Raw genomic sequence first — 60,948 nt, forward strand, 5'->3', positions numbered from 1 at the left:
TTTGCAAATGACGTATCAGACAAAGGACTAGTATCCAAAATCTACAAAGAACTCAACAAACTCCACACCTGAAAAACAAATAATCCAGTGAAGAAATGGGCAGAAAACATCAATAGACACTTCTCTAAAGAAGACATCCAATTGGCCAACAGGCACATGAAACAATGCTCAATGTCACTCCTCATCAGAGAAATACAAATCAAAACCACACTCAGATACCACCTCATGCCAGTCAGAGTGGCTGAAATGAACAAATCAGGAGACAATAGATGCTGGAGAGGATGTGGAGAAATGGGAACTCTCTTGCATTCTTGGTGGGAATGCAAACTGGTGCAGCTGCTCTGGAAAACAGTGTGGAGGTTCCTCAGAAAATTAAAAATAGACCTACCCTATGACCCAGCAATAGCACTGCTAGGAATTTACCCAAGGGATACAGGAGTACTGATGCATAGGGGCACCTGTACCCCAATGTTTATAGCAGCACTCTCAACAATAGGCAAATTATGGAAAGAGCCTAAATGTCCATCAACTGATGAATGGATAAAGAAATTGTGGTTTATATACACAATGGAGTACTACTTGGCAATGAGAAAGAATGAAATATGGCCCTTTGTAGCAACGTGGATGGAACTGGAGAGTGTGATGCTAAGTGAAATAAGTCATACAGAGAAAGACAGATACCATATGTTTTCACTCTTATGTGAATCCTGAGAAACTTAACAGAAGACCAAGGGGGAGGGGAAGGAAAAAAAAAAAAAAAAAAGGTTAGAGAGGGAGGGAGCCAAAACATGAGACTCTTAAAAACTGAGAACAAACTGAGGGTTGATAGGGGGTGGGAGGGAGGGGAGGGTGGGTGATAGGCATTGAGGAAGGCACCTGTTGGGATGAGCACTCGGTGTTGTATGGAAACCAATTTAACAATAAATTTCATATTAAAAAAATAAGATATTGGACATAAAAAAATAAAAAAATAAATGTCTGGTAGAATTCACCTGGGAAGCCATCTGGCCTAGGACTCTTGTTGGGAGATTTTTGATTGTTGATTCAATGTCTTTGCTGGTTATGGGTCTGTTCAAATTTCTGTGTTCCCTTCTCTTTTTGATAAGGCTGGCTAGGGGTTTATCAATTTTATTTATTCTTTCAAAGAACCAGCTCTTAGTTTCACTGATCTGTTCTACTGGGTTGTTTCCATACCATTTCTTTCTCCCCTAATCTTTATTACGTCCCTTATGCTGGCTTTAGGCTTTATTTGCTATTCCTTTTCTAGCTCCTTTAGGTGTAAGGTTAGACTGTAGATTTTGGACCTTTTTTGTTTCTTTAAGTTTATTTTTAAAGAGAGAGAATACCAGCAGGGGAGGGCAGAGAGAGAAGGAGAGAGAGAATCCCAAGCAGGCTGCGTACTATCAGCGCAGAACCTGATGCAAAGCTCAGACTCACCAACTGTGAGATCATAACCCTGAGCTGAAACCAAGAGCCAAAAGCTTAACTGGCTGAGCCACCCAGGAGCCTGGGACCTTTCTTAAGATAGACATGAATTGTAATATAATTTCCTCTTAGGACTGTTTTTGCTGCATTACGAAGGGTTTGGTTTGTCATGTTTTCATTTTCATTTGCTTCCATGTATTTTTTATTTCTTAATATCCTGGTAACCCATTCATTCTTTAATAGGACACTCTTCAACCTACAATATTTGAGGGCTTTCCAAATTTTTCTTGCAGTTGACTACAAGTTTTATAGTGTTGTGATCTGAAAATATGCATGGTATGATCTTGATATTTTTGTACTTGTTAAGGGCTGATTTGTGACCCAGTATGTGATTCTATTATACAGAATGTTCTATGGGCACTCAAAATGAATGTGTATTCTTCTGCTTTAGGATGAAATGTTCTGAATATATTTGTTAAGACCACCCAGTTCAGTGTCATTCAAAGCCATTGTTTCCTTATTTTCTGCTTAATCTTTCCATTGTTGTAAGTAAGGTGTTAAAATCCCTTACTATTATTGTATTAATGAGCTCATGTTTGTGATGGAATTATATATTTGGGTACTCTCAAGTTGGGGGCACAAGTATTTACAATTGTTATATCTTCTTGATGCATAGACTCCTTCATCATGATATAATCCCTTTCTTCACCCCTTGTTCTGTACCCTAGGACTTTTGATTGGATCATTTAGCCTATTTACACTCAGAGTGATTATTAAAAACTATGAATTTAATGCCACTGTATTTCCTGTGGAGTTGGTCTTTCTGGTGATATTTTGTGGTCCCTTCTTGTCTTTGTTACTTTGGCCTTTTTTTTCTTTTCCTCCAAGAAGTTCCCCTTAAATTTTCTTGCAGGGCTAGTTTAGTGGTCATGAACTCTTTTAGTTTTTGCTGGTCTTGGAAACTCTAGCTCTCTTTCTATTCTGAATTATAGCCTTGCTGTATAGCCATTCTTGGCTGCATATTTTTCCATTTCAGCACATTGAGTATTTCCTACCACTCCCTTCTGACCTGCTAAGTTCCAGTGCACAGGTCTGCTGCTTACTTTATTTGTCTGCCCTTGTAGGTTAAGGATCTTTTGTCCCTAGCTGCTTTCAGAATTCTGTTTTGCCATTTTCACTATGATACGTCATGGTGTTGACCTGTTTTTGTTGATATTGAGGGGAGTTCTCTGTGCCTTTTGGACTTGAATGCTTGTTTCCTTCCCCAGATTAGGGAAGTTCTCAGATAAGATTTCTTCAAATAAACCTTCTTCCCCTTTTTCCCTGCTCTTCTTCTGCCACTCCTAGGATATGGATATTGTTTTTGCTTTATGGAATCACTGGGGTCCCTAAGTCTTTTTATGATCTAATAATTTTCTTTCCCTCTTCTTTTCAGCTTCATTATTTTCCTTTTATCTTCTATATCACTTATTTTTCTCCTCTGCTTCTTCAATCCTCATGGTCACTGTATCCAGTCATTTTTGCATCCCAACCCAACATTTTTGCATTTTATTTCAACCCGACTACTTTTTAGTCTTTGATCTCTGTAACAAGGGTTTCCCTGGTATCTTCTATGCTTTTTTCAAGCCCAGCTAGTGGTCTTATGACTCTTGTTCTAAATTCTTGTTCAGATCTATTGCTTCTATCTGCTTTGAGCAAGTCCCTAGCTGTGATTTCTCCTTGGGCTTTCTTTTGGGGAGAATTCCTCTGTCATTTTGGCCAAGTTTCTGTCTTTTGAGTGGTTTGAAAGCTACGTTTCCTGTACCTGAGAATAATTCTGTATTAAAAAGGGGTCCTACACCATCCAGGACCTGGCACTTCAGGAAGTGTTTCTGGTATATGCTGCATGCACTCTGCTTCTTCATTTTGACTGCTCGTTTCACTAGTCAGCCCTCTAAAGAGCGCCTCCTTGCTTGCAGTGGAGAGTGTTTGGACCTTTAACCAGGTGTGCTTTGATTTGTTACAATAAGCTTCACACCTGCTATGCTGCCTCCTTTCAATAGGAGAGATACTTCTCCAATCCTAAGATCAATTTCCTGGGTGTTCCAAGTGATCTGATGTCAATACAGCTGTGTTTGAGAGACAAGGAAAGCCCAGGGTCCCCCTACTTTCCTGACTCCTCCTCAAGTTTCACAAATTTGTTGAAAAAACATTGACTTAAAGATACAAGAAGCTCAATGAAACCTTATTCAGGTATAACAAGAACCACCCTGTGCACAAAAACTAGTGAAAACCAAAAACAGAGTACTAATATAGGATAGCAATGAAAAGAACTACCATTGAGTACTTAGAAGAAGTTAATGAGATAACATGTGTAAAGTGCTAACTAAGGCAAGAATAATTTTGAAAGGAAAGTTTATAAAACATGAATACAAAGTATGAAAAAATAGCACAAAGGTTGGTATGGGTAAAGCGTATTCTACTGTGTAACATTTTTAAATGTTTGAAGTGGGAAGTGAAAACATGAAATGAGAAGTGGGAATGTGTGAAATATGAACTCTCATGTTAAATGGGAAGTGTGACATAGAAAGTGTGAAGTGTTGGATGTAAAACCAATGAACTTTGATATATTAAAGATAATGTTAGTCGTAGAGAAACCATTAAGGAAATAGTTAAGAAGCTGAAAAATAAAAATATTCAATTGACAAAGAAGAGAGGCAAGAACAAACCAACAAAATATACCAAAGAGAGGGGCACCTGGGTGGCACAGTTGGTTAATCATCTGATTCTTGATCTTGGCTCCGGTCATGATCCCACATTAGTCTCTGTGCTGACAGCATGGAGCCTGCTTGGGATGCTCACTCTCCTCTCTCTCTGCCCCTCCCCTGCTCGTGCATGTACTCGCTCACTCTCTCAAAAAATAAACTTTTAAAAAAATGCCAAAGAGAAAAATGGAAAAAGCACAGAAGATGGTAGACTTAAACTCAATCATATCAATGATGACATCAATGAACTAAACCCTTCAATTGAAGAGATGATGTCTAAAAGAGAGGTTAATTAAATGCCCTTTTCAAGAGATTCACTTTAAATACAAAGACACAAATAGGCTGAAAGTAAAAAATATGATGGAAGTTACACCATGTAAACATTAAGTGTAAGAAACCTGTCATGGCTATATTAGTATTAGGCAAGAGAGACTTCAAGAAAAAGTATTACAGAAAAAAGGACATACTGAGAAAGGACTAATTTATCAGAAGTAAAAATTATAAGTCTGTATGTATACAAAGCATTTTCAAATTTTAAGAAGCTAAACAAGTACAAAAATAAAGAAAACGGAAAAATTCTCAATTAGAACTGGAGATTGTAACATAACACCCCTCTGTTTTCTTGCTCCCTTTCCAATTTCTAGAGGCTGCCTGCATTTTGGGGTTCATGTATCTTTTCCATTTTGAAAGCCAACAATCACATCATTCCAGTTCTCACCCTCACATCTCTTCCTAACCTTTTCTAACCTTTCTTATTCTGTTTAAGGGACTCTTGTGATTACATTGGGCCCATCCAGATAATCCAGAAAAATCAACATATTTTATTGTAATCTGATTAACAACCTTAATACTCCCCTTACTACCCTGGCATAACCTATTCACAGGTTCCAGGAATTAGGAAATTAGGATGTGAGCATCTGGGGGGGGGGTAGGTAGAAAAAGGGGGTATTATAAGCATATCTTGTCTTACTGAGCTTTGCTTTATTGTGTTTCACAGATAACAGTTCTTGTAAACACAAATTTAAGTTTTGTGGCAACCCTACAGCAAGCAATTATGTCAGCACCATTTTTCAAACAGTATTTGCTTACTTTGTGCTTCTGTGTCATGTTTTGGTAATTCTCATAATTACCAATTTCAAACTTTTCATTATTATATTTGTGATAGTGGTCTACAATCAGTGATTATAACCTGCTAAAAGTTCAAATGGTGGTTAGCATTTTTTTAGCAATAAGGTATTTTTAAAATTTTTTTAATGTTTATTTTTGAGAGAGAGAGAGAGAGAGATGGACGGAGTGCAAGCTGAGGAGAGACAGAGAGAGAGAGAGGGAGAGAGAGAGACAGAGACAGAGACAGAGACACAGAATCTGAAGCAGACTCCAGGCCCTGAGCTGTCAGCACAGAGCCCCACACAGGCCTCAAACTCACAAACTGCAAGATCATGGCCTGAGCTGAAGTCAGATGCTTAATCAACTGAGCTACCCAGGCACCCCAGCAACAAAGTATTTTTTACTTAAGGTAAATTCTTAGACATAATGCTATTATACACTTAATAGACTACAGTATAATGTAGACATTGCTTTTATATGCAGAGGGAAAAATCATTTCATTTGTTTTATTGTGAGATTGGCTTTATTGAGGTGGTCTGGAACCAAACCTACAACATCTCAGAGATATCCCTATATACTGCCTATTATACTTTCTCAAAATTTCCTATTTCTTGACATTCTAGCCCCCACTAAAAAGAAATTAATGAAAACCAAGATAATGTATTTTCCCCAAGTATAATCTATTAGGTTATCTAACATTTTTAATTGTTACAATATGATCCTGGAAATGCTAAACCCATGTCATCTAATTTAAATATCACCTTAATTTATTCAAATTGTCAGCCTTTCCTTTTTAGAGTGCTGCTTATTAGAGAATGCCTGGAAGACAACATTAGAAGCTTTTAGTGAAGGTTAACACAGGCTATGAATATTAACACCTATTCTATTTTTGAGAACTCAATTCTGTTCTTAGAAAGCATTTAAAAATGTGGAAAAGAAATATGTACATTTTGGGCACATCAATCTGTACTGTTCACAATGGCCATTTGATTATAAATGGGCTAATTTTCCCATTATTTTCTTTCATCTTATTTGTCTCCTCCTGGTCTCATTTTCTCATTATCAACCCCTGCCTCTTCTACACTACCATTCAAAGTTCTCCAGAAAGTAATTGCACAGTTTTAGTAATTAAGCCTGTTTTCACAAATTACTTGGCTCCACTATTGGAAAATAGTTGAGCAGGAAGTCACTGTAAAGTGGTTTCTTCTTTATTAACTGAACCTAGACATCATTTTTTCTTAGGAATTCTTAGCTGGCACTTCACTAGTTAGGACTATCACTGTAGCAGTGGTGACCACAGAAATCCTCATTCCATTGAGCAACAGAGTCAAACAGTTGTAACTCCTTGTCTAAGGTTGAGGCAATCTGCTATGAAACTTGTTCCTGAGACTTTTAAATTCCTTTTTCTTTACCCTTTCAAGCAGAAGACCTTTTTTTTTTGCTTCTAGTCTGAATAAGCATTTCTCTTAAACATCTGGTGTTCTCTTTAGTGATATTTCATGAACATATTCTTGGGAAAGTTATTATTTGCCAACTTATCATAGAAGACTTCTTAGACTACTTGTAGCCTTAGTAAAACCATGGTAGAATTTATCTCTAATTTCCAAATTTTCCTTTTAAAATAAATGAAGCCATCTTGCTTAATAAACCCATATATATTTGTGAGATTTTCTAACTCCTTGTACTCTGTTGAATATATTTATATAATAGCCTCTTGTTTAAAATACAGAGGAGTCATTTGCAGATTCACATGAAAGTGCAAGTAAAATTTAAAATGAATTGACTCATTCACATTTTACCTGAATTTCAAGGAGTAAAAACAAATTATAGACTTTTATTGTATTCTTTAATTTTAAACACAGGGTTGACAAACTCACCAGATATTTAAATTCCTCCATTAAACTGATTATTATTGAGGATTTATAACATTGAGTTTCTGTACTAGCTGTTGGGAACACTTAGATGAACAAATCTCAGCTAGAGTAAGAACACTGTGGGTAAAGAGAGCACAGTGCAGAAAGACTCAGTGCAGCCTAGAAATTCGGGTCTCTTCTGTACTCCAGAATAGTATATCCATGTGCCTACTCAGCGTTCCTCCTAACACATCTTCCCCAAACGCTCTCCTTTAGTATGTTCTATAACAGAAAATGGCATTAATAATCACCAACTTGCTTAAACCAGAAACCTGGGGGTTCACCCCTGACTTTTTCTCCCTTTCAACATTGGTCAGTCACCACTGATTCTCTCTCCTAAACAGTCTCCTCATCCCATTGCCAGAACCACAGGCCAAGCTACTGTCAACCCTGGTCTGGACTCCTGAAGCAGCATTCAAACCAGCCTCTCTGCATCTACTCTCATCTCCTCTGCATTCTCTACATACTTACCACTCAGCACTTTGCAATTTTGTTTACATTATCTGCCTTCCTAACTAGATTAGAAGGTCCATGAGGACTATGGAGGTCTGCAGGTAATGGTAATACCACCAAGTTTTCATGATACCTTCCAAAAAGTGGTGTGAATTAAATATATGTTAAATAAAAAATTGAAAGTTTCAAGAGCAGACACAAAGGAAAGTAAGGGCTCTTCTAATGAAAACAAAGGGAACAAAGACCTTTGGAGACCCAGCAATGCAATGTGCTCAGTAAACCACAAGCAGTTCAGCTGTACTAAATTTTAATATGCAAGGCAAAGAGTATCTTACAGAGGTGCATAGAATGTAGTCATGAACTTTAAACAGAGGCATTCAACTAAAGGTTATAATTAGGCAATAATATGGTCTCATTTGCTTTTTAGATAAATAATAGCAACAGAGGGAGGATTGATCTAAAGATCGGTTAGAGAGCCTTGAATTGCAGATGACCGGAACTGCAGCTTGAGTCAACTTAAATAAAAAAGGAGATTGGATATTGGAATTTCTCATGGGAGTCAAGAACAGGAAAATTGTTTGGCTATGAAGACTACCCTGTATGAAAAACAGGGCTTTCCCCATAAGGTTAGAAACAAGACCAGGATCACCACTCTTACAACTTTTATTCAACATAGTACTGGAAGTCCTAGCCACAGCAATCAGACAACAAAAAGAAAAGGCATCCAAATTGGCAAGGAGGAAATTAAACTCTATTTGTAGAGGACATCATACTATATATAGAAAACCCAGAATAATCCACATCCACACACACACACACACACACACCCCTACTAGAACTGATAAATTTAGTAAAATCGCAAGATACAAAATCAATGTACAGAAATATGTTGTATTCCTATACACCAATAGTGAAGCAGCAGAGATAGAAATTAAGAAAACAATCCCAGGGGTACTAGGGTGACTCGCTTGGTTAAGTGTCAGACTCTTAAATTCAGCTCAAGTCATGATTACAGGGTTGTGGGATTGAGCCTCGTGTCAGGGTCTGCACTGACTTTGGAGCCTTCTAAAGATTCTCTTTCTCTACTGCTCCCCACCATCCCCACTTACAGCGCTCTCAAAAAAAAAAAAAAAAAAGATCAATCCCACTTACAATTACACTGAAAATATTAAGATACCTAGGAATAAACCTAACCAAAGAAGTGAAAGATCTATACTCTGAAAACTATAAAATACTGATGAAAGAAATTGAAGAGGACACAAGGAAATGGAGACAATCTATACTCATGGATTGGAAGAAAAAAATTGTGAAACTGTATATACTACCCCAGAATACTATACGGTTTTGTAATCCCTATCAAAATACCAGCAGCATTTTTCACAGAGCTAGAAAAATGCTCAAGTTTGTATGGAACCCAAACAGCTAAAGTAACTTTTACAAAGAAAAGCCAAGCTGGTAGTGTCAATTCCAGACTTCAAGTTACATTACAAAGCTGCAGTGATCAACACAGTATGGTGCTGACACATACATAGGCACATAGATCAAAGTAGAAAGAGTAGAAAACCCAGAACTAAGTCCACAATTACTTGGTCAATTAATCTTTGACAAAACAGGAAAGAACGTCCAATGAGGGGGAAAAAAAACCGAAAACAAGCAGTGTCTTCAACAAATGATATTGGGAAAACTGGTCAGCTACATGCAAAAGAATGAAACTGGACCACTTTCTTATACCACACACAAAAGTAAACTCAAAAAGGAAGACAGACCTAAATATAAGACCTAAAATCATAAAAATCCTAGAAGAGAGCACAGAAAGAATGGTCTCTGACATCAGCCAGAGCAAAGGGTTTTAGATAGGTCTCCTGAGACAAGGGAAATCAAAGCAAAAATAAACTATTGGGAGTACATCAAAACAAAAAGCTTTTGCACAAAAGAATCAACAAAACTAAAAGGCAACCTGCTGAATGGGAGAAAATATTTGCAAATGACCTATCTGAAAAAGGGTTAGTATACAAAAAACCTACAAAACTCAATTAAAAAATGAGAAGACATGAACAGACATTTCTCCAAAGACAACATACAGATGGCCAATAGATGTATGGAAAGATGCTCAACATCACTCGTCATCAGGGAAAGGCAAATCAAAAGTACCATGAGATGTCACCTCACACCTGTCGGAATGGCTAAAGTAAAAAATACAAGAAGCCACAAGGTTTTGGCAAGGATGTAGACAAAGGGGAACCCTCTTGCACTGTTGGTAGGAATGCAAACTTGTATAGCCACTCTGGAGAACAGTACGGAGGTTCCTCAAAAAGTTAAAAACAGAACTACCCTATAATCCAGTAATCGTGCTACTAGATATTTGTCCCCCAAAATGCCAAAACACGAATTCAAAGGAATACATGTATTCCTATGTTTATAGCAGCATTATTTACAACAGATAAATTATGGAAGCAGCCCAGATATCCATCAATAGATAAACGGATAAAGAAGATGTAGTACATGTACACAAAAGGATGTTACTCAGACATGGAAAAAAAAATGAAATCATGCCATTTCCTACAATATGGGTGGAGGTAGAGAATATCATGATAAGCAAAATAAGTTAGAGAAATACAAATACCATATGATTTCACTCATACGTGGAAGTTGAAAAACAAATGAACAAAGGGGGGAAAAAGAGACAAGCCAAGAAACAGACTCTTAACTACAGGAAACAAATTGATGGTTACCAGAAGGGAGGTGGGTGGAGGGATGGGTAAAATAGGTGATGAAGATTAAGGAGTACACTTCTGGTGATGGGCACTGGGTGATATATTGAATTGTTGGATCACTATATTGAACACCTGAAACTACTATAATACTGTATTTATACTGAAATTAAAGAGCTTAATAAAAAAAAAAATACCCTGCAATCTAGGTTGTGTTCAATTCCTACTCTGCACATCAACTTTAAGGATAATTACATACTTTATGCTACTAACATCCATCTCATCAGGTCATTCATCAGGGCAAGATACTGATAATGCACTTTATACTATTAAAGAGAATCTAAATGAAAAGAACACTCTGGGAAATGAAATCATTCTGAAGAAGGTCATTTGTACTATCATACTATAATGGGACAATTTCTAAACAGCCTGTAGGATCATAAAAATGTTCAAGATACTGCTCTGGTAAAGAGTATATGGTCTAAGAGTTAGTAAAAGAGCATAATAGGTAAAGAAGCAAAGATGGGCTTTGTTTCACAATTTTGCCTAGAACTATTTTTTTTTGTGTGAAAAACCTACATTCCTTCTAAATCCAGTGACAAGATAAAAAAAAGAAGTAGTGTTTAAGATTTTAAGTAGTTTCTATACCCAATGTAGGGTTCAAACTTATGACCCTGAAATCAAAAGTCACATGGCTCTACCAGCTGAGCCAGTCAAGTGTCCCAACCAATTCTTTATAGGCAAGACAACTACTGTAAAATTCTACTTAAATATTTAATAAATCTGTTTAAAAATATATTTCAATAATAAATTTAAGTGGCCATAACTGCTACTATAATACAGTAGCAGATTTCAGTTGGCTGTTTTCACCTTTTGTCCTCATCTGACTTACTAGTAGTCATTGCGACATGAGACTTCTCATTTAAGCCAATTATGATTATTTCTTCCCAGTTTTAGAATAGTTATAAGCAATGAACACTTGAAAGATTAAAGAGTGATACACAAATAATACTGAGCAAAGGCTCATATATTTAGCTATTAGCAGGTGAGAGCTAATTTTCAGTTAGAAAAAGAAACTCAACCAAGAGAATGTTTTTGGCAGCTTGTGTAGAGATTACTCAAGAGGACTCCTAAATGAGATGTTGCAATTCTTGTTACATGTAGTTTGTCATTAAACAGAAGTGATAGAGGTTATTGCAAAAGCAGAGATAAAGTTATTTTTTAAGTGAAAGAACAGGCTGATCTTAAACTCTGTGGCAAATTTAATAGGAAACAATATAGTCTATCTTTGAATGAATCAAAAGAGGACTGAAATACTGTTAAGTAAACTAAGAACGTATGTTGTGTTATCTTAATGGAACTTATCAGTTATTCTCAAGTCTGGGCTTCTCAGTTATTTTTAAACTCTTTGGCCCTAATTTAGAGTGGATTTCCAAATAATTCACAGTAAGACTAAAACATTTTTTAATTAACTTACAAAATAAACCAGTAGTTTAGCCAAAGGAAAAGTTTAGAAGATTTTGAGGCGGCAGAAAATTCATCTTTCAACACTATAGAGTTGGTTCTTGAAGTGCAAGACTATCTTCCCATATGGTCTCTAGCAAGGTTTGTAGTATCTTTTAATCTCCTTTACCACATAGATGTCCATTGGCCTTACAGCAGTAACTAAACAAGATCAAAGCAGAGATCTTTTTCCAACTAACAGGACTCCATTTTCTGAACCTAAAACCCTACTATTTTCAATATAGATGGTGGATCAGACTAAAAATGTAACTGTTTAGTGCAGTTTACCAAGATTTGGAAGGAATCTGCCCATGTAATTAATCCTTTGCTACTAAATCATTACTGAAATTCTAAATTACTTGTCTGTGATGGTCCTAAAGCCAAGATACAGTGTTGGCTTTAAAATATTCTGCTGAGTTCCAGTGATCTTCTCAGTTTGGAGAGCTCTGCCAGCAAAGAAATTGGACAACAGCTAAAATAAGAGTAATAGCTAATGTAAACAACAGTAATAGAGAACATTAATGTTATTATGGGTTTGATGTCATGGTAAACTCTGTACATGGATTATCTTCATTAAGCTCACAACAATCTTGTGACAAAGGTACTAAGAGTTATCACTACTTTGTATAGGAGAAAAAAAATCAGGCTTAAACAAAACTTCCCAAGGCTATAGGGTCAATAGGAGCTGAGGGAGGATTTGATTTCATAGCTTATGTACCCAACCCTTACCTGACTCAGTTTCCTGAAAAGAGGGCTACTCCAAGACCCAGGGACTGACCTGATTCCAACGATGGGATGAATGATAACTATGCCTTTCTGGAGAATTTACAAAATCTATCTGGGGCTTGGTTCCCTCTTCTGCATTCTACAAGGCCACTATGAACTCTCAAGTTATACTATTCCCAAACATATTAATTGTAGAGTGTTTGTAGAAAGAACTTTAAATGAGCTCCAGGGAGTCCAACATTTGCCACTAACTTTTGGGATTTGGGGCATTTACCACCACCACCTCCATCACCCCTAGTTATTTGCCCTTCAAGAGTTATTTTTAATATGTAGGTCAGTGCTTTAAAAAGTGTAATATAGGACATGAAGTACTATCCCACTGTATTCAATAAAATTTTAAAACATTAAAATTATGGAATGGGTGATAAGTTGGCTTCTCATTCTCTCCCTGCCCCCTTAGGACTTAAAAACAACTAGTCTGTGATATTTTAAAGATAATCCTTACTTGTTGTACATTTAAAGAAAGGCAGACCAATAGAGAGAAACCTCCAAGTTTCCATTTATACATGAGAAGGGTAGAGACAGTCCCAAGATGCTTAACTCACAGGGCAGGTGGGAAATGTGCCCATTAATACATTAAGTACATTTTAGTAAAAAGCAGCAGTGGGGGGAAAAATTCTATATATACCCTGACTCTTGCAGTTTGACAAAGTTAATGATTAAAATCTTCTACATTTTCCCCCAGGGTGTCTATTTGTCTTGATTGATATTATTTTATCTCTTATGGTCCAAGGATGACTGCCCTTGCTTCTGTGTAGAGATTAATAATTGATTGGTTCATAGTCAGGAATCTTAGTAAAAGGGAATTGGTTACTTTGGGCTGTCACTTTTACTGGGTGACATACAGGAGACGGGGTGCTGCAGAACTCACCAGCAGAAAAATGAAGAGAATCCTGGTTCTTCTGCTTGCTGTAGCATTTGTGCATGCTCTAGAAAGAGGTAAGACTTCCATTGGTGTGATCATTTATAAAAACTCTTAGTAGTCTGATTTTCCATTACCCTTTTGAAAAGTTATACAAAAATTAGAGAACAGAGAGTTGGTATATAAGAACAGAGTTGGTAAACATGTTGAGAAAGGATAGAATCAAAAAGGCACTAATGTGAGCTCAAATGTGGCATATAGCATTTAATTGGAATAGACAAGAAATCAAGAATCTCAGAAAAGAAAATTGAGAAGATTATTGTCCTTCTTTGATTTTTTTGAGAGCCAAGATTTGGAGAGAATCGCTTGAAATTAGAAATTCAGTTGTTAGAAGATAATGCAAATGGAAGCTGTGGTCAATCAATGAGCACTTTTCCCCCTAGACTTCAAAGATTGATGGTCTTTGAGAGCATAATACATTCTATCAATGATGCGTGAAGTCAGCAAAGATCCTAGATCCTCTTTAAGGAATTCTGTGTATGTTTAATATTTGAAAGTGCATTATAGTTTCTAAAACATCCACATGAAAGAATATAGCTTAATTATCTTGATAACCATGTTTTAGATTTTTCATTAATATTCTTTAAATGGGAGGGGCACCTAGATGGCTCAGTCAGTTAAACGTCTGACTCTTGGTATAGGCAAGGGTCATGATTCATGATTTGTGAGATCCAGGCCTGCATTGGGCTCTGCACAGAGATTCTCCCTCTCTCCCACTCTCTCTCTCTGACCCTCCCCCAATTGCTGGCTCACTCTCAAAATAAACGTTAAAAATTTTTTTAAATATTCTCCAAATGGCATCTCGTCTTTGAGCAACGTTTAAAAATGTTTTTAAATGATAGAAGCTGAAATAGAAGCATGCGACTTCATGAAAAGTTTCCAAGCTTCAAATTCATAATCCTTTCCAATTTCCTTCTCTGGTTGATTCTTTAGTGCTTCTAAGGAAATCTGCATTCATCTTGGAGAAGTGAAACTTACATTTAGTGCTATCTGTGAGCAGCCTCACTCAAGTCATGTGGTAGTATTCATATTAACAACATATCTAACCAATAGAACAAGATGTATAACCCAGAAATTACCAGTTACTGTGACATGAATAACTTTATTCCTCTTCTCTGTACATTCACTTTTCCTTGATCTTTTATCCAAGTTATTTTACATTTTAAGTTCTATATATATATATATATATATATTTTTTTTTTTTTTTTTTTGATGTTTATTTTTGAGAGTGGGATAGGAGCAAAGAGAGAGAGGGAAACACAGAATCTGAAACAGGCTCCAGGATCTGAGCTGTCAGCATAGAGCCCCACGTGGGACTTGAACCCACAAGCCATGGGATCATGACCTGAGCTGAAGTCGGATGCTTAACCAACTGAGCCACCCAGGCACACCTCATTTATAGATTTTTAAGTAAGCTACAGATCCTATGCTCGACTACAAAGTCTGAGATCTCATGGGGTATAAATTGTGTCCTTTACAAGAGCTCTAAATAGGCCACGTCCCAGGAAACCCTGAAAGCTTACTCCTTTGCCTATGGTTTCCCTGGGGCATATACGAACCTGAGAAATCCTACTGAAATACGTTCACATCAAGATCTTCAAAACACAGAAGATCTAGTAATGGCTAGGTCCTGGGATTGTATGTGGATGCCCAGCATAGGGCAGGGGTCATCATTTTGGACTGCTGACTCTGTAAGTGCATATTGGCTTCCCAAAGGATCACAAACGTCCCCTGGAAAACAGTATTCTGCAACCTCTATTTTGACATTCAGCACTCCCTCAGGCTCTAATGAAATGGATCCTGAGAACTTCAATTAAGTTCAGACCTTAAAGGAAGCTTAACAATGAACTTCAGATTACTTAGATTCCAAAGGTCAGATGATAACCCCCAAGACATAAAATACATTTATAAGTAATAAATGTCCAATATTTGGAAATAGTACTCCTGACCCACCAGTCCTGAGCATGACCCAAATGACGAAGTCAATGATTTATTAGGGAGCTAGGTAGGCTCTCTTCTAGCAGAAAGTTACTATATTTTATATATATATATATATATATATATATATATATATATATATATATATATATATATACATACATACACACACACACACATACGTATATATATGTATGTATATAAAATAAATGGAGTTGAGAGGAGGCTTGGATGGTAGACAATAGGTATGTGTTGCAGTTCGATTATAGTTCTAGAGAGCTGATCAACAATCCACAACATGTATCTAGAAGATCTTTTTCCAAAGTATATTTCATTCAAGACTCATGTTAGGAAAAGTTTTATGGCCAAACACATATAAGAAATAAGCCATACATTAGTCTCTCTTGGTTGGTTTACAATCCATGTCTTTGTTAAGGTTCCAAGAAGTCATACAAGAAAGAAACCTTACTTCACCCAGTTTCCCAAACACACGGGCTCTTTCCTGAAGTGTCCAGACACCATGGAAGTATTCTTTGGGAAACCTCAGGTTTAAGATGGATACTGCTGCAGCTCAACATGAATAGCGGCTCCAGTCAGGCCAATCCTGTCCTATCAAATGGCCCTGGAGACTTAGTGCACAAGCTCTTGGGTACATCTTGGGAGAAAAGGGCTTACCAAGTATGCCAAATCCGGATGGAGTCATAAAAATACCTCCACATTAGCTACCCCATGAGAGGCAAGAGTTCTGTGTATGCCAATCACCTCTCCACTCAAGTTTCTTTCCTCAGGACTGAAATCTAAAATCTATCTCTCCCTCTCCCCAAGAAAGCAGCAGGAAGGCTGACACAGCTACACAATTACTAAGGAAATAATGCTACGGGAAATAAGCCTCTGCATTTTATAGGAGCTGTTGGCAAGAGCAGGATCGATTATTACAAACATTTTCCTTTTTGCTTGAAGTATCTCATTCTCAACATATGTACTGTTACTAGATGGGGTATCAAATAGCAAGAAGAAAGTAAGGAAGAAAGTAAGTTCTTTGAGTTGTGGGGGAGCTGCAGTTATCCTTCTCCCGCTTGCCTGTCAGAACAGCCCTAGACAATGTGGGTTATCCCAATCTCCCAAATCACCACTGAATCACCACTTCTCTTTTCCACAAGCTCCACCTTCATCAGCAGCCATGTTAAAAATAAGTTGCTCTAAGCTTGATTCAAGAGGATCGCTGCGCAGAATGTCAGAGAAGTAATTTAGGATACGTAGAGATCTTCTCTGTTTTCTTAGATAGGTCTTTGTATCCTCTCTCCAAAACCTACATAAATGGTTATTGAGGGGGTGACCCAGGATAGGAGGTCTACATGATGAAAAGGAGACAGCCATGAAAAGATCTAGAAGTGTGTTTCAAGGTGAAGGAACAAAGGTATAAAAGTCTTAGAACAAGTATGGCCTGAATCAAGTTCACAAAGCAGCCAGAGAAAAGGCACAAAAGAGGCTTAGCTCTTTTTGAGGGAAAAGGAGGAGCAGCTGAAGTCAGAGAGGTAGCTAACTTTATCACAAAGGCACTGTTAACTTCCCTGGAAATTAATAGCAAAGTTACACTCCACTGTTAGGTAACAAAGCCAGGTACACACTCACCACCATATGGCTAGTATAGGGAGAAGTATGTATGCTTTAAGCAGACATGAGGTTAACCTAGGAGGAAGAGATGAAGATTTTTTTTTTAATGTTTACTCATTTTTGAGAGAGAAAGCATGAGCAAGGTAGGGACACCAGATGGCAGAGGGGGATGGCGGCAGAGGATCCAAAGTAGTCTCTGAGAGGGCACCAGCGAGCCCAATGAGGGGCTTGAACTCACGAACCTAACCATGAGATCATGACCTTGGCCAAATTTGGACGCTCAGCCGATTGAGCCACTCAGGTGCCCCAAGAGATGAACAATCCTTAATAGGTGTCTATTACCCTTCTCCCTAGGTGTCTATGGCCACTTAACCTGTTTTTTTCTGCCCACCACTACCCTGCTCTGTCCCCTCCCCCCTTCCAGTTCACTCTGCTAAAGTCACACTGACCTCCACACTATCCCACACACTATGTGCTCTGCACCTAAGGAGCTTGTGCTAGCTCCCCCCCTCCTCTTAGAACACTGATCCACCTGATATCCACATGGCTCCCCTCCTCACCTCCTTTCAAGTGTCTGCTCCAAGTTCATATACATAAGAGGCTTCCCTGACCAACCTATCTCAAATAGCACTGACTATTCCATTTTTCCTTATCCCTTTAACCTTGATTTTTCTTTTTAGTACTCCTCACCTTATCTGATCACCAGCTGTGTATTATAATAAATATAAAATGTAGAACACAACCTCCAGGAAATCAAGGAGTTTATTTTTGTTCCTTGCTTAATTCCAAGTTTTAGAAGACTACTTGACATGTAGTATGTGTTCAACAGATTTTTTGCGTAAAATCAGAAAGTTAGGATTGTTAGGTAGTTTTGATTATTTAAGGAAAATTAAACGTCAACTAGGACATATAATAGATATCCTGGAAGTAGTATACTCTGTAAAATTATAAGATTTATAAAGTATCCAATGTGAAACATTAGAGTCTATGCACTAACTATAGCCAATATTCATAATGTGTCAGCATGTTCAAAATCTTTTGAATAAATTTCATCTTTACAACACCCTGATCAACTCAGTACTATTATCCCCACTTTGAAAGTGAGAGAAATTATCCAAGGAAAATAAGCTAATAAGTGGCAGAATCAGAATTTTACCTAGATTAGTTAGGTTTACAAAGATAATGCTTGAAATCATGGTTTTGCCGCCTCTCATGGGACAGATATCTGAACAATCTCTCACTAACCTAAGGACAAAAGAGAAAAACAGTTCATTAGCACCTGTTTAGGGGGAATTAAGTCAAGTTCACTCTGCCTACTATGGTCATCCAGAACTGATTCAAACTCTAGTTCATACTCCATAGGACTGGCTCTGTCTTCTAACTTCCCTGTTTTCCCAGTACCATAACCTTGGAATTGCTTGATGTCCAATCCTGCAGAGACTTCCTGAGTTTTGTTGTTTTCTTTTTTGTTATCTATATTCAATCATGTCCATATTCTACCAATTTCAGCCCTGAAGTAAATCAGCCTTATACAGAGCATTCCACTATAGGAACCTCCTCCGTATTCCCTTTTGCCTCTCTCCTTTACCTCCTATGTGTATTTAAGCTCAAACCCTGTGAACACTACCTCTCATATCTACATTTCCATATACGGTCTTTGTCCAGGCCCTTGTTCCCCCTTTGCATGGTTATTGTAATGGCTTCCGACCAAATCCCTACCTCTTATCTCTTCCCCACTTGGTTCATATTAGAATACAATACACAACCTGACAATCTGGTAACTGGAGTCCAAAAGATGAATTACATAAAAGTCAGGATCACTACTGAGAGATTAATGAAATGATCACTTTGAGCTTGTACAGCCAGCTGGTAGGATTTCAGGGATCAGGCTATCTAATACAAATCCACCCCAATTCTAGTCTGTTTAAAGCCACCTAATGGTAAGTACAACTTCAGGCTGAAATAGGAATGAGCAAATGGTAAGCAGAATGGAGCCCTCTAAAAATGTCTAGAGCCTAAGGTCCAGAACCTGTGAGTAAATAGGTAGGTTACATCACAAAAGGGAATTAAGGTTGCAGATGGAAAAAAGGTTGCTAATCAGCTGACCTTCAAATAGAAAAATAATGCTGGATTACCTGGTGGGGTCAATGCAATCACAAGGTGCTTATGGTGGAAGAAAAGCAGAAGAGTCAGAGGAAAGGGTGACTAAGGAAAAAAGATGCAAAATTCTAGCTTTGAAGATGGAGAGGATGGCCTGGTCCCAAGAAATGTTTACTGCCTCTAGAAGCTGGAGTAGAAAAGGAAACAGATGGTCTCCTTAAACCTCCAGGAAGAACATAGTCCTATTGGCACTTTGATTTTAGCCCAAGGAGACCTTGGCCAGACTACCCAACAGAACTGTAAGGCAGTAAGTTTGTGTTGATTAAACCACTAAATTTGTGGCAATTTGTTACAGTAGCAATAGAAGTCTCATACAGTAGGTTTCTGGGCCCTGTGACAAGTTGAGACTTCCCAGAGAAAAGGAGAAGTGAGGCAAGGCATCTCATGGTTGATGAGCTACCATTTTATTTGTCAGATCCAGTGAAAGCTGGCCAGGAGATGACTGGGGTGCACATTGACTCATTTCGCTGATTTCTTAGAGTTTCTATTTTTATCTTCTCTTTCATATTCCTCTTACCAGAAAGTAACTTAACCTATCTCCTGCAAGGAGGACTGGAACAAATCACAGAATATCTATATCACCAGAGTAGAGAATATCTGATAATATATACCATAATTGGATTTTGCTATGAAAAGTTGAATTTTGCTATAAAAAGTTTTTAACACATTAGGCAGGAGAGGTGTTAAGCATTTTTACATAGATTAATGTAGAAGAACCTTATGAAAAAGATACTATTGATTACCTTAAGCCCAAGATTACTCTTTCTTGAATTCCCCTACAGGAATAGATTTCAATGGATACCCCATACCTTAAAATTAAAACTTTGACTATTAAGTCTGTGTTTAAGTATCATACTTCAGTTCTCTTATTGGACTATTCATTTTCCAAGTAGGATTTATGATTTTCTAACTTAAGACAGCTCTTCAAGTTGTACCCTCCACACAAATACTTCTCCCAATTCATTTACTCCTGTTAAAATCCTGCCTATTATTCATGATTCACTTCAGGTAATAGTTCCTTTCTTGAGGGTTTCTAAAAGCTCTCCCTTCCATTCTCAAGTTTCATAATGCTTTGTTTCAATCTCTTCTTGGGCAATGATCACTACTGGTATGACATGCTTATCTCTACCACCAGACTTCAGTTCCTTAAGTATCGGGGTCTTCTGAGTTTTGGCATAGCACCTTTTTATTCCTGAAGGCTATACAATGCATTCCAAATTTCCACATCAAGATGTAGAACATATCGCCCTCAAGTATCCCAAAAGTGGGAATATGAAACTTGCTCCCTGATCTTCACCCCTGCAAAAGCATTTGTAGATGACAAGGTACCCAACTTATAAAGGGAAGGGGCAGTGCAAGAAGATGTAGAAAGAATGCCCTCCTTTGAGACTTTGGTGAGACCACTACAGTAGACCCACGGACGTTGAATTTGAGTGAAGTCCATGAGGCCACTCTCTACCACAACTGTCATTTCTAGAGAACTGACTCACTGACCCGTATCTCCTACCGTTTAATTTTCAAAATATAAAATGAAGCTTTATTTGTTCTTCTGATGGCATCCTAAGAAGGACATTTCATTTCCTCTAAATTGTTTAATCTATAGAGGTCATGTAGAGTTCTAGGTTTAGTATTAGAAGGATTGAATTTCTTTCTATGGACTCAAACCCAGAAAACTGCACACTGGCCTATAATCATTATCAATGTGAAAGACCAGATCAGTGTTTTACTATTAAAAAAAAAAAAAAAAACAATAGAAATGAGAACCAAAAGAGCCTGAAAAAAATGAAATCAAGTTTTAATTCACCACTGCTTCATTAACAGGGATTCTAGCAATAAATCAGTAGTTTTATCTCCAATAACTAGGGAAGCTTCCTAAACCAGTCCAGCAAGGCTCAATTTCTCAAGTAAAATCACTATTCTGAAATCAATATATAGTCTGCTTAGTTTAAATAAATGCTACAAATCATATTTCTAAGTTCACACTCACACACCTCCCCCCCCAAATATATGGACATTTTCTGACACCAATGAGTCTGTCAGTGCATGATGGAAAGGAAAATGCCAAAGGAATAAAATTAAAACAATATATAATGCTCCACGGAGCTCTGAAAACCTATGATTCTCCAAAACAAAAAAGGAAAATAGCAACATTAATACAGTTTCTAGCATCCTACATAAGCATTTATTCAATTCAATGTTATTTAGGGTACAGCCATTGCTCCTGGTATATAAATGGCTTTTATAGGGGACCGGAATTTGTTTTAGAGAAATACTGTAGCAGTAGTTCAAGCATTCAAAATACATTTTTTAGCAAAGTTTGTACCAGGACAGTAGTACCTTATGGTCTGTCTATTTTCAACTAGATTGAAAATTCCATGAGGGCAGAAGGAGTATTTTGCTCTCCATTGTATATTCACTACTGAATCCAACCACCTAGTACAGAGTAGGTCTTCAAAACCTGTTTCATTTATTAATACTATTAGCTCTGTTGAGAGAGAGGAGGTACATAAAGCAATACCAATTTCCTAAAAATAAATCAAGTTTTCAAAATCTAGATAGAATTAGACACAACTTACCAGAATATTTCACAATATAGAAAGAAATGGGACAGGCTATTGCAAAAGCAAAAATTCCATTAATTTGTAAACATTTAGTGCTTAGGGGTCACTTGATGTCAAAGTGATTTCACCAGAGTCACTGAGATTATGCCAATATTTACTGGGGCTGTATCAAAGTCCAGATTGCCTTCTTTATAACCACATGGAACATTCAAGAACAGACTGTGTCATTTATCATTCATTCTAGCTAGTATTTAATTACATGAATCAAAGTGGGTTCAACTGGTATGAAAACATTTAGCAGCACTCCCTGGAGTAAGGAATCAATTTGTAATAATCATATTGCAAATTAACTTCAGTATTTGTTTTTTCAACCATTAGATAATGATTAACATCTGCTTAGGCTTATAAGATATAGGTATTCTCTGGATAAATAAGTGAACAATTTTTTTTTTTTAAATCAGAAACATATTTTGAGTAGTCTATCTGTAAGATACATGGTACAACAGCTTCCTCTACAGGTTATTTGAGAGCTTTTTACCCTTAATTCTAAACTTTCTCAGTTGACTCTTTTGAGCTGCCTTCCTTGCTTCTATCAAGCCCAAGGTTGAATTTCTAGAAAAAATGGTTCCAAAACCATTTTAAATCTTATGTAGTTGATCTAATTTCCCTCCCTTTTTTTGCATCGTTATTTTGAATTTTTTTTAATTTTTAAGTTTTATTCAAATCCAAGTTACTTAACATATAGTGTAGCATTGGTTTCACGAGAATTTAGTGATCCATCACTTGCATATAACACCCAGTGTTCATCCCAACAAGTGTCCTCCTTAATGCCCATCACCGATTTAGCCCATCCCCCACCCAACACTCCTCCAGCAACCTCAGTTTGTTCTCTGTATTTAAGAGTCTCTTATGGTTTGCCTCCCTTTTATTTTTCCTTCCCTTATGCTCATCTGTTTTGTTTCTTAAATTCCTCCTATGAGTGAAATCATATGATATTTATCTTTATTTCACTTAGTACCTAACACCTGTGGATTCTCATGCATTTCGGTACAAACACCAGTTGATTTAATTAAAGCTACTTAACAGGGGCTAATCTGTAGTGTCTGCTTATATCACACGTACTCACATTCCCATAATGCACTGAGTGAAACTTTTTTGGATGAAGTGAGAAATCTGAATCTGGAAGGCCAGAAAAAATATTTCTTTAAATGTTCATCAGAGGTATGCCCTTTGAATATAGGCTCTCACTTTGCATGTTATTGAGTGTTCAGCAATATCAACAAAAATTGACTTCTGTATTTTTATAGGGAACATTAAACAAAATTAGCTCTTATGCATTAAACAGAAAAGTTCTTATTGGAGTTATTTTTTGTGGTTAAAAACACGGTAAGTTCTGGGGGGCAAGGGGAAGATTCAATTTAATTTCTTAATATTTCTAAAAGGAATTATTTTGTAATCCCTTGTATGTGATCTTATTGATACGAGGATATAATCTTGTACTAAATTTAGGAATTTAATACATATGTTTATTTAAATTCCATTTGATTATTTCCAGGAAAAACTCACCTCCTCAAAAAGGTATTCATCATTTCAGTTATTAGTCATGGCTATAATAAAGTTCTCACACATTGAACTAAAACCTACCACCAGTTTTTCTTAGCTCTACCTTAGGAACAACATAAAAGCCTGGACATCCTACCTTAGGAACAACATAAAACAACTGTGGACATCCTAATGTTATATCCTTCATTATAGGAGGGCAGCTCTCCCCTAGATTCTTTCCCCCATGCCCTAGTGGTCAGTCTCATTGAATATCATTAATGATTAATGGAAGCTTTCAGCCCTTTGAAATGGTGACAATATCTGACCTTGCAAACTTGTCAATACATTTCAGAAAATGTACTAGATGTGAAGGTTCTCAGCTGTAACAAGTTCACTGCAAGTGGCTTTTTATACTCCATTGACTGTTAACTTTATCAATCCTACTGTCTTGTCCTGGTTTCCAAGAGGATGTGAGATTTGAACATGTAGTTTCTTTCCCACTCTGATTTAGATGGTATTTGTAATAAGGGGGCGACTCAAAGTACTGCTTAGGAATGTCTCTGTCCCCCAGTTCTGACTCTTCCCACTGCAGTAATATACTTTGAACAGTCCACCTGAAAGATATAGGGGGCAACAGCTTCTTCTGCAGGAGGTATTTGCCATTAAATCTAAAATCCTAAAGAGAACTTTTCAAAAGAAAAAATTTTTCCTAGTCTACATCCATGCACCACCACCTCCACAGCAAACCATAGAAGACCAATTTCTACCCTGGATTCCTTATGTTCGTGCTTTCAAAGCCCTAACTGAGAGGCAAGGGCATGTGGGAGGGTAAATGCATGACAGAAGTTGCCATTGTATCACCTGAGATGGTTTTCTCAATATTTACAGTCCAGGAGAAGTTGCTAACCCTTAACACACTTAGAAACTCGGCAGTTTATATACTTCCTACATTTCTTTCCAAAAGATGTATCATTAAATGTTGAAGGTTTCCTAGACTTACTTGCATAAATGAGTCAGGGAAGGACACCATGGACCACTTCCACACATCTATCCTATTGTGTTATGTAGTAGGGATGTTGAGCAAGTGTGTCTTAATCTGTAAAGAACTCTTCTCCTGTGGGAACGAGCTCTTCCCAGCCACTTGAATGGACCTGAGAGTGGGTTCATTTGATTTTTCTGTTCCCTTAAAGAGGTCCCTCTGATCCTTTTGAACCTCAAAACAACTACCTCATAAAAGTCATGGGAAAGGCTGGTTTGTTTAATGGTCAAATATTTGTAAGTTCTTTTGAAGTTGAAACTACTCCCCCACAGATCAGGACTGTTTCAGTCCTTTTGCCTGTGGTGGCAACAAGAGACATGTACAGTTTCTTCTCTGCTTATTCTCTTCTCCTTCCTCATGCTCACTTAACTGCTTTTACCTCTTCCAAGGTTAACAGAAAAGGGACAAGCTAGCAGGAGAAGCAAGCAGCAGGAACATTAATTCAATGGACAGTTTTGTGAGCTAGTGTTTCCACTAGTTATGGGAAATATTCAAAGTTGACACTTTATGGTTCGTTGGAAAGCTCTTTGCAACATTTCTGGAATCTCTGACATCCAGCTGGCACCTTAAAACTTCCCCTTGGGCCTCTGACTTTCAAGTTGTCGGACTCCACACAGAGATGTCCCACTGTTGGCAGCACACTGCCCTCTTGACAGGCCACCCCTTCCTCCCCCCAAATTAAGACAACTCCAGGTCAGATTGCTCTCCTGCTTGATCTATATAAGGTCCACAGACCACAACACAGCTTCCCACTCAAAGCCCTCACCTTTGCTGCCCCAGGCCACTTCACTAGCCCCTCCCACCCTCTAATATTCTCTAGTCTGAATCAGACACCTGCCATTGTACCCCAAACCCCAGGGGTCACCTATCAAGGTCTGAGTGTTTTCCTTTAAGCCTCTCTCAGTGCTTGAAGCAAGGGAAGTGCTTTCCACCATTTCTCCAAACCCACCTCACAGGCTATTTTTTGGGGGGGAGAAAATTGCCAAATTTCCATTTTCCCCCCTAAGCTGAATTCCTAGCCTTCCTGATAGAATTTGAAGTGGGTAATGGAGTTATGGTGGCAACACCAAGCCACAAATCTCCTTTAAAGTCCTGCATTAGAGGGGCTAGCTCTTCACTAAGTGTGTATGGGCATATAGTCGCCATTTATGTTTTGTTCCTGTTTCTTTCAAGACCTTAGTTTAATGGAGACAAATAAGGGAAGGATTAAAAGTTACATTTTTAGCATTATTATAAAGAAGTGACTTAAGAGACTGCCCTATCAGTAAGTTCTGACATTTGACTTCTCTGCTTTCAGTATTAGGGAGTTTGTTCTGCTGTTCATTACAATGCATAGCAGGCCATAAAATTAATCTGTAGGAACCCAGCTAGAAAGGCACCCCAAAATGAAATTGTATATAGATATTGAGAAAATGCTACCTTCACCATAGATGCATCATGTGGAAGACCTATACATATAACGTTTCATTAGAAAGGAAAAGATACCAATTTTTCTATTTCTGGTTCCTAGGCCGAGATTATGAGAAGGATAAAGTTTGCAAGGAACTTGCCAATCTAGGAAAAGATGACTTCACATCTTTGTAAGTACGAGGTATTCACTCACTCTCTTGGTTACTTGACCTTGAATGAAACCACATGTGAGAGAACTTCAATTCAGCAGGGAGGGCTGAACCACTCTCTGCACATTGTGAGAACCCAAGACCAATGTGGGCACAGGTGTTAGGCCAGTGGAGGACATCCAAAGAATCCAGTTGGATTATTGTTACTAGAGTCTAAGAATTTTTTAGCAGTAAGGTTATTAATAGAGTTAAGAGAACAAGCACAGTTTAAGATAAAATAAAATGCAAAGAGTATATACAAGGGCTGTGGCAAACAAAAACAAGACATAGAACAGGATTACTGGGGAGGCTTGAGAAAGGAAAGAATAGAAGACTTCTTGGATAAAACCCCCAAATCCAACTTCCATTTTACAAGGAACATTTGCCTAGAACAAAAACTATTTTTTAAAAGTGAACCTCAGGTTCTTTTCACTAATCAATGTATGCAATATTCTGGTTAAAGACTGAACAAATTTCATGTTTTAATATGTACAAATGTGAAGTTTCTTAAAATTCTAAATATATCAACCTACTGTTTTCCTCAGATCAATGGTCTCATACAGCAGAAAGTTTCCCAGTAGCACATTTGAACAGATCAGTCACCTTGTGAATGAAGTTGTCTCCTTGACAGAAGCCTGCTGTGCTGAAGGGGCTGACCCGGACTGCTATGACCTCAGGGTAGGTTCATGTGCCTGCCCATGTCCTTACGGAGTCACAGAAAGAAGCCAAGATAGGCCTTTATGCTGATCTTGGGGAAATCTTAGACATCAACTCTACCTACTCCAAGTTTGAGAGAATTACCCCCAGCCCAGACCTATTCTAGTATAATGAATCAGTTTTGCCCATTAGTCCTACAAGGTTCGGATGAAAAGACTGGGATATCTATTAGTTCATGAACCCCTTGAAATAATGCATTCTGTGTACCTTAAAAGCCTACCCATACTTATACATTTATCATGTTAAGACAGGTACAACTGTCCCAGAATAGTTTAGTGTTGGCCTCAAGTTATTTTGGGTTTCAAAAATTGCCTTATATACATACACTAGGTTCTGGGTTTTCTCCCTTTAAGTATAAATGCAGAAGTTAAAATGCTGAACTGACAGGATTCGAAGTGTAGACAGGACCTGAAAAAGGTAAAACTACAGGTGTTTCTAGCAGTTTACTAACACAGTTATCAGGCTTCATGCAAAGGACATTTAGATGCATCTTGATAGAGGCTTCTACCGACCAAGCTCTCTTTGTTCAAGCCTGCAGAAATCATGCTCCAAAGATCTGATTTGAATATATCCTACACAGGGGTGCCTGGGAGGCACAGATGCTTCGTGGGTTCTAGCCCCACATTGGGCTCTATGCTGACAGCTCAGAGCCTGGAGCCTACTTAAGATTCTGGGTCTCTCCTTCGCTCTCCTCTCCCCGACTCATGCTCTGCCTCTCTCCGTTTACTTTCAAAAGTAAACAAACATGAAAAAAAAATTTTTTTTAATCCTACACAATGATTATTAGTCTTACCTATTAATTGCTTCATCGGGCCCTTGTATATGTTCTAAGAATTTTAAATCATTTTCCCCCCCACCATCAATTCCATAAATACCTATCATTTCAACCAGACCTTCTATACCACTGTAAAATAAACTACCAACCATGATCAATAACAGAACGTGTTTTTATCTTATTTACATTTTATTTCATGCATTAGTTAACTGACCCCTTGACCTGAGATAAGCCCCAGGATTATAGAGACAGATCACATGAAACAGAGATGGCATTGCCTTTGTCAGGGGTGGGAAGCATTTTTAAAACCATGTTGATACTTTCTTTACAAACTTTTTTTGGAAAGAAGAAAAAAAAAAAAAAAAAGGACAATTGCCAGGGAAAGAAATGGAAAGGGAAAAAAAAATTCACCAACAAGAGATAAGGATGAAAAGGAGTTTCTAAGAATTCCTAAGTTCTGAGAGTCTGAGGAGGAGATGAGGAGGAGAGGTTTACTTTTGGCTTATGTAATTAATTCATCATGTTGCTTGCCTTCATTTACAGGAAATGATCTTTAGAAGTTTTTAAAAAGATGACCAACATGAATTAAGTGTAGGGATGTCTAGGCAGTTTTCCCTAGTAAATCCCCAGAAAGTTTTTCCCATGGGGACTCTATTTTACATTTATTCCAAGTATCAAATTCTTTCCAAAAAGAACATTTTGCTGCTGCAATTGGTTTAGTGGTGCCCTTACTATGGGCTTAGTCTGCCCACGTTATCAGTGCACAGTGTTGAGGCAGTAAATTAAGTTGCACCAGTGGTGCTCAATCTGTACTGCAGAAGAGAATAAATATTGGGGCTTTAGGAAACAGATCCTCAGGCTGCCTCTTTGAATTAATGAATCAGTTTCTGCCTTGTAAAACCCAGGCATCTGGGCTCTGATCCTGATGCAAAAGCAGGCTCCAGCACCAGCAGGTAAGAGAATGCAAACAAATGCAGAAGACTAAAACAGTCAAGAAGAGTCTGCTCATTTAATAGAAGGATGTGACCCTTCTCCCTGGGGTATTTGCAGCAGAAAGCAGGTGGGAGATCATAGCAGAATCACCAGCGAAGTTTTTCAAATGACCTCACTTACCCCAGAGATATGTTAATATTTACGTATAGAAACATTGCGCTAAAAACAAAAAAAAACAAAAACAAAAACAAAAACAAAAAACCCACCTCTAACAGCTGCAAACACAGTCCACTTGTTAATGAAGGTTCTATTTTCATTAATGAGTAATTAACATAAGACCCTGTATTTACCTGTAACTATGTAAATTGTCATGTTGATAAGTCATCCAGTAGAGTTTTTGGCATGGACAGTTTGTTACCGATGAGAATTTTTAGATTTAAAGACTAATATGTCATACTCCATGGAGAATTACAAGCCTCGAAACTTCCATATAGAAATTGACTTGTTTTTCTTTTCTCATTCTAGACCTCAGCATTGTCTGCTAAGTCCTGTGAAACTGACTCTCCATTCCCAGTGCACCCGGGAACTGCTGAGTGCTGTACCAAAGAGGGCCTTGAACAGAAACTCTGTATGGCTGCCCTGAAGCACCAGCCACAAGAATTTCCTACCTACGTAGAGCCATCAAATGATGAAATCTGTGAGGCATTCAGGAAAGATCCCAAAGACTTTGCTGAGCAGTAAGCTGCTTTCATAAGTAAAACTTCAGGGCATAAAATTATCAGAAGTGTGTCAAATCTAACCCCCTAGTCTATATAAACGCCTCTTCTACAGCAACCAGGAAATTTCCATTAAGAACTTGACTCTTCCCTAAGACTTCTCATTTCAGTCAGTGCTGATTATTATAAATGCCTTTCTCAGACAGAGATAAAGTCAACTTTCTAAAACTTCCAAACTTAGTTCTATCACCTGAAGCAGAATCACTTGGATCCCCTGTCTATGTGACATTTTCAAATATTGGACAGCTACCATGATTCCCCTTATGCTAGGGATCCTTGCATACTCAGATAGATTTTTTTCTTTCCATTTATATTAATTTTTGTGATCTTCCAAGACTAATAGAAGAATCAATATATCATCTGGCTCCTCATGAATGTTAATCAAGGAGATCATCAAATTACATGTTCACTTATGTGGTAGAACACATCATGCTCGCAACTGTTTCTAGGGATATGAGAATAAAAAAAAACATGCTTTTCTGAAAATTAAACATTTAAAGTGTACACAGCTATACAATTCTATTTAGGATAATGGCAAAATACATGTCCAAGAGTCAAATGCAACGTGGCTCAGATTGGCCTTAGAATTGAAATTAAGGTCATGATTTTATAAAAATTGGTTGGCTTTCTCATCCCTGTAAATAATGAGGATTTTGCCCAAGATTTCAGAGTCTCATATAGACCCTTATGGCTTATACTCCTAACAATTAAAAAACATTTCAAGAAATAAGCCTACAAATAGCAATTGTGGAGAATAAGTCAACTGGGATAGATGATGAAAGGTAAAGGTGTTTCATTTTAGTTTGTTCAATATTAATAAGCAACTATCATGGGCCATGCACTTAGTAGACACTAAACGATAAAGAGACAAATGGCCCCTCCTCTCAATCCACTTGGAAATTTAAGAAACTACTAAAAATACTGATTAAAAGGGACTAGTATCCTATCTCTAAGTCCTTAGTGAGCCTTAGATATTGAAATTGAACTAATGTAACACAGCCTTTTTCCACCAAACTAATGAAAAAGTAGATTCTGCTTCCCACAAATGTTGACCAATACTATTTTCCCCTCCCACAGATTTATGTATGAATATTCCATTAATTATGGACAAGCTCCTCTACCACTCTTAGTCGGTTATACTAAGAGTTATCTCTCTATGGTAGGGTCCTGCTGTACCTCACCAAGCCCAACAGTATGCTTTTTGAAAGAGGTAGGTATCATTTTATTATGTAGTTATGTTCTATTTTTTTCCTCTATTAATGTCATTCAATTTAAGTAATAGTAGTTCAGATTCTGGAAGGAGAAACTTTCTAAAATGGCTCCTTTGTATTTCATTCATTGGAAAAAATATAACCACCTCTAGGAAAGAAATATCAGTAAGTTCCTTTGGTCAGAATTCAGTTTTATAGTCATAAAAGATAGCAGTTTCTTTTTGCCATTTCTGAAAACTGCTTTCAATGGATCTTGACCATCTAATAAGGTTCTCTCACTTATTTCCTAGAGACTCCAGATGAAACATTTATCACTTCTTACCACTATGTCAAACAGAGTCTGTTCACAATACGCTGCTTATGGGAAGGAGAAATCAAGGCTCAGGTAAAGATTAAGCACTAACAGTATGTTTAGCTGTTTGTGTCTACACGATCTAGAATATTAGAATTCTCTAAGAAAATATTTGTGATAGAATATATAGACTATAGTCTTATGTTCCTGTAATTCTCAAAATATAGTCCGGTTCTTTTTCTCTACATGAAATATGAATCAAGAACAAGTATACATTGTCAAATATGACATTTACTTTTAATCAACCTTTTCCATATACTTATGGGAAAACTGGTAGACCACTAGAAATGGTTTCTTCAGTATTCATATTAGCATATATTACAAACACAAAAACTCTTTACTCATCACCTGTTATTTCCTTGACCTATTTTTTTCTTGGGATGAGACTTCCTGAATTCTTATTATATGAAGCTTTGTCCTATATATCATGCATATCTCTTAAGCTTAATGAATATATTCTAATTAGTTAGCTACTTTATTTATAACCTTCACTTTGATTTTTGTGTGGCTACTGTTAACACTATATTTTAATTCTGACAGTTTCTAGGTTAACACTTTTCTCATCTCCCCAGACTTCTAGACTTTGCTGGTTTATCTTTTCAGTATTTACAGTCTATAATTCACAAGACTTTTTTCTCTAATGGTAATGAAAAAGCCTATTTTGTGTTGGCATCAGATCCTAAGGTTCTCTAATGGTAATAGAAACTACTTTCATGAGTCCTTTAAAAAGAATCTTCCAATAGAAATACTCAAATACTAAATGGCATTTTCTCTAGACCTTCCCTTTAGTTTTCCTTTTGCATTAAGGTAATATATTTAGGAAGTAGAACATAAGGATTTATAATATAAAACCACCTATAGTATATATTATATATATAATATATATGTATTAGATCTTAATCATTAGTTTATACTTGCATTTGTGTCTAGAATTTATCCCACAGAAATAGCATTGAACATGAACAAAGGTTTAGTAGATATGTTGCTGCAACATTTCTTTTTAAATATGAATAGATTAGAAGCTTCCAAAATTTCCCTAAAATAGAGAATACTTATATCAATTGTGGTATATCCATAGAAGAATGCCATAGTTTGGATTAAATATCTTATTACAATATAATTAAAACAAACTACAGATTACTAGTAAAAGATATTGAAGATACAAATAAATAGAAAGATATTCCATGATCATTAATGTAAGAATATGGTTAAAATGCTCATACTATTCAAAACAATCTACAGATATAATGCAATCCCTATCGATACCCCAGTGACATTTTTGACAGCAGCAGAAAAAAAAAAAGGCATCCTAAAATTCATAATTCATATAGAATGCCAAGGGACTCTGTACAGGCCTAACAATCTTAAAGAAAAACGAAGTTGGAGGCCTCACACTTTATAATTTCAAAACACACTAATAGCAATAATGATCAGGATGCTATGGTACTGGCATAAATACATATATATAAATGTATAAATATATAAATTTATAAATGTATAAATTTATATATATGTAGGTAGATCAATGGAACAGATCCAAATTGGCCAAATTGTTTTCAACAAAGGTGCTGGGACTACACAATGGGGAAAGGATGCTCTCAAATAGTGCTGAAAATATTGGATATCCACATGCTAAGGAATTAAATTGAACTCTTACAACAGATTTGAATATTCAATATGGATTAAACATAAGGCCTAAGACTATAAAACTCTTAGAAGACAAAAGGAAAAGCTTCAGAACACTGAATTTGACAAGGATTTTTTGGAAATGACCAAGAATAGACAACAAAAGCAAAAATAGATAAATGGAACTACAAACTTAAGCTTCTGTTTAACTATTTAACTATTTAACTCAACAATAACAAAGTATTCAATTCTGTCTAATCAAGTTATTTAAACAGTTCTCCAAGAGATATAGAAATGGCCAACAAGCACATGAAGAGATTTTCAATATCACTAATCAGAAGAGAAATGCAAACCAAAACCACAATAAGAGATCATCTCATACCCTTTAGGATGGCCACTTTCTAAATGAGTGTTGGCAAGAATGTGGAGAAATTGAAATCCTTGTGCACTATTAATGGGAATGCAAAATGGTGTAGCCATTATGAAATACAATATGGAGTTCTCAAAAATTTTAAATTAGAATCGTATGATCCAGCAATCCCACTTTTGCATTCAAAGTAGAATCTCAAGGAGATATTTGCACACCCATGTTCATTGCAGTATTCACAATTGCCAAGAGGTAGAAGAAACCTAAATGTCTTATGCTAAGCAAAATAAGCAGTCACAAGAGGACAAATACTGTGTGATTCCACTTTGTAGTATCTAAAGCAGTGAAAAATCATAGAAACAAAAGGAAAAATGTGGTTGCCACAAGATTGGCGTGGAGGCAATTTTCAATGGGTACAGAGCTTCAATTTAGCAAGGTGAAAAGATTCTGAGGTCTGCTGTATTTACAGATATTTACTTACAGTAAATATACTTAACATTACTGAATTATATGCTCAAATAGTTAAGATGCAAATGCTATTATGTGTTTTTGCCAAAATTTTAAAAGAATACTTGTCAATCAGGAATGTTTTCTGTATCATTAAGTGAAAAAGGCAAATATATAAATAGTGTAGCAGAGCAGAATCCTTTATGAAATACTTGGTAAACCTGATGAAATGCTTCAGGGTTATATACCAAAATACCAGCATTTGTTAATTCTGTGATCTAGGGCTATAAGTCTTCATATTCCTTTTATCTGTAGTTTCTAAGAGAATTTATAAACCATCTTTAAAAGTACAATGAGGGGCCACAAAAATAGGCTATTGGTCTTATGAATAGGGACTTAGTGCTTTATTGCTGTCGTAGATCTAACATTTTAAAGGCGTGCTTCGAGTAGGTGGATGGGACAAGAAGAAAAGCTGTGTATCAGTACTAAAAATACAAAATGATTTATTTAGGATGACTGAATTTTGAGTAGCGGCTCTAGCACATAGGAAGCATTGCATAGCAGATGTGTTCCACGCAGCTATCAAGGACAAAGGGTTGAAACTATGGTAATTTTCCTCCAGACTGTACGGTCATAGGGAAAAAGAGAACAGAATATGGGTAACCTAACAATCCATTTTTAACCATTTAGCCATCTCGTAAAATTAGCCCAGAAAGTGCCTACTGCTGATCTGGAGGATGTTTTGCCACTAGCTGAAGAGATCACCACAATCCTCTCCAAGTGCTGTGAGTCTACCTCTGAGGACTGTATGGCCAAGGAGGTAAGAGAATCATCATCATGTACCATGTACTGTGTGGCAGGCACTCTAAATTGCTGGTTACATACATCAACTCAGTGAATCCTCATGAAATTTAAGTGTGTCATTAACTCCGTTTTACAGATGAGTAATGATTAACAGGGATGAATAACTTGAAGTCTTGCAAATAGTAAATGGCAAAGTCCACACACAAGGACAAGATTATCTAATTCCTAAGAATTCCTTACTCTTCCTGCACAACCCAATGCAGTTTAATTATCATTAAACTTCACTTAGTTAACTTAATTTTAATGTCTTAAATAATATTTAGACTTGAGTTCCTCAATACACTAGCCACATAAGAAAAAACATTTTTTTAACAAAGTTTACTTAATCTATATACCCAACATGGGGCTCCAACTCATGACCCTGAGATCAAGAGCCACATACTCTACTGAACCAACCAGGCACCCTACTAGCCACATTTTAAATGTACAATAGCATAAGACAGCATAGATACAGATCATTTCATCAAAGTTCTACTGAACAATACTGCAACAATTATTATTCAAAGCTGCTCATGTTTATACCTGTTATAACTTGATGGTCAATTTTTTTCATCATTTTTCATTTACATAATCCTTTAGATAGGAATTTGAACTGGTGCTTTAGATAAGGGTTACTCCAAGTCTGGACAGCTTTAGAAATAATAGTGGGGAAAAAAAACAGATGATAACAACCTAAGAAAACAGGTCTCCGTTAATAGGTGTTTTTCTTATAACTTATAAGTTATATATGTTATATATATATAACTTATAAGTTATAACTTATAAGTTATATATGTTATATATATATAACTTATAAGTTATAACTTATAAGTTATATAACTTATAAGTATATGACTTATAACTTTTCATCTATACCATGCCAAGGTTTGTAAGCCTACATAAGACTTCCTCTTTTTTTTTTAATATTTGTTTTTGAAAGAGAGACAGACAGAGCATAAGCAGGGGAGGGGCAGAGAAAGAGGGAGATCTAGAATCTGATGCAGGCTCCAGGCTCTGAGCTATCAGCACCGAGCCCAACACAGGACTTGAACTTGTGAACTGCGAGATCATGACCTGAACCAAAGTCCGACTGAGCCACCCAAGGCACCCAAGCCTTCCTTGTTTTTAATTAGGCCAACCAAGAAACTAACAATGCACAAACTCACAATTGCTTTTGCAGCTGCCTGAATACACAGTAAAGATCTGTGACAACTTAGCCACAAAGAATTCTAAGTTTAAGGACTGTTGTCAAGAAAAAACGCCCATGGACGTTTTCATGTGCGCTTACTTCATGCCTGCTGCCCCAACACCAGAGCTGCCAGCTGTTGAGCTGCCCACAGGTCAAGACGTATGTGATAAAGGAAACACCAAAGCCATAGATCAGTGAGTTAACTGGAGTAACTTTCTTTCTTGACAGTATGGATATTCACTAGCATTAAATGACAAAGAAATTAAATGGAAGAAAGGGTAAACCTTTATCTGTTTTGATCCAACAAAAACTAAAAATACATCCTTGCTGCATATACCCTAAGTTGCATAAGCTACAAGTATATGCATATTCATTGCATAGAAATATTTCACAAATAGGTTGTATTAACAGGTCAGAAAATTATCAATATTAGAGAGCAGAATGGAGACTAACTTTAGGCTGGAAGTCTGTATTTGTCCAAGTACGATTTTTATAAATGCATAGATAACAATGGAATAAAACAATGGAAGAATTTATAGAAATCTGTTTTCATAGAAAAGCCAATTAAGGCTTTTACTTGATGCTTTATGTGAGATTCATGGTGTTATAGTTGCACAAAAGCTAGTTCCATGTTATTTTGAAATAGGTTTATATAGAACATATACATATGCATATACAGTACACACAGCTTTAATTCATTATGAACTAGTCAGAATAGTTACAAAGCAACTGCTAATAATTTGCATTTCAATGAGAATATTAATCCAAAATCTGTCAATTTGGAGTCACATTTACTTAAATCTTTTATTTTTAGTTTAGATGCAGAAGTCAGGTGATCTGCCTTTTTATAATACAGAGAACATTTACACAAATCTACACATGTTAAAGAGCATTCTCTCCTTTCTCTCTCATGCCAGATATATATTTGAACTAAGTAGGAGAACTCCTCTTCCAGAAGTATTCCTCAGTAAAATCCTTGAGCCAACCCTGAAAAGCCTTGCTGAATGTTGTGAGTCTGAGGACTCTGCTGCCTGCATTAATACACAGGTACTATATGCTCTATTTTCTTCAGCAACCTTGGTTTAGGTCAAGAGTTGGAAAACTGTAGCTCATGGGCCAAATCTGACCCCATATCTGTGTTCACATGACCCATGAGCCAAGAGTGGTCTTCTAATTTTTTTAATTTTATGACACATTAAAATGTGAAACTCAAAATTCAGGATTCATAGTGTTTCATTAGAACACAGACTCACTCCTTATTTACATATTGTTTATAGCTGCTTTTGTGTCCTATTGGCAGAGTTGAATAATTATAAAAGAGACTATATGGTTTACAAAACCTAAAATATCTACTATCTGGTTTTATGTAGAAAATATTTGCCAATGTCTGGTGTAGATAATAAACACACATAATAACACATTACACGGAATTCTGATTAATGCCTCATAGAACAGTGCTTCAAGACAAATAATTTTGTTATGTAATTGTTTTCTTACAGGGCCCTCAACTGAAAAAGGAATTATCTTCTTTCATTGACAAGGGACAAAAACTATGTGCAGATTATTCAGAAAACACTTTCACAGAGTTTAAGAAGAAGTAAGGAAATTTTCGGTTTCCTCCACATTTATCAAAAATATTAGCATGGTATTATGATTTGAAAGTATAGTTGAAGACTTGAGACTTTAAAAAGTAGAATCTGATATTTATATGGAGTTCTATCTAAATGGAGTTCTTTTTGGAGGGGAAAAAATGGTCATGTGTATCAGGTGAGATATCAATTAGAACACAGCCACAAAAGTATATTTATAAGACCTATAGGAACTTCATAAAAAAAAAAAAAAAACAGATTAGCCCACAGTTCATCAACATTCTTGCCCTAAAGCCATATGTAGATATTGCTATCAATAACTGAGGAACTGTAAAACTACTGAAGTTATCTAACTTCATGGCAGATGGTCTGACAAACAACCCAAACTTTCAATCAAGTGTAGTACCACCCATGACCAGCATGTATTCTCTATAAATTGAAGATACAAATGTTAATTAATCATCAATAATGTTGTACAATAGTCAGTAGTCCTATTTCTCAAGAACGGCCATAAAAGTGAAAGAAATTTTGCTGGGTTCCTAAAGACCCATTGCATTCCTAGTTTCATTAAGTAGATTGCTCACATCCATTTCAAATCATCTTGCTCAACATAGGCCTAAAGCAAGCACAAATAGAACTCCACAAAAAGACCAAAAAATCCCCAAAAGTAGGACCCCAATGAAGTCTACTTTAGCAAAGTTCTAAAATGAAAAATTGTGAAAGCCTGAAGTCCAAAATATTTCCCAATTATAAAAAAATAGTATAGAATAACATTAAACAGATAATCCAAGTTTTGTACTCCAGGGTCGCATGGGACAATTACTGATATTTTTAACATACTGAGATTATAGAAATTATCAATATAGTGGAATTGACATGTAGGGTTATAAAATCACAAGACAGACTACAGAGTCTAGGTATTTGAAACACTGCACCAGGGTACGTGCACACACACACTTTCTCCATCCTCTGAGTTCCTCCTGGTCTGACTTGCCTCCCCTTCCAGCTGGGACCAACTCATTTCAGTAATGCTTTTATAAGCAAACCAGCCCCCCTCATCCTCTTGTGCTTTCCCAGGATCCACCTTACCCCAACTAGATAAATTCGGGTTTCTACTACCTCCCATTGCCCACAACTGGGCTGGCAAACAGTTCCTGGAGAAGGTCGGAAAACCAGACTGAATTGCCCATTATAACAATAGAGGGATACCAAGATTATAGACCATTCAAATTGGGAGAGAATCTAGAGAACTCAAGTCCTAGCACCATCTTGAAAGTGAGGTGGAGACATAATGAATAGTAGAGCTAAAAACAAGAGCCCGTTTCTGACCTTCTTTGTGTTTTCCAACATAGCCAGTTGGAAAGTAGGCGCGCTGAGGGGGAAGTTGTATAAAGTGAGTAAAGAGAAAAAAGATTAAGGTGGCATAAAGTCCTGACAGGGAAAGGCTTTTTAAGGAACTTGAAATGTAGTACAGGAGAGAAGATAGAACATCAGCAAGAATAGGAGAGGAAGTCTTCTATGTTGATATAATGGAGCAAATGAAGGGGGAAGCCTGGAGTTCAAATCTAGCAGCAATTTGTAAATTTACTTTTAGGATCTGAGAAGAGCTGGAGATTTCATTTTCTAACCTCAAATTGAGTCGCTAAGAATCACTCCACAGACCCGTAATTTAAGAACAACTATTTCCATCTTTGTATTGTAAAAGACCAGAAGTGGGTTATCATTTTGTATGAGAAAGGTTTATAAAATACAAGTATGGAAACCTTACATAAATATGGTTTTTCAGACTAGCAGAACGATTAAGAGCAAAATTGCCTGACGTCAGTGCCCTGGAACTCCAAGGGCTGATTGACAAGCGTTCAGACTTTGCCTCCAAGTGCTGTTCCATAAACTCACCTCCTCTCTACTGTGATTTAGAGGTAAGAAAATTTAACCCCCTCCTTATCACCCAACAGCATTTTAAGAACTTGTGTACTCAGATTTACTCATTCCTTTGTTATTGAAATGCCCGCATGTGGCAGACTTTTCCTGATGTTTTCATTGTAAAGACAAAAGTTGTTTCCTGGTTATGCCAATTTAAAAGCAAATGAGGCAGTTAAACTTTTTTAACAAAAGGTTTGTGAATACAACAAAGTACAGGGCAGGGTTTTTCCCAACTGTAGGTGGTAACATATTAACAGCTTTTTAATGTTTATTTTTGAGAGGGAGAGGGGGAGGGGGGGGGGGGTGCTGGTGATACAACAGCTGCATTAGGTTGCCTTATCCCAGGAAAATAAAGTTACCTTACCTAGGAGTTGTTATCAGATTTTGCTCTGAGAGTCTCATTCAATTTTAAGAAATATTTTTCTTTTACATTCTGTCAAAAAATAGCAATTCTACAACCCTTTCCTAGTCCCTCTTATCTGCTTATCCAATTACACTTTCCTTTTTGACATCATCCAAGACAAACTGAACTGCACACAACACAGGCTTCCTTCAAGTCTCTTGCTTTTCATTTGACTTGCTTTTCCATTACTTTCTATAACATATTGCCATTTAAAACCTTTGTATTTTCAATTACAATGATGAAAAGGCAGGTTCGTAACTATTTTCTTGCTTTATAACCAGTAAGTGTGGAGCAGTGCTGCTGAGCAACCAGTCTTTCGGTAATTGCTAGCAAAGAGGGAGATAAATGGAGTTGAGGCACTTGCGCATATTTGATGGTCTGGAGCACTCAGATGAGACCTCTGCTATTTGTATGAGCCTTTTAGATGGTCTTTCCACACTCATCTCACAGCTGGGTAACCAAGCTGCCTCTACTTTCTGACTTCAGCTTACAACAGCATGTGCTTTGATTCTCAATGCTTGGTATGTATATTTGTCCTGTGACTCTGTAATATTTGGGATATAGTTTATTAAATCCCCTTGTCCTATATTTGACAAATTTTTTCCTGAAAGTTAATGCCTATCTACTACACTGACTCCAAAGTCATTTATATCCAGGGATCTGCCTCTATCTGCCATTCTAAATATACTTGGCACAGCCACTAGAAGAACGGCCAAGGGGCTTCTGAACCAGACTAAATTAACATTAGGAGTTGACCTGTCCCTACCCCTCACCCTGATCTTGAAATGACCAGCAAATAGCCACCAGTGTAATTTTCTTTTAGCTTCACCATGGTACCCTCAGAACTAGTTCTATTATATTATTATTATTATCCCGTAGAAGCTCATTAGCTGCAGAAACGGTTGTAAAATTAGACTGTAATTTTTTTCCTCTCCACCCATCATTCAGTCCAGGCACTACCATGGATTCTTCTGAGAACTCATTACTATGCTCCTCTAAGATCCCAACAGAGTGCTAGGGGCATTAAATATGGTTTCAGAAAGTTTCAGAAAGTCTCTGTTACATGCTGGAGTTGGTCATTACAATTTTGACAACAAAGACAACCGCAAATGGCCAAGTGGGAGCCAGGCAAGGAGGAGACAGACTCTCTCCTCCCTCTTTCTTTCGCCCATACTACAGGGGTGACTGGCATATCCACTACAGCTTATCCTAGCTCTTAGAAGTAGCTTTTATGATCCTCAACATCATAGCTAGAATTTATTAAGCCATTATTAAATGTGAAGGATAATAGCCTTACGTGCATGTATTTATAAAATAATCTAAAACCTAAGTGAAAGGTACTATTTTTAATTTCCCTTTTACAGATGGGTCTAAGGAAATATGCAAAGATTACCAGATGTTAGGAAAATCATGTTTATTCCTTTGCAGTCCATTACTCTCACTCCAGGCATGGTCATAGACTTCAGCCCCAACTTAGCTAATAATGATAAAAATCAAAGTATAGATACCAAAAGACTTAATTATTGACTGAAATCCAAATTTCTGAAGTTGAACAAAAATTGTGCTGGGTCAGCTTTGTCCATCTGAATGCCACCCATCCCACTACCTTGCTCTTCTTCCATTAGTTATACTTATTTTGCTTCAACAATCCTTTTTTACTGGCTTCAGCCAATTTAAAGTTACTTCTCTCCTGACCTTAAATAAGACATTTTAGACACTACTCCCTCATTATTTTTCTTTTCTCCTCCCCTTACAGCCAAGATTTTTGAAATAGTATGTTCTCTTTCCTCACACCTGTTAATTCTTTAGTTCTTCACAGAACTTCTGATGGTACCATAACAATAACATTACACTGACCATCTCCTTCTTGCTAAATCTAACCAACGTTTTTCAGTCCTTTTCTTACCAGCCTTCTCTGCAAAAACACTTGACACCCACAACTATTCCTTCCTTCTTGAAACCATTTCTTTGGCATCTGTATCATCATTTTCTACCTTTTGTCCTTCTAGTTTTCCCTTCTCATGCTGTTTTATACTGTCCTCTTCTAGCCATCCTTTACCTCCTTTCCAGAGTTTTCTTCCTTGATCTTTATAGTACATTTTCCTTGAGCATTCTCATCCAAAGACATGCCTTTAACCTCCAAATCCCTACCTTCAGGCCAAGATCTCTTCCTTCAGCACTGAGCATTTTATCCAACTTTATGGGGCTCTCTTGTTCCAGAAGAAATTCAAACTCAACGTGCCCCAAATCTTCCCCTTAAAAACCTCCTCTTGTATTTCCTAAATTTATGAATATCACAATTCACCCACTAAGATAACAAATACTCCTGTATTTCACCTGTTTTCCATATTCGTCCAAATTCCAAATCCTACTGATTCTAGGATTCTAACACCTCAGTATCTTGGTCTCCCTATCTACTTCTAAGTTACTGGTACTTAAATTGAGGCAATCCTTTGCCTGGATTACAACATCCCGATTGGTTGTATCCCCCCCCCCCCCCTTCCTTTTCTTACACCTAACCTCATCTCTATACAGAGATCAGAATAATCTTTGTAAAATACCAAATAGTTAATACATTCCTATAATTGCTCTCCATTGCATCTAAAGTTTTGTTTTGTTTTTAAATAGAGTTTGGACCTTTGATTGCCCCTTCATGAAGTCAGATCTACCATTACTTCTTGTTCTTCCTCCTTTGACTCTCCTGAACTATTTGCAAGTTTTCAAGTACCTTAAGCTTGCTCTTACCTCAAGGATTTTGCACATTATGACTCATCCCCTATTGCCTAATCCTTCTACTTCATCCTGACTAAATTTTTCAAGTTTCAGGATACAATTTAAGCCTCACCTCCTCTGGGAGTCCTTCCCTGACACTCAAGCTCTTCTGTTTTCTCTTTGTCCTCTGTGCACACCCAATAATTAGATCTTATTAACTATTGACTTTTTTTCTGGTCAGTTTTTCCTGGGACACTGTAACTTTAAGAGCAGAGACAGTATAAAACCAAACGTGAATGATGGCCAATAAATAATTTAATATGAAACGACATTTTGACAGGAATCTTTTCCCCAAGCAAGTTTCACATTTTTGTATACCATCTGCAACAGTCTACAAAATACTTTATGACTTAGAAGACATTTTTTTTTCATTGCAGATTGAGGCTGAAATGAAAAATACCCTATAGTCCTGATGCATGTGTATTGTCTTAGGTAAGTATAGTTTTTGAAGGCAGCAAAGAATGTAGATTTATACAATGTATTTTAAACATCAGCATTTGAATAGTCTCCTTTCTGTTAGCTATTCAAACTGATTTTACAGATGAAAATATTAAGTATGTGAAAAAGTTAAAGAGCTTATACAAGCATACACAACCAACTTCTGACCTGTCTAGGACTAGAAACCAGGTCTCCAGCTTGATACGTACCTATTACAACCTCACATCTAAGGTAATGACAGCACAGAGATCATTTCAGGGATTTTGATGAATTAAAAGTCTGAAGATTTAAAGACTGAGTCCATCAAGTCTTAAAGACCACAGGGCTCTTAGGAGGAGAAAGGCATTTTTCAAATTAAAGCATGTTTGAAATATTCTCACTCGCTTATTTTAAGTATTACATTTTTACCCATTAAAAAATACATGAAGAGGCTAAGAACAGAAGCTAGAACCCCATACTTTAAACTGAAGGTGACCTCAACTCTGCAAATTAACAAAATTATTCTCTCCAGATTTAATTATATTCATTTTAAAGAGATTACTTCTGAGATTTAAAGTGATGAAAACAATCATTTGGGTTTATCTCAGACCTTACTTGAACTGAGGCTTTTCACCACTGTAAGATTTTTATTTTGCTAATTTACTGACAACATTCCTAAGAATGATGTGGAAGCAAAAACCATTGACTAAGGAAATTAAATTCTTCTACCACATTCAGGCTTTCGATATAAACTATTTGCATCTGAAACAGTAAAAAAGAAAATTAACACTCAGAGGCAGTACAATGGAGGGGGTGGTGGTCACAGAAATTTGGGGAATTACCCAGTCTACATTAGAATCTCCACTCCAACTATCCATCTCTGTGAGCAAGTTATCTATACCCCCTAAAGCTCGGTTACCTTTTTTGTAAAAAGAAAATTACAACTGCTCCTCCCAGCATTGTCGTAACGATGAAGGTGAGGTGATGTGTATAAAATGCCAAGAAATACTATTAGCAAAGTTGCTACAGTTGCTTCTATTACAGATGTAAATCTAAACTAAAACAAGTTTCCCCCAGAGAGTCTTTTCAGATTTTAAATTGCTCTAGGATAGATCCATTTTCTTTTGATTTTTCCCTTACTAGAACACATCAGCTCTCCAAGTCAGAAGTGGCACATATTGTTTAGTAGGAAGCAGTTCCTACAACTGTTAAACCAACTGGCTAGCGCTGCCTGCCTTCTCAGTGAAAGCCTTCATCTCGTCAGAGATTTGGCCTTGGAGAAGCAGAAGCCTTTGTCTCAAGGTGTTCTCATCCTCAAGGACACCTATGATTCAGGTCTTCCAGTCAACAGTGTGATGCTATTTGATTAACTAAAACCATTGTAAACCTGAGTTGTCATCTGGACAGTTAGTGGTCCCCTTGATCACTTTCTTTCTTCAAGCCCCAAAATTGATGGATTGTGGCCACATTTGTAGGTCTCACTGGAGAATTATGGTCTCTTAATAAATCCCATAAATCTAGTTATCTTTTTCCTTCAGCTTTGGAAATGGTGTTCCCTGAGTTGCCAACAGATAAAGGATTTGGTCCACATTGAAGATTCAAGTTGGGTAGAAAGCACTACCAGAATTACACTCAGCAGGTGCTTACATGAGAGAAACCTAAGAACTCAGCATAGCCAGGTGCTTACACTTTGAAAGAAACAAGTGAGGAAAACACAGGTGTGTCTGTCTCATCCTCAGACATAACCTCACACAGGACAATGAAAGGTAGAATTTCTTGCACGGTGCAAATAGAACTATGGTATTACTGCTGTAGTATCTTGGGGGGGTGGGTGGGAATCAAAACGGAGACACATTTGGCTCATTACAATGTAGAAGGGGATTTGATAAGAACTTACACTAAGTGTTTTACTAAAATAAAAAACTATCATCTCAATCCCATGACTAAGAAGCCTCATGGTTGCTGTGTTTTTTGCTATGGCAGAGAACATTCTCAGAGCACAAAGCTTCATACATCCTTAGTTCAAAGAAGAAAAGAAAAGCTATGATATACCTTGGCATAACAACAGTGATGGCCTTATGTACAGGTTTTGGGAATTTCTTACATTTTTATTCTGGACCCATCAGGTGGGTCACAGTGGATATATGGGTCATGCTAGACAGGTTTCTCTTAAAACATAAAAATAACCTGATCTTATAAACTTCTGCTGAGCAGTATTATGATTGTGCCCATTAGCTGTTCGTCTAACATTTATTTGCCTTGTTCTCATAGATCTAGTGCTGGAACCACCCTGGGAACAACATCTGATGACCTTACCTAAGCAAAACCAGAGCTCCTGGGGAGACCAGTAGAATACTTCCTGCTTTTTATTAACTACAGTATCTTTATACAATGAGAAGTATGATAATTTGCTATAAAATAAAAACAATGCAGATCATAAATGTCATCAAGGATGTCACCACGTTGATCTTCAGCGCTGTCCCTGTGATTTTCACAAAAATGCTGAGATAGGCAGCCCCCACCTTACAAGCACCTGTTTTCTATCTATTTCTAGAAGATTCACAACGTTAAGTATCCACTTTCAAATTCCCAGTACACGAAGTTCCATTCCTTAATTGCTCCTCAGGCCTAATAGGTACCATTAAGGAAAAGTTAGCCAGGCTTCTATCATAAATAGCCTGGGATTACTCACTTCCTTAAGAACCATCACCACCACCTTCTGGAGAAAACCTTGCTCCCAGGTGCAGGTTGTATGGGATTAAGTAACATCTACCTTGCAAAAAGAAAATCTCTGTGGCCTGAACAAGTTTTTGTTAAAGATGACTCCTCAGAGCAATTTATTGGGTCAAAATTCTAAAAACCTGATTTCAGCTTAATCCAATTTATCATGTGTACACTGCAGAGAATATTTCTATGTGCTTTCTCTGCTCGGGGAAAGTGAAGGTGTTCTAACTCAACATATTTAGTTTTGAAAAAAAGATCATACCTTTCAAATAAATACATCTCAAACCAATACAAGCCAAGGAAAACTTCTATATTTATAATTAATTACCTGAAGGACTTTACATTTATCTCATGGTAGATATAGAGTTCTATGGTAGAGATACAGATTTTATAGCAAATGTAACTGGAGTCACATTAACCAAAGTCATCCCTGGTCACTCCTCAAGATTCTAAGTCCCAGTAGGGAGAATTTCATTAACTAAGTCAAGGTCAAATGCTCAAGACTTTAGCTGCCAGTATCTGGGAAGTAAAATGCCTGTCCCTTTGCAGTGTCGGTAGAAGATTGAGTCCTACCTTACACAAATATTCCCTAATGTTAGGAAATTAACCTCAAATGAGTTCTTCAGATACAATGAAGAAAAAAAAAAAAAAAGAGGCAACCAACTATACGTTACATACTTAGGCAGCATTTTAGATTTCTTAAAGTTCTTTATCATTTCTGAAAGTACCTTGCTGAAGTTTCAAAACCAATTCTGATATGTAAACATCACTGATAAAAATGAGAGAATGAAACTCCAAAAGGCAAATGAATGGCCCAATGCAACAATAAAGAAGAGACTTCGTTTTCAAGGTCCAGTATGCCATGCAAGATTAATGGGCATACTTGAAGAATGTGTTCCTTAACTAAACTACTTCTGGAAACAATCTAGGTTAGCTCCCTTGAAGAGTCACAATTTACTGTGTACAATTCAGTTTTCCCTAAATTTAACCACAGAACCCCTTTTTCTTTGGATGTCACCCAGAATTATCTCTCTGTAAATTTAATCTTGGAAAATTCTACTGTTCTTATTTGAGAAATTACATTCACAAAATGTTCATTAATCACTACAAACAAGTCAATTTTCGTCAAGCATTTTTATGCCTGACCAAGCAGCACCGGGTGTTTTTTTACCACTAAGTATTCAGTAAGTATTACATGATGGGCTGAAGTAGTGTTTTCAGGGCTCCTGTGGATAGATTTTCCAGCCAATTCCGAACACCTTTCATTATTTTTTTATATTAAGCATATCTGACCCAAATACACCATCGTTCTAATGCAAGAATTTTAATTTTAGACTTTATATGCATAATTATGCCTGTATTTGTTCCACTTTATGGGAAGCAGAGGTCTTTTGAGAAGATATTGCCAAAACTTACACTTACTTCCTAAGTGCTTCTCATCGTTAAAGACATGCTTTTGAATTTCCATCTACTGTCAACCATAGCTGAATTTACTTGTGTCTATTAAATAATCCTCAGTTTTTTATGCATTGCCTATCACCTTCTTCCAGAAACCAGATACTCACCATGATAAAATAAAACTGTGTATTTCTAAAAATGGCACTTACACACTATATCGATAAGGGTTCTCCAAGAAAATAGAACTAAGAGGAGATAGAGAAATGAAGAGATTTTATAGAATTGGCTTACATAGTCATGGAGCCAGCAAGCCTGAAGTCCACAAGGCAGGCCAACAGTGTGGAAACCACAAAGGATTTGTTTCCGTGCTGCAGCTTTGAGGTAAAAGTCTCCTCTGGAAAGTCTCAGTTTTTCCTTTTAAAGCCTTTGACTGATTGGATGATGCATTTGCATATCATCAAGAGTAATCTCCTTTACTTCATGTCAGCTGATGGTAGATGTCAATCACATCTGCAAAATACATTTACAGAAATGTCTAGACTAACATTTGACTAAACAAATGGCCCCCATAACCTAGCCAAACTGACACAAAAAAGGGTAGCCATCACACAAAACTTATTTGCACTGTCCTTTATCAGGCTTACTGTCCTTCAAATTGTAGTACTAACCTCCTGTGCTTTTCTAGATGCCTAAGTCATTTCACAGGTGATTCTCGAACTGTCACCTGAGAACCATCACCTTAATTGGTCTACGCCATCAATACCTTTTCCTGGAAATCCTTCAACAAAAACAAAGCTCTTTTTTATGGAGATTTTAATTTAAAAACATAGCAAAGGGATTGTGTCTATGATGTCATTTAATTCAACAGCAATAAACTCTCATGAAACAAGAATTCCATCAACTTGACAGTGTACCCAATTTCCAATTAGCTAAAAATAAATCTGAAGGCTTAGAAGCTTGTGTTTTTATGACTCTGATCTTCCCACCACGAAAGCCTCACCTTCACCCAAATGAGAGACCAACAATTCCCAGAGACACAGATTTAACTAGTCTTTTTTTTTCTTTTCTTTTCAAATTTTTATTTAAATTCTAGTTAGTTAACACATAGTGTAATATTGGTTTCAGGAGTAGAATTCAGTGATTCATCAAAAAGACAAATACCATATGATTTCACTCATATGTGGAATTTAAGAAACAAAACAGATGAACCTAAGGAGGATTGGTGGTGGGAGAGAGCAAGGAAAATAAGCCACAGGACTCTTAAAGATAGAGAACAAACTGGGGATTGATGGAGGGAGGTGGGTGGGAGAGGGGCTAGATGGGTAATCAGTCTTGAGTGGAACCTGAAGTGCAAAAGCCTGCAAATCACTGCCTTAGAAGCTTGACACCCTCACCCACATTAGGAAAAGGGAGACATCTGAAATTAACCAGTTAAGGACCTTTTGGCTAAGGGTAAATTTATTTGTTTTTTAAGTTTATTTTAGAGAGAGAGAGCAGGGGAGGGGCAGAGAGAGAGGGAGAGAGAGAGAATCCCAGCCAGGCTCAGCACTGTGACTATAGAGCCCTACTCGGGGCTTGAACTCACTAACTGTGAAATCATGACCTGAGCCGAAATCAAGAGTCAGATGCTTAGCCAACTGAGCCACCCAGGTACCCGGGGCAAGGGTAAATTTCTAACATCATTTTCTCTCGGTCTGCCATTGCATTAGGAAAATGTTGTCAATTATACAACACGGGGCGCCTTAGTAGCTCAGTCTGTTAAGCGGCTGACTTTAACTCAGGTCATGATCTCACGGTTCCTGGGCTTAGGCCCTGCATTGGGCTCAGTGCTGATAGTGGGGACACTGGACCCTGCTTCGGAATCTGTGTCTCCCTCTCTCTCTCTCTGCCCCTTCCCCTGCTCACACTCTCTCTCTCTCTTTCTCAAAAGTAAATAAACATTTTTTTTAATTATTCAGTGAAATTTCTGTCTCTCATTAAAGAAACCCAGTCATAGGGGAGGATTCTTGGTTTCTGCTCAGGTCATGATCTCACAGTTCGTGAGTGTGAGCCCTGCGTGGGGCTCTGCACTGTCAGTGCAGATCCTGCTTGGTATTCTCTCTCTATTCCCTCTCTTCTGGCCCCTCACGGTTTGTGCTGTCATGTGTTCTCTCTCTTTCTCAAAATAAATAAATAAACTTGAAAGAAAGAAAGAAAGAAAGAAAGAAAGAAAGAAAGAAAGAAAGAAACCTAGTCATAGATAATCAAGTCAAAAGATGCCCCTTTCCAGAAGCTATTCCATCCTTATCCATTTCTTCCAGGATCTGAGCTTTTTTTTCCCTTAGGCCAAGAAAAGTACCTAATTATTCCTTGCACTGCACCCACCACCACAAATCTTCCTGTTGTATAACTAATGCTTTTCAGCAAATTCTAGTTTGCAATTAACAATAGTACCTACTTACCTATCCACAGATGAGCGGTTTAGAAGTCCTGTATTGTTTCTATCCCAGTAAGAAAGTTTCCAACAATGAACTAGTTCTTCCCACGCTTCAATATCAGAAATATGGATCTTTGTCACATTGTGTGCTGCACCATGAAAAGCCTCTGGAAGGCGTGCCTGTTTAAAATAAAAATCTTTGCCTCCACCTTGTGGTTGACAGGCCTAAAGACAGATGGCCGTGCAGAAATCTATTCTGAAATCAGATTTTCATAAAACGGACAGTACTAATCACCTGGAATATGCTTACTTTGTGCTACAGCTCTATTTAGAACAACATGAAAAGCCAAGTTAACAAGATATAGAAGTTTCAACTTTTCTAGGAGATTTTAACAACTGTGTCAATTTGGCAACTTTGTACTCAACACAACCGAATGATCAGTCTAATTTTTTCATTTAGTTCCTGAGAATGTTTAAAATTTTGAGAAAAAAAAAATTAAGCCATTTTTCTCTCTTTAAATATAGCATAAGTGATGGAGTAAGAATTAGGTAAGAACCTGTAAAAGACTAGGTAAGAACATGTAAAAAAAAAAAAAAAAAAAAAAACTAGTATGATACTTCACTTTTTACACACTGTATCGTTGTCTATAACTGACCTGTGTGCTTCAGGGCCAAAATAGAACTCGAAAACAGAGTTTGGGATAAAGAGGAACAAGAGGTGTATTGCTTAGTGGGGCAAGGAGACTGAAGCAGGCTAAGGTCTTCAGAAACTGCAAGGCTACCCAGAGGAAGGGGCTTGACGATGCGGAGGGGTGGGTAGGGAAATACAGGACCTAGTCGGTTTCTACACGAATTGTGTGTGTGTGCCAGCCTCCTTAGTGGTTTTTCAGGCTGTGTGGTTCCTGAAACAAAAGACCAAAAGAGGAGGAGAGGTTTGGGGAAGAGAGGAAAAAGGTTACTTTAAAATCAAGCTCCTCTGAAGAATAGTGCAGCCATCTTGATTTTTGTTCAACTTCATGCTTTTAAGCAGTTTTGATGTTACTTTTTCGGAAACTTTCCTCTATGATCTCAACTAATCTTCACATTTACATGAAGCAGATAATCCAGATCCTAACACATCTAATTTACAGGTAACATGGATTCGGTGAGATGAACACAAGCTAACAGCGAAGACTGATCTAGCAATACTGAACATGCACTAAGCACTTCCCATAAGTCAGGTACAGCATGTACTACTTGGTAAGTGTGCCACTTACTATGGCTTAGTCAAAAGCCACCCTGACAGAGCAGCTGAAGACAATTGCAATCATTAAAAGTTTGCTCACGTCTATCCGAGTTGACTGAGCTCAGGGTCTCTTGTGCAGTTGCAGTCAGGCAGCAGTGGGGCCCATCCTGAAGGTGGTTCCATTCACATAAGCTGGACTGGGCCTGAAAGGAACCAGAGGGCGGGCTCCAGGTAGTCTGGTCAGGTGGTCTTCTCAGGCAGCCTCAGGACAGCCAGACCTTTCTTAGGTGGCTACAGATTCCTGAGTTTCCCAAGACATAATGGTGGAAGCTGTCCTTCCTTTCTTTTTTTTTTTTTTTTTTAATGTTTTTATTTATTTTTGAGAGAGAGAGAGCTGGGGAGGGGCAGAGAGAGAGGGAGACACAGAATCTGAAATAGGCTCTGAGCTGTCAGCAGAGTCCCATGCAGGGCTCCAACTCGTGAACTGAGATCATGACCTGGACTGAAGTTGAACTGAGCCACCCAGGTGTCCCTGGAAACTGCCCTTTCTAATCAACCCTTCGATGTCAGGCAGCATCCTTCCCACTGCATTTTTTTTTTACTTATTTTTTTTTTATTTATATTCATAACATACGGTATAGTCTTGGCTTCAGGAGTACAACCCAGTGATTTATCACTTACATATAACACCCAGTGCTCATCCCAGCAAGTGTCCTCCTTAATACCCATTACCCATTTAGCCCATCTCTCCACCCAACACCCCTCCAGCAACCCTCAGTCTGTTCCCTGTATTTAAGAGTCTCTTATGGTTTGCCTCCCTCTCTGTTTTTATCTTATTTTTCCTTCCTTTCCCCTGTGTTCACCTGTTAAGTTTCTCTTTCCACTGCATTCTATTTTAACAGGCAGTGCTTCAAGACAAGATGAGATAGACTGCATTTGTTGTTGAATGAAGTATCAAATAATTTGCAAACATTTTAAAACCACCCTCCAGATAAAATCTGTAGATCAACCCATTTGTCATTGGCAATGGCTATGCAGAATATGACAAAGCACTCCTAAGGTTGGAGAAATCATGTAAATAGGAGTCTAAGCCAAATATAGATTTGCTGAACAGAAAGAAAATCACCATTTTTAAAAAATTACTTTCTAGATCAGTAATCTGAGAAGTAGTGCATAGAATAAATTTAGATATTATAAAATCAATCAGATGAAAATAAGAAACTAATATAAACTCAGAATAAGATCAAAACTACTACAAACTTACCATCGAAAAAAGTGAATTACAGTCTACAATGAGTTTTTCTCATCCAGTTTATCATATTTGGCTCATTGTCATTCATATGTTCCTAATTATGATGTCTAATATATTCAAGTCAAGCGGACAAATACACTCAGCTATTAATCTAATTTCTAATAGAATGTCTCTATGTAAAAAGCACAGAATTATATAGTGAAGCATCATCAGTTATTAACTCAAAAGACTGCAATGATGAAATCTGTGATTAATTTTGGTTCAAATAAAATCAACGTCACCAATTAGCAATTATATATAGTCGATTATATAATTTTTAATTAGCACAACTGTATTTCAAAATGGTTACTCTAAGCACTTCCATGGCTATATAACGCAAACATTGAGTAAAATTTTCTGACATGTTAAAAATTTTAGAACGGCATCATTCTTGCCGTAAATTTAGACCAGATCATTGTTTGTGAAAATAGACCTCCCAGATCTTTCTTCTATTTCTTAGCTGTTCCTGGAAAACAACCACGAAGGCAGGATGTACTGTGGTTTAATACATAACTAAAAAGAAGACACTTCCCTCAGGAGCACCTGTCTATGAAACTGGTCACTGCCTCCACTCCACTGCTTACATTTCTGAGCCGTATGCAGAAAACATGAAATGACTGGACTTCTACCCAGAAACTCAGGTTATCAGAGCACACCAGCGGCACGACCTAGACCCACCCATCCCTTGTGCTGCAAGTGCGATGAGGCCATCACTATTTATCATTCATCTACTTCACGAAGATTTGAGACACAACAGGGACCGGAAGTAACCAGTCGTTTAAACTCCACTGTCTCTCTGACTTGTGTACCTATGAGATTTGCACCTTTTCTGCTACTTTATGCAAAATACAGTACTGTTCACCCCTCCCAAGCAGAGATTGATTCATGACTCTGCCAGTCCAGAACACAGTCCTTACAAAAGAGCAACAAAGATTGCATCTTGTCCTCTTCACCCTCCCCTCCTTAATAAAGGACTGTTTTATCCCATTAAATAAAATGCTAAGAACATCAGTGATGTGGACTTTTCAGGATTGAGCCCTTTTTTCTATGCACAGATAATTAAGGAAACACATTATTTGATTTCAATCCTAACCATAACACAACTTCAAAACAACTATATGATCCATCCTTAGTGAAGTCTCATTAAAAGCAGGCTTGCTGGGGCACCTGGGTGGCTCAGTCAGTTAAGCATCTGACTTTGGCTCAGGTCATGATCTCACAGTTTTTGAGTTCGAGCCCCCCCGTGGGGCTCTGTGCTGACAGCTCAGAGCCTAGAGCCTGCTTCGGATTCTGTGTCTCCCTCTCTCTCTATCCCTCCCCTGCTCATGCTCTGCCTGTCTCCCTCTGTCTCTCAAAAATAATAAATAAAACATTAAAATATTTTTAAAAAATAAAATAAAAAATAAATAAAAGAAGGCTTGCTTTCCCGAGTCACCATCCACACTTCCCAGCCTCTGTTTTAAGTCAGTCCATGCTCTTTTAGGAGCCAGGCTAAGAGCAAACTTGTGATTCATATCTACATTCTGCAGGTAGAACAGGAAGAAAAGCAATTTGGGAGGAGATGTCTTTCTTCTCATAATCCATAGTTCATTTTACCCCCAAAACAGAAAGTTCTCCCCTACATCAGGTTAGGCAACAACTATACCTCTTCAGAACTGAAATGGAATGGATGATATTTCTTCAAAGCCTAAGCCTAAAAAAAGCAACAGTACTTGACCACTACCTCCCTTAGACCTAGGCACACAGAACTCCAGCTCTGGGCACCACACTTTAGGGTACCTTGTTCTTGCCTTTGCCTAGCCAGGACTCTCCCATGGCACCATGGAGCCAGACATCCATGGAGCCAAAGGAATATGCCAACCCTAGAATCTACTCTTCCTCCTTCTACACCTCATTCTAGTACCCAGGATGCCAGAATTCCATTCCATTGCAGCACTTGCACAGCTCTCCTCACTAGAAAGACCACACCGGTGGCCCAAGAGGCAGTTGTCTCTAGAGGATGTGGACAGGGGTTAGCTTTGTAGACCAAGGTCTGCATATGCATATGTGTGAGATCGCCACGGAGGTGGACAGAGACAGGCCACTGGGTAGACGCTGGCTTTTTGCATTTTGCCAAGTTCTGTTACAGAATTCAGAGGAATCTAAGGATTTTAAGCTTAAACCTGGATTTTCAGGTTGTTATAAAAGTATGTTTGCCAGACAAGGAGGATACAACATGTTTTATTTATTTAACAGTTTGTCAGATTGCTTTCAAACCTTCAAATATTTAGACATATGCTATGTGGGCCTCCATTTGTGCTCCTCCACACGGGCCTGCAGTTTTTCAGGTCAGGTCTGTATTATACAGGTACCGAAATGGATCAAGTAAGAGACTTCTTCCCTCCGCCCCTCCCCTCCCCCCCCACACACAAAAGCAATACACAGCCTTATTCAGGCCCCTTTAACAACAAATTGCACCAGGCTTATCAGGATGGTGACTTAAAGCAAGCTGCTGACTCTTTCCTCCAAACCTGAACAACTATAAATGTGAAAGGAAACTAAAATGATTTGAAGAACTAACCGCCATGATAACAATAATTATGAGAACGTTTGGAGAGTCTGAAGGCTGGAGAATTCTCTAAAGGCTGTCTTGAACTTGGGAACATAGTAGGGGAAGAAGGTTGAATTGTAGTGGATTCAACCTCAGGCAAAGTATGCAGAAGAAAGCTTCTAAACTCTGCTCATGTATTCAGAAAAGTTTAAAAGTCTGATAAAATCATTAAAGGTGGGCTGAATAAGTGAAAAGACAGTCCATGCTCTTGAAGTGAATGACTGTCATAAAAATATAAATTTTCTTCAAATTTATCTATAAATTAAATGCAATACCCCATTAAAATTCCAGGTGAATTTTTTTAAAGAATCATTCAAAATCCTTGTTGGAAAATATATGTAGAAATTTTAAAACATCGATAACAAAGAAGGCTAAAAAAAGAAGAGTAATGTCTGGGAATGTGCATAAGCAGATATTAAGACATAATACAAAGCCATACAAATAATAAACAATATAATAACATACAAATAGTTAAGCAGAGTAGAATACAAATCCAGGCATATATGGGAACTTAAAACTATAGTAATGGCATCATAAATCAATGTGAAAACATTGGATTATTTTGTACATGGTGTGGAATTTTTCTTCAATGTGTAGAAAAATTAAATCTGAATCCTATCAAACAACATATGTAAAGATACAAATGGACTAAAGTCTTTAAGATAAAATTATAAAACTCTGAAGTTGATAGAGAAAAATGTAAGCAAACATATTCATAACATGATATCAAGAACAGCCTATTTTAAAAAATATTCAAAAAGGACAAATCATAGGCAAAATAGTGATGGATTTTATTACATAAAGGTTAAAGAATTCTGTTCAACAAAGTATACCCTGAGTAAACTTCACAGACACATGCAGACAAAATGCATAAATGAAAAAATAAAAATCTGTCGATCAAATGACTAGGGGAACCACAGGGCGTTTTTAGGGTAGTGAAGCTCTTCTGTATGATTCTGTAATAGTGGATAAATGACATTATGCATTTATCAAAATCCACAGAACTGTACAACCCAAATGCTGAACCTTAATGTATGCAACTTTAAAAACATCATTTATGAGGTCAAGGACCACAGGAAAGAATCCAGACTATGACAAGAGAAGAAACAACTTCACTAACAGAGTTAGGGGGAAAGGTGTCAAATAACCTTAGAAACAAAGTCTGGGGGCACCTGGATGGCTCATTGTGTTAAGTGTCTGACTTTGGCTCAGGTCATGATCTCACTATTCGTGAGTTAGAGTCCCATGTTGGGTCTGTGCTGATACCTCAGAGCCTGGAGCCTGCTTCAGATTCCGTGTCTCCCTCTCTCTCTGCCCTTCCCCAGCTTGCGCTCTTTCTCTCTGTCTCAAAAATAAGTAGACTTTTTTTTTTTTTAATTTAGAAACAAAGTCTGTAAAACTAAGGGCAAAAGGAATTGCACATAAGCCCTGTGTTCCAGTTGATAAAGTTATTTCCCATGAGGATACTTGTTAACAATTCTGATACTGCTATAGGTGTATACTAGAATTGAATAATTAAGTAAGTGGATGGAAGATAGTAGGAGCCAGGTTTCTCACTGTTGGGATGGACATTTACAAATAAGTGAGGGAAGGAGGCTGAAATGATCCATGTGGCAATGGAGTAGAGTTGGAAACATCAATAAGAACTCATGTTTAGCTTAAAATGGACGCAGACTGTTACACATAGAAATATTTATGAATATATATATGTATGTGTGTGTGTGTATATATATATATACATATATATATATATGTATATATATATATATATATACATATATATATATATGTATACGTGTGTGTGCTTGTTCTGCCAGCTGAGAAGGCCTAAAAGAAACCATAACCCAGAAGCAATGAAAATACCTAGCACTCTGATCTTAGTTTCTAATACCATCCTCCAATAAAAGGAGCTAGGCACCCTTGGAGAAATGGCTATCCCATAACCAAGGGAGAAAATATTCAAAGTGAGAAAATCTCCAGAAAGAATGGAAGTGCTAAAAAAAAAAAAAAAGTATGGTGGGGTGGACCATGAACATTGGGATAAGTTAAAAGGACACAGGAGTCAATGTAAGGAGTTTCTAGTGGTCAAAACTAGAACAAAATAGATACAGTAGTATTGGATTATAGCTCAAAGTATAAATAAATGTCGATAAGTTAGTCCATACCAATATAAATAAATGATTGTATAAATTAGTAAATGAGGAGAGACAAAACTTCCTTGCAAAAGCATTACAATGAATTCTGTAAATATTCTCACCCTAAAAGAGGGGAAGCATAACTCCCCACTCCTTCTGTATGGACTTTGAATAGTGACTTTCTTCCAAAGAGTATACTATGTAAAAAGGGGGGAAAAAAAGAGACTTTACAGGAAAGAAACCTAAAAAACACTGCTTCAGCCAAGTAATAAAAATCAACATCAATAATCATAAGTCATGTAGATAGAATGTACTCTTGATAATGATGGAATGAAAATGAAACTTTCCATCAGTGGTCTTTCTCCTAAAAATCCATAAACTCAGTTTATTAATGAGAAAAACATCAGAAAAATTCCAATAGAAAGACATTCTACAAAATACCTGGGCCAGTACTCCTCAAAATTCTCAAGGTCATCAAAACCAAGAAAAGTCTGAGAAGCTGTCACAGCCAAGAGGGGCCCAAGGATACATCAAAATTAATACAATGGGGTATTCTTGTTGGCATCCTGAACCAAGAAACTGTACTAGGTAAAAACTAAAGAAATCTAAATCAACTGTGGTTCATTAATTGTAACCAATGTATCATACAAATGTAACGTGTGAAGAGGGGAAACAATATGGGAGTTGGGGAGGAAGTATGGGAACTGTACTATTGGCTCAGTTTTTCTCTAAATCTGAAACTGCTCTAAAAGATAAAGCCTAGTAATAAAAAAAAATTTAAACCTATTAATAAAAAATTAAATAAACAAAATACAGATGAGGAAACCCAAAAGACTTGTGAGCATATAAAGAGATAATCACACTCATTAATTATCGGAGAAAAGCGATCAATGAGATATCAATGAGATATCACAATGAGATATCACTTTACCTCTGTGAGACTGAAGAAACTTGGAAAGCTGTGTAATGACAAGAGTTGGTGAAGATCTGAGGACAAAGGACCCCTCATGCATTGCTGGTTGGAGTGCAGTCTGGTGTATATGTTGTGGGAGGAATATAGAGGCCCTTAGCCAATTACTCATAGACGTAAACTCTGACCCCACATTCTGTACTTGGAGATAAATACATAAACATATAAATACATTTAAAATTATCACATGGGTCTGAAAAAGAACATGGAGGAGGATGCTTTTGTAGTGCTGTTTGTGGAGGTAGAGAGTCAAACAAAAACTGCCTATCCAGCCCTAGCCTAGAAGAATAAACAAGTAGAATGTAATGGACCCACACCATGGACTATTACACAGACATTAAAAACACCAAACAATGTGCATATAGCAACATGGATGGATCTTAAAATCATAGTGCTCACACAAAAAAGTAAAAAAAAAATACAATGACATTTTTTTACACAATACCATCTATTCCAATGAAAAATACATACCTGCAAAACACAATTTTTATATTTCACAAGAACAGAAACATTGTGAAAGTATACATAGGAAGCACATAGAATGATTAGTCATAGGCAGAGGGATATGGGGTTATGGGGATATATTAAACGCTGAGCCTTACATGAACCAAAGATGATAATGTATGTTAACTGAAAAGTATGATTAACATCATTAACTACCTTCTATCCTTGAGATCCAATGAGAAAGCAGAAAGATTCCAACTAAGATATGGAGTTGAGACCTGAAATGTCAAAATGCTATACCAAGACTTCCTCATTCCTATAAGTGAAATATAGTCTAGCTCCATACTATCCATGGCTTTTCCAAGAGCTCTCCCATGGTCTGTGATAATTGTTGAGGGAGATGAGGAAGATATTATGTGGTATCCAAAATATTCTCCAGTGTAAATCATCCAGGGCCTCAATACCCATGCCTCCTTGGCACAGGCCCAACATTTCATAAAGATATCACTCTCAGAGATCAGGTGTGTCCATAGTCTCCTGCCCAGGGACCAGTAAGCCAATGAGTAGGGCAAAACTTAGCATCTTCCATGTGCTGTTGAAGAGTAGCCTACATTGTCACTTACTCTTGTAATACCAACCAATTCTGACAACTGCTGAGAAAGAAAAGGGATAATGACTTCCCCAGTTGGAGTCCTGCTGTAGCATCCTAGCCCCCACATTAAGTACAGAGTGGAGCCAGATTCAACACATTCAGAGGAAACTATGATCTTTTCAAGACATTGAAGAACTATTCTCCAAGGAACAGAATTAGTTCGAAGTGGTTAAAATGGAGATTGGTCCAAGAGAAATGTTATCTGATTCATGGTTCCACTGAGTTAAGCCTAGACTTTAATTTCTTCAAGATCTCTGGAGCCATTAATAACAATTATTTTAATAGCTGAAGATTAGTGTTTACTATGTGCAAAGCATTGTTCAAAACACTTTAACTGCACTATCTCATTCCAACACACACACAAAAGCTCTATGAAAAAGCTACAGTAATTATACCAATTTTATAAAGTAGAAAATTGACACATATGAGATTAAGTGACTGGCTAAATGGTACTTTAGTAAATGTGGTGGAGCTGGGATTCAAAGCTAAGCAGTCTGACCTCAGAGCCCATGTACTCAACTTGTACACCTCATTGTCTGTGTCCACTGGGCATAATGGTTAAGAAAAAAGCAGCTTCTCTAAATTATGCCCAAAGTTATGATAAAAGAAACATTTATGTTTGGCCAGGAAGGCATTTTCTCCAATATATTCTTTTTTTTTTTTTTAATGTTTATTTATCTTTGAGAAAGAAACAGATTGACAACAGGGGAGGGGCAGGGTGGGGGGTGGATACACAGAATCCGAAGCAGGATCCAGGCTCTGAGCTGTCAGCACAGAGCCCAATGTGGGGTTCGAACCCATGAACCACAAGATCATGACCTAAGCCAAAGTCAGATGCTTAACCAACTGAGGCTACCCAGTCTATTCTACCTATATATTCTAATAGCCAGGTACATTTTATATATTTTTGTTTGGGTCCGAAGATTTTAGTTTCCTTCCACCATCTCTCCTTCTTTCTTTCCTCTCCAGTACTGTTATAACATTGCTAAAGATATGGTGGAATTTTTTAAATGTGTCAAGCATTTTGCAAAATTGAAGATGATACCAAACAATAAACTTGATGTTGTTTTCCACCTATTGGAGAATTATATCTAGAACATATAGTAAAGAGGTAAAAATCAAGAAAATCTCTAAAATCTCCCCTATGGCCTAAATCATCCAAAAATGACAAGAACTCCTTTTTCCAGATAGAAGTCTGTTTTTCTCTGTCCCAGCTCCCATACAGTTTTTCAAAAACAATATCACCAAATAAACAGTTCTTTCTTCCCAAGATACTCAGTACATTGTTTTAGGTAAAAGAATTGAAGAAACAAATGAGGAAACGTGACAAAGAGAGGAGTCACCATTTTCACTCACTGTCCATTTCATGCATAGATTCAACAATCTAATTCTTAAAGAATATTTAAAGGCTTATTGTGGTAGACCTTGTATGGTACCTGATATGCAAAATGAACTTATCAGAAGTAGAAACAAAAATCTGATTTTGAAATAAGCATCTTTGAAATTTGCTATGAAACTCCTCTACGGCTATGCCTATAATGGCATAAAATATATTTTATTAATTTATACTGTATATTCTATTATGTGTGTTCTATTAACCTTTTTTTAATCTCATTAACTTTTTAGAAAATGCTGACCAGCCATCTAATGCCATCCAGTGTACTTCTAGGTTATCATAGGTAATCAAGTGCCCAAGAAATGGAAATTTATTCTAGTGTTAGCATAAAAAAAAAGATTATAGTTCTAGATCGAGGTAGAGACATAGCCATATATAGAGATATGGTGACTTAGATGTATGTCCACATTACATACACCAGTTTTCCCTTATATATTTCCATATATATTTCCCACCATATATTTCCCTTATATAACTAAGAACTGATTGCCAAAAGAGAAAGTCGACTGATCTTGCATGTGGTGAAAGCCTCACAGCACTTCAGGCAAATACACGGATTTTGGATTCTGTAAATTGAAAGGAACTTTTGTTTCCCATTAGTGGAGTACCAGAGGAAAAGAGCACTGAACTAAATGAAAGTGAAGAGACCAGGGTTTTACCTCAGTCTCCCCATCACACTGTGCGACCTTGGAAGTTTCATTCAATCCTTCCATCCTCTCATCTGCAAAAATGTTCCCAGCACACTAGATAGCCTCTACAACTCCTTCTTCACCTTGTATTTCAGACAACAGTATATACTGTATGTGTTTGATGCAGCTCAGATCTGAAAACTGTGAAAATATTACTCAGTTGACCCACTAGATGGTAGCAGAATCCTGATTACTGTAAGATTGCAGGCAGCCAAGCCAACTTTCACATCATTCTGAATTCCACTATCAGAAAGTTAATGGAAGGACTTTGGTTGTTGAAAGATTTGAGTTTTACTGTCACCTCTGCTATTTATTAATTGGATGACCTTGGGCAAATGAGCCCATTAAGGTTTCTGATTACCTGCCACAAAATCAAAGGGCACCTTCCAGATCTAACACTATGATTGAATTTTGTTTCCATAGCACAAACATGATACCTTTAAATAGTAATGTTCTCTTATCCTGCTTTAAGCCATTCAAACCATCTCCATTTGGCCTAAAGAAAAATTCCATTTTCTCTATTTAAGTCCTTGGACAATTAACAATATTTTTGTTTCCTCATCTGTAAAGTGAGAAAAATAGTATCTTTAAGGGGTATTGTAATGAGTAAATAGATATGACATAAACATTAGTCATAATATTTTTTTTATTATTATGGTTTT

The 60,948-nt window shown here is 37.2% G+C and overlaps 1 protein-coding gene across 1 annotated transcript; it reads left to right on the forward strand.

The window, feature by feature from the left end:
• Nucleotides 1–9,821: 9,821 nt before the first annotated feature.
• Nucleotides 9,822–44,797, forward strand: GC (GC vitamin D binding protein). Its single transcript, XM_042936708.1, has 14 exons — nucleotides 9,822–9,830; nucleotides 13,401–13,581; nucleotides 25,929–25,998; nucleotides 26,562–26,694; nucleotides 28,967–29,178; nucleotides 30,295–30,427; nucleotides 30,719–30,813; nucleotides 33,911–34,040; nucleotides 35,244–35,446; nucleotides 36,170–36,299; nucleotides 36,752–36,849; nucleotides 38,628–38,760; nucleotides 42,317–42,371; nucleotides 44,628–44,797. The coding sequence occupies exons 1-13, from the start codon at nucleotides 9,822–9,824 to the stop codon at nucleotides 42,344–42,346; spliced, it is 1,557 nt and encodes a 518-aa protein (XP_042792642.1). The 3' UTR covers nucleotides 42,347–42,371; nucleotides 44,628–44,797.
• Nucleotides 44,798–60,948: the final 16,151 nt, after the last annotated feature.

Source organism: Panthera leo, chromosome B1 (assembly GCF_018350215.1).
Source record: "Panthera leo isolate Ple1 chromosome B1, P.leo_Ple1_pat1.1, whole genome shotgun sequence".
NCBI classification, from domain to species: Eukaryota; Metazoa; Chordata; class Mammalia; order Carnivora; family Felidae; genus Panthera; species Panthera leo.

Coding starts and splice junctions, on each gene's coding strand:
- GC (XM_042936708.1), top strand. Junction 34,041..35,243: donor AGGACTGTATGGCCAAGGAG/GTAAGAGAATCA, acceptor TTGCTTTTGCAG/CTGCCTGAATACACAGTAAA. Junction 38,761..42,316: donor CTCTCTACTGTGATTTAGAG/GTAAGAAAATTT, acceptor TTTTCATTGCAG/ATTGAGGCTGAAATGAAAAA.